The sequence below is a fragment of the Pteronotus mesoamericanus genome, unplaced genomic scaffold, assembly GCF_021234165.1.
Source record: "Pteronotus mesoamericanus isolate MK-2021 breed Mesoamerican mustached bat unplaced genomic scaffold, CSHL_Meso_final contig_502, whole genome shotgun sequence".
NCBI lineage: Eukaryota > Metazoa > Chordata > Mammalia > Chiroptera > Mormoopidae > Pteronotus > Pteronotus mesoamericanus.
Window position 1 is genome coordinate 2105 of NW_026555187.1, and position 70899 is coordinate 73003.

Genomic DNA, 70899 nt, shown 5'->3' on the forward strand with positions numbered 1-70899 from the left:
CAGGTACTTACGCTACACACATGCTACTGCGCTTTACACCTAATTGCCAGGTTTTCTTGTCCTCTTCAGCTGCGGGGGCCAGAATATCTACCATCGTCCCTGGCAAAAGTTGATTATCAAATATACGTCTCCTAGTAGAGTTTATTTGAAACTTATGTGACAGGTCTCCAAGACAGAAAGAGAAAATGAAGTGTACGTGACATTCTGGCCTAAGGATGAGGGAAGGCACCTGGGGCTTCAGGAGGGAGGAAGGACATTGCAGGACAATGAGAAGAGCAGATGTTCAGCAATGAGAAATTGGGCCTGCCCTTTGCAAATGTCATAAGAAGTTATCTCTGATAATAACTGATTCTGGGCAAGACCCCCAATTTAAATTCTTTACAAGAGAGCTGTAAGTTCCTCTTGGACCCTCCAGGGTCTCTATTGCATTCAGTTACAAAATAATCCACATACATCTTTTGGGGTGACTCATTCTAGACCCTTACCATAGTGACCCAGTGTCATTCTTTTCCATGTGGCTGTCCAGTCTTCTCAGCACCATTTATTGAAGAGACTGTCCTTTCCCCCATTGTATACTCATGCCTCCTTTCCCTGATTTCATGACCTGATCGGCGTGGGTTTGCTTATGGGCTCTCTATTCCCTTCCATTGTTGTGTATCTGTTTCTACGCCTGTACCATACGGCTTTAATTACTATAGCTTTGTAATATACTTTCAAATCAGGGGATGTGTTACCCTCAGCTCTGGTTTACCTTCCAAGATATTTTGGCCACTGAGGGTGTTTTGTGACTTCATGTAAATTTTAGGATTCCTTATTCTATTTCTGTGAAAAATGACATTGGAATTTGATAGAGATTGAATTAGATCTGTTGATCACTTTGGGTATGTTTACAAAAAATTCAACCTATTAATTCTGAAGATCGAATTGGCGTTATTAAGTGGGTCATGGATCAGGTAGCAACCTATCTAATGACACAGAGAAAGGTCAGAGGGCATGTACAGAGCTGAGAGTTTTTGTAAGCAAATGGGTGGGGCAAGAAAGCTACTAACAACAAAAAGTAAAGAATTATTTTGGGACCATGACATCTCTCCTTTGGAGAAGAGAAGGAGAAGGATTACTATCTTACAAATTCCCTCTTCTTTCTATGAGCAAGTGTGAAGGGCCCACGTGACAGTAGATTTCACTACTTGTCTGAATCATTAAATCCAGAGTAGTTGATTAACAAAAAGTTTCCGGGAAATGCTGACACTTCCATTAGATGCAGTATCAAATCGAGACTGGTCATCATGGCTTTTACTGGAATGATGTCATTTAGGACCTGTGGTTTTCCCTTTAACAGTAATATGGACATTTAACAAAATTAATTTTTCCAAGCCATAAACAAAGAATATCTTACTTTCTAACTGTGCCTGTATTAATATCTTCCAGCAATGTTTTATAGTTTATTTCCAGATATTTTAATCTTTTTGATACAATTGGAAATGAAACTGTTTTCTTAATTTTGGACTGTTCATTATTTCGTGTATTGACATAATAGATTTCTGTGTATTGATTTTGTATTCTACATCTTTACTAAGCTTGTTTATTAATTTGAACAGATTTTAAAAAATAGTTTGTTGCAGGGTAACAAAATAAACAGGGCATATTAAAACAGCAACATTTGCTGACTTAAAGGAGTCATACAAAAGTTAAGAGTACGTACTCACAGGTTCATTTAGATAGAATTCAGGAAGAGGCAGAAACACTTTAATTGCTCTGTTATATAATTAAAAAAATGTAAACACCTCAATCTTGTTTTCCTATCATTGATGGTGTTACGGAATAATAAACCTAATACCAGTGGACATTGGCAGATATGAATATGACGTTTTGAATGGAAGTCCCACGACTGCAGAACTAAAGAAGAAACAACAGCGAGACTGTAGGGAGGGGCAGAGACACGGAACAGGCCGGTCCCACACCCACACGGAGCCGATGTAAATCACGAGGGTAGTGGCTGAGGAGTGAGGGTGTCCAGCCCCACACCATGCCCCCAGCCCAGCGGACCAGTGTTGGGGGGAAGTCCCCGTAATGTCTGGCTATAACAAACGGCAGGGATCGAGGCTGAGGAAGGTGAAAACACCTGGAGCCCCAGGCTGCTCCTCTTGAAGCACCCGAGCGGGGACTTACTCAGACTCACTCTCCCTGAGCTCCAGCGCAAGCTCAGCAGCTTGAAGGCATCAGAGAGAGACACAGGGAGGAGCTGCATTGTTTGGCCTCCGGGTGAGAGCTGCAGGGGCAGCTTTCTCCCAGACAAGAGCGCGCCGAGGCCTCTGCGCCACTGTTGGGCCCTCGCCCCGCAGAGCCAGCAAGTTGGTGACGTACCTGAGACTCCTTCAACCCGACTCGCACTCTGGTCCGACCCGAGGGATTCCCTCAAACGCTACCCCACTGAACGCTCGGGCCCTCCCAAGCCGTTTCCAGGGGGCTTCCATACAAAAGGCTTATCCTGTCTCATGCTTCAGATTTCCCTAAATTCTCTCAAAGAAGCTGTATCTGATCTTACCCAGCCCAGTACCACTGGCTACGTGGCTCCAGGCCCAGCACTGCAAGAGCCGGACTCGGTACACACTTGGCCTCACCTAAGCACCTGTCAGCCCAGCTCAGATAGACGCGACTGCAGGGAGCTTTTGTCAGATGTCCCTGGGCAGCAACAGAGCGTGGCTGGCCTTGGCCCGCACCTCATGGGAGGTCCCCGAGCCAGCACACCCAGTGGACAGCTTCAGACCACAGCAGAGCACCACCACCCAGCCACCCCCACAAGGGACACACTCAAGGGGAAAACGCAGCAGGCACCCGAGCCCTGCTGAAGCAAGGCCTGCTCTGTGCAGCGAGCTCCTGCACAGCTGATCCTCCACGCTGACTGCAGGAAGGTAGTCAGCGGGCACAGCCAGCCCCTGCTACTCATCGGCCTTGTTGAATCCCTCCCATAGACGAGCTAACAGCAACTGAGGCTCCACTCCAAGTGTAGTATGTACACAGCCCATGTCGTACGCACACGTTAAGTACCCATATTGGGTGAGAGGGAACGCTGTGCCAATGGACCCCTTCAGACGCCTGCTACATGAGGCCACTCTACTGAGCCTGAGAGACACAGCAGCTCTGTCTCATACATAGTAACAAACACACGGAGGCTGCCAACAGGAGGAGAGAAAGAAAACCGCCCAGAAGAGAAACAGAAAAAAATCTCTATAAAAACAAACAAATGGAGACAAGCAATCTATTAGATGCACAGTTCAAAACAGTGGTTATATGGATGTTCAGTAAACTTAGTGAGGGCTCAACAGCATCAAAAAAGATCCAGTCAGAAATAAAGGATACAATAATTGAAATAAAGAGTGATTTACAGGATATAAACAGTAGAGTAGCTGAAGCTGAGAATAAAAACGACGATGTGAAATACAACAAAAAATGTTTACCCAATCAAAACAGCAAGAAAAAAAGAATCTAAAAACTGAGAATAGAATAAGGAACCGCAAGGGAAACAGGCAGACCATCATTCACATCATGGGGGTGCCATAAGGAGAAGAGAGGGAGCAAGAAATTGAAAATTGATTTGAAAAACTCATGATGAAAATTTCCCTACATTGGTGTAGGAAACAGATCTAAAACTCCACGACATGTTTCCATGGATTTGAGACAGGAGGGGCGGGGACAGACAGAGAGAGGGAGAGACACAGAGAGGAGAGAAAAAAGAGAGAAACATTTGTGAAGGAGAGAAAGGTCGACCTGTCTCCACGCGCATGACCGCAACCGAGAATCAAACTCTAGTCTGACCCTCACACGGCCACCGCCTTCCTCCTCAGAGTGTGGTGCACAGAGCAGCACCTGCAGCATCAGCACCGCCTGGGAACGTGTTTGATTCACAGAAACTGCGTCCACCAGGACCTGCAGCTGCACTGTACTCTTGGGTGACTTAATGGGCATTGAAGTTGGAGAAGTGCTGATCTAGACAAAGCTTTCCCACATTCTCGTGTCGACAGTATGGGTGCAATAATGGTTTGTCTCGTATTGTAGGTGCTTAGCCGCCTCCCTCCACATGTTGCCAAATATCTCCAGGGACACGAGCATCTCAGGTAGAGAACCACTGGCCCACAGTTTGAAAACTGAAAGCACCGGACAGATTCCAACCAAGGTCCACCCCTCTCTAGGTTTCTAACTCTGAGCCAATCTCTAAGCCCTTCAAGCCCCAATTCTGCAAAGGGGAGTGGAGTCCATAACAGTAACACTCATAGAATGGACTTTTCAAAAAATTAAACCAGACAAAATCTATAAGGTACTAAGTTCAGTTAATATGGCATAAAAGTATCAAAACATATCTCTCATGATTAACAGATGTTTTCTAATGGTGCGCTAAATGACAGCTCTTCATTTGTTAGACATGTGCAAAATCCCTAACTAGTTTGACAAATGCGTTAGGAAGCCAAAGAGTGTTCTGCCCAGGATGCCATACCAAAGGAACAAGGCCCTCACCTCACGGAAGAGGGGACAGCAATGCTCTGGAGACATCAGGGCTGGGTCCCCACCGCACATCCGTGCTTGAAGGACTGAAGGGACCTGGTCCTGGGATGTTCCGTGGTCTCCGACTGTGGGAAAATCTTAACTCAGTATTGGAATAAGGAAGTAGGTGGTGAGACCTCTGGGAAGCAGCTGAGATCAAGACCAGGAGTCATAAGATCTAAATCCACCTGGCTTCTAACAAGGCCTTTTGGGATCAGAGAATCGTTAGGAAAAATGTCCTTTCTGTTCATTCCAGAGGCCCAAGGGGAAGCATGTCCCTAGATGCCAGAAGGACACAAGGGAAATGTGCCTGCGGAGCAGATAGAGAGAGAGCCGTACATATCTCCTGGTGCAGCCCCTCCGCTTGTGCAGTGTTGCTGGACAGGACGTGCTTGCTGTGATTCCCCAGCCTGGCTCAGGAACTGAGTCTTCACTCCTTCCTGCTGTGTGTGTGGGACAGAGCTTCCGTCTCCACCATCAGCCATCCTGGGACCAACTCTGACTTGCACACAGAGAACAGAAAGCCCACCCAGGGGGGCGGGAGAGCCTGGTAGGTGCATCAGGAAAGGGTCAGAGAGGCTGGAACCTGAGAACTTTCACTGAGGCAGGCCACCCCAGTCAGCCTAGCCTGGGACCAGATACCCCTGTTTCTATTCTCGGTTACGGGAATAATGTAAACTTAATTTACATGGTATGTTAACGAGAATGTGTTTCCCTGAATCTGCCCTCCAGGCCCACACTGACAGGGAAGACATGGGGCAGGGAGTCCGGTGGGGTGACGCTGGACAATGAGTGAGATGCGTGAAATGGTTGCAGGAAAATGAAGACACGTCTGGGAGTTGTTGCTCTTTGGGGAGAAGCAAACAGACATTAGGTGCGGAGAGCAGTGCAGTGAGTGAGGGCGTTTGCACTGAATTTCTAAGCTGGGGTGTGTTTGAGCGTGGGTTGCATTCGCTGAAAGATCCAGCCCAGTGAGCCAGACGGCACCTCGCAGCGGCAGATAGTGAGTCAGACATTGCCGTGTCTTCTCGCAGGCTGACTACTCACCTGAAAAAATTATTCGCTGAGTCCAAAAAGGCATACTAAAGAGTTTTACTTCATTACTGAGGAGGCGGCACCTACTTGGGGTATTGTGCCCTCTTACCTTATATATTCAAACAGTTAGTAGGTATTCAGGCCCACACTCGGCCTTCTCCCGTGGCGGTCCTATTTCCATGCTTTGCATGGGAGATTCTGTCATGCTTGTGGGGGACATAAATTGAGGACTGACCACCATGTAGCCCACAAGTGTAGTGTGCTGAGAAACAAGTTTGGACAATTCACTGCAGAAAAATTAAGGTCGCACATGGTACCTTAAAGGTTAATGACACCGAGACATCCTGGGTCACAACGTTTACATTAATGCTGTGAAGACTTCAGTGCCCCAGCTAACAGGGCAGAATATCTCCAAATCATTTTAAAATGTCTTGTCTACTCCCTGTAGATTTTCAAAGTAAAAGGCTTACCCAAGAAAACTAACGAAGGTGGAGACTTGAACTCAGCCCCCGCAGCAGGCGTCCCTGAGTGACGGACCCTCGTAGACCGCCGGGCCTGAGAAGAGGCGCTCCCACACTGGCTGCTCCCGGTGAGCACAGGGGTGCGCGTACAGTTCTAGGCATGAGAGCCTGGCACGGGCCTCGCTGGCTGATCTCAAGGTGCCTGCAGGGCCGGGTTCCTCCGAGAGGCTCAGGGGAGAAACTGTGTTCTCCCACTTCCAGGTTGTGTCCTGACCACCTGTGTCCCCGGCTCAGCGCCCTTCCTCCTTCGTCAGAGGCAGCAGGGCCGCGTTTTCTCCTGGGCTTCCTCACTGCATCTAGGGGCGCACTGTGCTGACCTTGATTTGCTCACACATGATCCTGCTCATCTTTTACCTGAAATCCCCTGATTAGCTGTCCTGCTCCTTCTGCTATTAAATATCACATCTCTTCCTTGCTATTAAAAATAACATAATCAAAGGTAGTGAGAAATGGGATGTGGACATCTTACACAGGTCCTTATTCTATCTGCTAAAGGTTGTTTATCAGAGTGTATTATTTTGTGTCATCCAAAGGCCCTTATGTAAAGGAAACACAGACTCAATCATAGCCTCTGGGATCAGTGAATACACTGTTCCTTTAAAGCTCCATGCAGAAAAGGTATTTGGACCATAGGCAGAAAACTTCCTGCAACTGAGTCCAACATAGAACCACAGCTTTTTTTCTCCAGGAGCCGCCCACACACCAGGACTTGCATCAGCACCATCTGGGTGCCTGTCAGACACCGCTTCTCTGAGCCCGAAGGTCTTGCTGAATCGGATTCTGCACTTGAACTAGGATCCTGGGGACTTCACAGGCACATTGAAACTGGAGACGTGCTGGTCTAAACTAGGTTCTGTCACCTTTCACCACTGACCTGTGGGGAGGGGAAATAATGGGGGGAATTTTTCTGAGTCTGCATGAATACTAGGTGTTAAGTGGTATCTCTTCAGGCCTTACTAGGGGATAAATCATTTCTGGTCGAGACCCACCGCCTACAAGCAACCTGAACAGATTATCATCAAGGCCCATCACATACTCTGGTATTAACTTTGAGCAAATCCCTAACCCCCTTCAGCGCCTCCCTAAGGCCTTAGCACTGGCCGTTCCCTCTGCCGGGCACACGCTTGCCCGCCTCACCTTCATCTCCATCCCTTTCTCGCTTACGTTCTGTGCTCAAATGTCACCTTGTTGGCAGATCGTGCCTAAAAACCCATGAAATATGCAACAGCCTAGTCACTTTCCCCTTTAGACCTGCTTTCATTTCTTTTCATAGGCTCTGTCACCACCTGTAATGTTATTATCTGTATTCACTTCCATATTCTTCCCCCAATATTGACGTGTAGGGACTTGTGTTCTTCATCACCCTCCACTCACGGCCCAGGCAGCGCCAAAACCCGGGCAGCACTCAATTTGTATTCCTGAAATGCATGAAATATTTCTAACTAACACTGTAGTACATCGGACACCTTAGGAAAGATCAGATCAGGACAATGTTTCTATTCTGAGATGACACAGAAAACTGCTAGAGGCCAAAGGTGAGTCCTAAAGTACTGAAATTAATGTCTTCTCTGCAAAATATTAACTGTCCCATTACAGCTATATGAGCAATACTGAGTTATATGAAAATTACACCTGTTCTTTTTCTCTTTCTTGAAAGTCACCTCCACCACATGGCACCAGAGAACCTTACAAGAGTATCAGAATTCCTTCTCCTGGGACTCTCAGAGGCACCAGAACTGCAGCCCCTCCTGTTTGGGCTGTTCCTCTCCATGTACCTGGTCACTCTGCTAGGAAACCTGCTCATCATCCTGGCCGTCAGCTCAGACTCCCGCCTCCACACGCCCATGTACTTCTTCCTCTGCAACCTGTCCTTGGTAGACATCTGCTTCACCTCCACCACCGTCCCAAAGATGCTGGTGAACATCCAGACACACAGCAAAGCCATCGCCTATGCAGGCTGCATCACGCAGATGTATTTTTTCATACTATTTGCCATGTTAGACAACTTCCTCCTGACCGTGATGGCCTATGACCGGTTTGTGGCCATCTGTCACCCCCTGCACTACACGGTCATCATGAACCCCCGGCTCTGTGGCCTGCTGCTTCTGGTGTCCTGGATCATGAGTGCCATGGATTCCTTGCTACAATGCTTGATGGTGTTGCGACTGTCCTTCTGTCCAGCTTTGGAAATCCCCCACTTTTTCTGTGAACTGAATCAGGTGATTCAACTTGCCTGTTCCGACACCTTTCTTAATGACATGGTGATATATATTTCAGCTGGGCTGCTGTTTGGTTGTCCCCTGGCTGAGATCCTTTACTCTTACTCTAAGATAGTGTCCTCCGTACGTACCATCCCATCAGCTAAGGGGAAGTATAAAGCTTTTTCCACCTGTGCGTCTCACCTCTCGGTTGTCTCCTTATTTTACGGTACGAGCCTAGGCGTGTATCTCAGCTCTGCAGGGAACCACGGCTCACACTCAAGTGCGGTGGCCTCGGTGATGTACACCGTGGTCACACCCATGCTGAACCCCTTCATCTACAGCCTCAGGAACAGAGACATCAAGGGGGCTCTGAAAAGAGCTTTGGGGCTGGTAAGTACACCAGGGACAATTGTTATGTGGCTCAAAATGTGACCTTGTGTGCATCACTCAACATCTCAAAATCAAAAGCTGCGTGTTGATTACGTGGGATAGACGGGCTCCTGGTCTTTATTTCCTGGCATGTCTATTTCCTTTTATATGTGTTCTCTATAAATTTGAGTAACTCACTTTATTACGCTTCTGCTAAAACAGATGGACAGTTTTCCCTCTGACCATTTTTACATATTATGAAAGTCTTGTCAACCTCCGATCAGAAATGTTTGGAAATTTCCATGTTTCGGGGGAAAGCTTAGTTTTCTCTAAAATAATTCCTTCTCAAATGATATATATCAGCCAAGAAATTTTCCCCTAGTTTATTTGAAACTATAAGCAGAGTTGGATGACTCCAAAGGCCAAAACTACACTGGGCATCCCAGGGCTTTTATTTAATTTCATTGTATAGGAAAATACGAAACAAGTTTGCACATTGGGTCTGTCACTCACGTTTACGTCACTACCTTAAGTCCTCTTTCTAATAATGTAGATTTTAAGCATTGTTCCGACTAAGTCTCAGCCTGCTGAAGACGCAGGTATTCCTAGAGGAGCCTGGGGCACTCACCTGGGCCCCAAGTTCTCGTGACACCAACATGAGCCAACGTTGTGGCTGGGCCAGGCATCGCAGTTCTCATTATCATTGCCGACACTGCTCGGTAAAACGCGAAGAGAACCTGGTAAAAGCATCCTTGCTACTCAGATATCCTGGAGGGTACACAGAGTGTCCAAGGTCCACACATGAGGTCATGGAGAGAGATGCGGGAGAGAGACAGAGAGAAAAAGACAGAGCACTACTGTGGGCTATGTATTTATTCAAGGCCAAGGGCAGGATGCATAGAGTTTCAAAGCCTACTCTTCACTGGAGAATTTAAGCCTTAAGAGCAGGTGCTAGGGTGTGAGAGGGGAAGAGTAGGTCGCTGCCGAGGTCAGTTCCCTAAGTTCTGCAGGGCTTTCTGGAAGCGGCCTTCACAGGTGGGCGGGCCAGGCTGCTTAGCTAGCAGCTGTGTCAGAGAGCTGGCCACAGGTTCTTCAACAAGGTTGTCTTTGCAGTGGAAGCCTTGGAAACCCAATGTTTAGTGTCAGGCTCTTAGACTGCAAACGTGCCACTCTGCGTCCTAGCTGCTCTCCTGCTTTTACTGTCTTATTCAGCTCCCTGTCCCAGTGCCCACCGTAGGCACTGACAGAAACTCACTATCCCATACATACCTACCGGTGAAGTCTGCATGGACAGCAAGTTTTAACTGATTAACTTAATATGGCCTGAGTGTCACAGATGACCTGAAATATAAAGAGGCAAAACTGTTAATCACTAATTTTATTACTATACATAGTACTGCTTTTCCTTGCTGTACTCATGGAAGTATGGAAGATTGATGCGCATGTGTAAAGGGCTTTCTGTGTTGGGGTGAGTGGTTGCTTAGTGTATTTTGTCTATTTAAAGAATAATCTTTCTTTTTCTGCTTGAAAATTTCAGTGCTGCCTACAATTATGACTCCTCTATGACTCTAAGCAGAACATTTCTTCTTTTCTAAATTTTCTCAGAACCACTAAAAAGGCAATAAATGTAAATTTTCCAGGTGATCCATCATATGTATCTCTCGTGCCCAGGAATCTCTTATCATGATAGAAATGACTCAGAAAAGAGGTTTAATTCCAACATGGTCACGTGATTCGGGATCACAAGGTTTTCTGCACAAATGTGCATGAACTTCCAACCTCTTAGCGATCCCTAGAAGGGAAACAACACAGTCGCCTGTGAGTACAGGTGTTTGCCACAAACTGGAAGAACAAAAAAATCATGAAGGTTGTCCAAAATATGAGAACTTATGTCAAATATAAGAAACACAGTTATTAAAATTGTCTTTAGTGCTGTTTGCTTTGATTACTGTATTGTTTATTGCTGCATAACAAGCAGCCTAAATAGAATGGTTTATTATAACATCTTTATTAATGAATGGGATAATATGATGGAAGCTGTTCTGCTCTCTGGCAGGTCTCCAGAGTCTGCATCTGCTGTGAGGCTCTGCAGTGTGTCTACGGCTCATCCTTGATGTTGTGTGAGGTTGCAGTGCACCCCTGTCTTGAACCGATTTCTGTCAGCTTAGCTGTGCATGTAGGTTAACATCTATTTACAAAGAATGAGTTTATCAAATGTAATAGCCTTAATTTAACCCCACTATTTCGATCCATGTATGACATCTGGCATTCGATCCAGTTAAATGACATATCTCCAACCCCTGATAAAACGTGACTCAGCTACTGTGTTCTCCATGCTCCCTTGAGACACGAGACATTTGAATAGAATGTAGTGGAGTACAATGACATACCGTAAAGTGCACATATTTAATATACAGTTTTGCCGTTTTCAAGGCGCCATGCAAAAATTAAGGATACACACTACATGAGTCCACATACATATAATTCTAGAAGGTGCTCAAAACACCAACTTGAAAGAACACATGCACGCTTATGCTCATTGCAGCGTTGTGTGCAAGAGCCAAGATTGGGAAGCAGCCCAAGTGCCCCTCAGTAGATGAGTGAATAAAGAAGCTAATGATGTGGGGACTGACTGTGGGAGCAGGGGTAGGGCTGCACAGAAGAGGGCAAAGGAGGAAATTTGGGGACAACTGTAATAGAATAAACAATAATAAAACACACATCGTTTAAAAATTAAAACTGCACTAAAAAACAAAAAAGCAGTTGTACATTTCTACAATGGAGTACTACTCGGCCACAGAAAAGAAGAAAATCGTACTTCTTGCAACAGCATGGGTGGTCCCGGAGAGCATTAGGCTAAGTGAAAGGAGTCAGTCAGAGAGAGACAAGTGCCATATGAGTTTACTCCCATGTGGATTCTAATGAACAAAAGAAGTTAACCAACAAAATAGAAGCAGACGCGTGGTTACAGAGAACAGACCGACCCCAGGTACAGGGGAGGGGCTTGGGGCCTGGGTGAAAATGGCGACGGCATTAAGCAAAAACGAAAACCACAGGTACACATAACACTGTTGTGCTTACCAGAGGGACACGGTGGGGGAGGTAGATGAGGATAAAGGGCGGATAAAGGGTGACTGAAGGAGACTTGATTTTGGGTGGTGAACACACAATACAGTGTACAGATGACAATAAACAATTGTATACCTGATACCTAAATAATTTTATTCATCAATGTTACCCCAGTAAATTAAATAAAACTTTAAACATGGATAAAGCTATTTTAATATAATATTTCTTAAAAATAGCCTTTTTCCTCGTTGCAGCAGAGGGAGCAAGATGGTTCGGCTGCAGCTCTGCTGGAGCCACCTGAGGAAATCTGGCCAAGGCCCTCGTTCCTGCCGCGTCCGGTCAAACCCGCGCGGCCTGAGCAGGCGCCACAGCGTTTCCGTCTGGACGCGGAGGACACGGGCTTCGTTAAGTTGGACTAAATGAACGACTATGAATGGGTCGTTCAAGACACCTACCTTATTGCAGAATGGCTAGCTCTTTGTACATAAAATAAAGTTTAAAGATTCAATTAAAAAATAATAAAAGATAAATGTCTTTGACATAAGAAATAAAGTGAACAAATGCTTTAACTGCTTTGTTATATAATATTTTAAAAATGTAGTCACCCTGAACCTCCGTTTCCTTCCCTCTGACTGTGATGTGGGCCAACAAACCCAATTCATGTGGATGTGCAAGAAATAAGGAAATGCTTGGAAATTCTTTGTTAAGTCCAAGAACTGCATTTACAGTTAAGGGGTGTATCTATGTTATACATGTTTACGCTTGTGCATGATTTTCTTTCAAGTAAGCACGCTAACACACATAAATGCATACAGAGTCCTTACAAACCCGTATTTTATGCTGGAAGGAAATTTGTCACAAATTTTGGCAGGACAGGAGTTCAAAGAACGGCTGCTGAGTTCCACTGAACTTACAGGGATGGAGGGATTCTGACACGAGGGCACAGCAGGGAGCCCGCTGTTCCAGCCAATGCCCTGAAATCTCCAAATTGACCATTTTTTGCCTTTGCATTTTAATCTTTCAATTACACTTTACTTTCATATTTTTTGTACTGACTTCAAGTGTGCAGCATGGTGCTCAGAGAATCATATACTGTGCAAAGTGCTCCCCGCGATGTTTCCAGAACCCACCGGGCACCGCACTTGGTCATCACAACACCATCGTCTATGTCCCCGACGCTGTACTCGACACCCCCCTGACTGTTTTGTCGCTCCACCTGGTGCCCGTTCATCCCTTCATCACTCTCAGTCCTCCCACACTCGTCCCCTCTGGCAACCACCTGCTCACACTCTGCACCCAGCAGTCTGTCTTAAGATTTCTTCCTGTACTTTGTTCTTTAGATTCCACCTATAACTGAAATCATGTGGTTTGTCTTTCTCTGACTGACCTATTTTACTGAGCGTAATGCCTTCTAGGTCCAGCCATGCTGCCACAAATGCTAAGGCATCACTCTTTTGATGGCTGAGTGATAGTCCATTTATGTACATACCACATCTTCTTTATCCAGTTGTCCACTGCTTGGCCCTTGGGTTGCCTTCATATCTCTGCTATTGTAAATAATGCTGCAATTAACAAAGGGGTGCCTATATCCTTTCCCATTAATGTTTTGTGTCTCTTTGGATAAATATCCAGAGTAGAATCACTGGGTCACAAAACTTCTAGAAGAACATATATGCAGGAAAATCTCTGACGCTTCTCTCAGCGATTTTCTGATATATGTCCTCCAGCAAGGGAAACACTAATAAATAAACAAATGGAAGTGCATGAAACTAAAAAGTTTTCACAGCAAAAGGAACCATCAACAAAAGGAAAAGACAGCCTACTGAATAGAAGATATTTGTCAATGATACATCTGATAGGGGGTTAATATCCAATATTTAGAAAGAACTCATGCTGTGCAACACGAAAAACAAAACAAAAACCCCAAACTATTCAATTTAAGAATGTTCATAGGACCTCAATAGATACTTCTCCAGCGAGGACATACAGATGGCCAGCAGACAGAGGAGGAGATGCTCAGCGTCACTAATCGTCCAAATTGATTTTACTTTTTTTTTTTTACTTAAAGTGAAATTTCAACACAAAATGCCCCTACCGAGGGGAAGCTAAATGAATGAGTTGAAAAGCTAAAATTCCATTCGCCTGCATATTTTTTTTAATAACATTTGTATTCCATTCCTGGTGCCGCTGTCACAAATTACAACAGGAGGGTGTGTATGGAAGAAATGTGTGCTCTTCCTGCATTGGAGGTCAGAAGCCCTAAACTGGTCTCAATGGACTAAAATCAAGCTGTGTGCAGGGCCTCTTCCCCCTGCAGGCACAGGGGAGAATCCGTTCCCTCTCCTGTCCCCGTTTCCCGTGGCCGCGAGCGTCCCTGAGCGCACGGCCCTTTCTCCACCTTCAGAGCAACCGGCGAAGCATCTTCAGATCTCCCTCAGACTCTGGCTATTCTTCCTTCCTCTTCTACTTCATAACACCATGGTGACTTTGTTAGTAGCTCCTGCGTAATTATGCCAATCTCTTTGTCTTTTTCTAAATTTAAAAGAAAGGGGAAGGGTCATCAGGGAACATGTAGAAAGGACCCATGGACAAAGCCAAAGGGGGTAGGATTGAGGGTGGAAGGTGTGGGGAGGTGGGGGGAGGGGAGCAGTGTAGGAAAATGGAGACAAATGTACTTGAACAATAAAAAAAATCAAGTACATTTGATGTTCAATACTATACTAGTTCAGGTGTACAGCATAGTGGTTAGACACTTATATAACTTACAATGTGACACTCCTGGTAAGTCTTACACCCGCTTGGCACCGTATGTAGTTACTATAACATTATTGACTGTATTCCCTGTGCTGTACTTTCCATCTCTGTGACTATTCTGTAACTACCAAATTGTACTTCTTAATCTCGTCACCTTTTTCATTTATCCCCCCAACACCTCTCAAACCTGGCAACCGTCAATTTCTTTTCTGTATCTCTTTGCCTGTTTCCGTTCTGTTTGTCCATGTTTTTGTGTTTTAGATTCCACATATAAGTGAAATCATATGGTAATTTTCTTTCTCTGTCCGACCTATTTTACTTAGCATAATACCCACTAAATCCATCCATGTCGTCACAAATGGCAAGGGATTTCGTACTTTTTAGGGCCGAGTAATAGTCTTTGTATATACTTGCTGCATCTTCTTTATCCATTTGTCTTTTCATTCAAACATTTAACCCATTTATAGTTAAAGTAATTATTGATAGGTACGTAGTCATGGCCATTTAGTTCATTGTTTTCTTGTCGAAACAGTGTTCTCTCTTCCTTTCTTAGGCTCTTGGTCTCTTTTCATTTTGCAAATCTACTTCTCTTCAAGTCAGCAGATTAACAGAATTATTGCATCTACTTTCTTAATCCACCCCTTAGTATTAAAATAACATATTTGATGTTTCCGGGGATCAGGATGTGTATATATCTTGGAGGTTTATATTCTACATACTCTATGGAACACATAGTACATACTATATATTCTACATATTTCTACAGAAATATATTAGTCAGGGCCCTGGCTTGGCAGCTCATTTCGTTAGAACATCATCCCACTATGCCAGAGTTATAGACTTGATCTCTGGTTAGGGCACATGCAAGAAGCAGCCAATGAATGTATCAAAAAGTGGAACAACACATTGGTATTTCTCTTTCTGTCTCCCCACTCAGTGTTCGCTCTCTCTCTCTCTCTCTCTCTCTCTCTCCCCCCTCTGTCCCTAAATTTATAAATAAAAATATTTTTTTAAAGTAATACTATGATTGGGACTTTGGCTCAAACCTGTGTTGCCTCTTGTCTTTCTCCCTGAACACCTTGAGCTTCTGAACCCATTCCAGCATCTCCACAAACTACCAGTCCCTAAGCCCTTGCAGTCACCCGGCCGCCAGCCCAGCCAGCCGCTCAGCCAGAGTCTATGCAGGCACCAGGGGCTCGGCCTCCCAGATTTCCATGTCCCAATCCACCCGCATGAAGGGCGGCTGGGGATCTGGAGGACCTGGCGGTGGGGATGACTCAGGGTCTGGCCAGCATACAGGGCATCCAGAGCCAGAAGGAGTCTACGCAATGTCTGAATGATGGCCTGGCTGCCCACCGGGAGAGAGTGAGAAGCCTAGGGGCTGATGATGGGAGACCGGAGAGAGAAATCCAGGAACACCTGGAGAAGAAGGGACCTCAGGACAGAGACTGGGGACATCGTTTCAAGACCATCAGGGACCCGAGGCTCAGATCTCGGCAAGTTCTGTGAACAGTGCCCGCATCGCTCTGTAAGTTGACAATGCCCCTCTTGCTACAGAAGTCTTCGGAGTCAAGTACAGGATGGAGCTGGCCACGTGCCACGCGTGGAGAGGGGTGTCAAGCAGCTCAAAAAGTTTAACGTGCCTCTGTTTTTTATTTACTGGAATTTCCATTCACTTGAATTCAATTCTCTAAACAACAGGACTTCAGTTTAATCATGCTTTCCACTCTAACACATACAATTTTTCTCTTTTGTCCGTTACCTCACTCTCACAAAGTCTTTTCAACTTTGAATCAAAAATATTCGGAAATTCCCATGTATTTCTTGGGGCTATATGGATTGCTTAAGAATAATTTCTTCTCAAATTGCTCATAGGATCTCAAGAATTTTCTTTAATGATACTGGAAGATTATTCATGAGTTGTGTTACCCACATGAAATAAACTACACTTGTTAACTAAGTCCGTTTGTGTGATGTTTTCACAGGGAAAAACGAAGTACAGTTTCCACTTTGGTCTGTCCTTATAGTCTATTTCCCTCCCTTGACTACTCTTCCTGATAATGCGGGCCTTCGCATTCTGCTGATCTTTACCTGGACCCCTGCTGTTATTCTCTCATTCAGTTTGGTGCCCACAGTGCCTGCCATAGTCCTTGGCAAAGTCTGATTATCAAATCCTTATCTCCGGGCAGAGTCCACGTGGAAAGACAAATGTGTCAAACAGACGGACCTAAGATGAGCTTTAGTCAAAACTGAATTTCAAGATGGAAAAGTGTTACTTATTTGAATACTCTGCAAAATATTTTTTTTCATGCTGTAATCTGTGCCTGATGTATAGAAGATGGGTTCTATGTGCGAGAGCCGGTTTTCATTGAGGTAAAGGCTGGTTAGTGCATTTTTAACTTTATTACTCAATTATTTTTCCATTTGTTCTTCAAAATTACAATGTTGTGTACAAATATGATTCCTCTATGCATCTGAACAAAGTATCTCCACTTTTCTACATTTTGTCCTAATTACAAAATAAACAGTGAATGAACTACATCAGGATCATTCATTTATATCTCCTCATGCACAGGAATCTCTTCCATCTCCATGATCAGTGGATGAGCACAGAAGAACTTGAATGTCTACCCAGTCCTGCAACTCAGGGTCACCAGTTTTATGCTAACCATGCAAATCCTTCCAACCTAGCCTCCTTACCTGGAAGGGAACCTACACAGACTCACTTGTTAGTCCAGTTCTCCAAAATAAACTCCAATAGACTTCTAGTCAAGATGGAAGAGGTGGTAAACGCTCTACTTGTCTCCTCCCATCACCACATCACAAGTACAACCAAACTACAGAAACACCATCACTGAGAGCCACCACAAAACAGGCTGCGTGGAAATCCTACAACTAGAGAAATAAAAAAGAAGCCCCAGTGAGACAGATAGGAGACGCAGAGACGCAGACCCGGCGGGTCCCACAACCACATGCAGTAGATGTAATTCAAAAGGGATATTGCGGCTGAGGAGGGAGGGGAGCCAACCCCATATTGTGACCCCCAACATAGGGTTCCTGTGCCGGCGGGGGAAGTCCCCATAAATTCTGGATATTTAAAAAAAAAAAAAAAAAAGCAGGGATCAAGGCTGAGGAAGATGAAAACTTCAGAAGTCCCAGGCAGTTCCTCTTAAAGGGCTCGTGCATGGACTTACTCAGACTCACTCTCGCTGAGCTCCAGCACCAGGCCAACAGCTTGAAAGGCATCAGAGTCATACGGAGAGATACTGAGTTGTTCGGCATCTGGGCAAGAACGCCAGGGGCAGCTTTCTCCCAGGCAAGAGCACTGGCAAAGACAGTTGTTCCTTTGATGAGCCCTTCCCCCTGAGAACTGGCAGGTTGGTGCCATACATGAGACTCTTTCAACCTTGCTGACACTGTTTGCCCCACCTGGTGATTCCCTAAGACGCAGGCCTCGCCAGCTTTCAGACTCTTTCAAACTGTCTCCAGTGGCTTTTGCATAGAAATGGGTTGTCTTGTCTAATGCTTCCCGTTTTCCTGAATTCTTTCAAACAAGCTGTATCTGATCTCTGTGAGCTCAGTACCACTCGCTAAGTACTAGAAGCCTTGGTTCACTGCTTGCCTCGCCTAAGTACCTCTAAGCCCAGCACAAGTAGCAGCCATCTGCAGGTATCTTCTGCCAGATGACCTGGATAGAAGACAGGGGTGGCTGGCCTTGGCCTGTACCTCCTGGGAGGCCCCAGAGCCAGACAGCACACCCAGTGGACAGCTTCAGACCACACTGGAGCACACCACCCAACCAGCACCACATGGGACACACTCAAGGAGCTACCTCAGCACGTACCAGAGGCCTGCTAAAGTAACTCCTGCTCTGCAGAACGGTTCCCTGCACAGCTGATCTTCCATGTGGTTGGAGGTTGGTAGTCAGTGCTCACAGCCAGTCCCTGCATCTGATCAACATTGGTAAATCTCTCCCATGGATCTGCTAACAGCAATCATGGCCCAACTACAAGTGGAGAGTGTACATAGCCCACAGGGTGGGCACACGTCAAGTACCCAGCTTGGGATAGGGGAGGCTGTGCCACTGGGCCCTAAGGACACCCACTACACTAGGCGACTACTAAGCCTGGGAGACGTAGCAACTCTATTTAACACATAGAAGCAAAAACAGGGAGGCTGCCAAAGTGGAGAGACAAAGAAACATGGCCCAGATGAAAGAATAGAACAGAACTCCAGAAAAAGAACTCGACAAAGTCGACACAGGCAATCTACTTACTAGATGCAGAGTCAAAAACACTGGATATGAGGATGCCCAATGAACTTAGGACCTCAATAGCATAAAAAAGATACAGTCATAAATGAAGAACACACTCACTGAAATAAAGGATGATTGACACGAAATCAACAGTAGTGTCTGTGACGCTGAGAATCCAATCAGCTAGTTCAAAGATAAGAAAGAAAAAAGTACCCAATCAGAACAGCAAGAAGAAAAAAGAATCTAAAAAAATGAGGATAGTGTAAGGAGCCTCTGGACAACTTCAAGCACACCAACCATCACATCTTATGCTAAAACTAGTTGATTAGCCAAACTATTCCACGTGCTACTTTTTAATTCTCCCTTGCAATAAAAAAAGTAACATCTTACAAGTTTCTGGGGATTATGATGTGGATGTCTTTGGAGGCTCTTATTCTGCCTACCATAAATTGTGTTCAATAACATATTCCATGGTGTCACACAAGGGCCCTTATGAAAATGAATCACATGAGGTATTTTTCAGAAGCGTATCATATGATGTCATTCATGAATCCTTATAGAAAATAATTGGACAATGAATTTATAACAGCTTCAGAACGTGTGACTACGCACTATATATACAAAATGACATGCAAAATGATTTTTGTTTCCGAAGATCTAGAACTGCCTACCCCCAACTCTAACACAGACGCAGCCTTACTACTCAAAGTGTGGCCCGCAGACCGGCCCGGGAACTTGTTTGATTCAAAAAACCTCAGGGCCCCCCAGGACATACATTTGAACCATAAGCCTTGGTGATCTATGCACAATGAAATTGGAGATGTGATAGCCTACACTTGACTTTCTCACCTTCTCATGTTGACAGTAACGAAGGGTGGGACAATTATTTGTGTTGGGCGTTGGAGGTATTTAATAGTCTCCCTCCACATGTTGCCAAATTTCTCCAGGGTCAAAATCATCTCAAGTAGAGAACCGCTGGCCCAGGGTTTGAAAACTGGAAGCAACCTGACAGATTCCAATCAAAGCCCATTCCTCACTTAGTTCATAACTTTGAGCAAATTATTAAACCTCTTCAAGCCCTATTTCTGCGAATGGGAACGAAGTTCATAATAGTAATACCTCATAGAAGGGACTTTTCGAAAAATTAAACCAGGCAAAAGCTATAAGGTACTAAGTTCAGTTAATATGGCATAAAAGTATCAAAACATATCTCTCATGATTAACAGATATTTTGTAATGATGCACTAAACGACAGCTCTTAATTTGCTAAACACGTACAAAATCCCTAATTATTTTGACAAACGTGTCAGGAAGGAAAAGAACATGGTGCCAAGGACTGCATGTCAGAGGAACACAGCTGTCTCCTTATTGAAGAGGGAATAACAATGCTCTGGGGACATCAGGGCTGTGTCCCCACCCCAAATCAGTGCTTTAAGGATCAAAGGGACCTGGTCCTGGGGGATTCCATAGTCTCAGACTGTGGAGAAAATGTGAACTCAGTGTTGGAATAAGAAAGTAGGAGGTGAGGCCTCTGGGAAGCAGGTGAGGTCCAAGACAAGGAATCATATAATCTAAATCTAATTGACTTCTAACTTGCTCCCTTGGGACCAAAGAATCTTTAGAAAAAGTTTCCTTTCTGTTCATCCCAGAAACCCAAAGGGAAATCACATGCTCAGACGTTGGAATAACACGAGGGAAACGTGCCTAATGAGCAGGTATAGAGAGAGCTGTAAATAGCTCCCCAGGCAGTCCCTCAGCTTGTACAAGGTTGGTGGAAAGGACGCGGTTGCTGTGAGTCCCAAGTCTGGCTCAGGAACTGAGGCTTCACTCCTTCCTGCTGTGCAGTGTGGGGCAGACTTCCGTCTCCACCATCAGGGAGCAATTCTGACTTCTACGCGGAGACCTTCCTTTCAGAAAACCCATCCAGGAGAGTCGGAGAGCCTCGTAGGTATGTCAGGAAAGGGTCAGGGAGGACGGAACCTGAGAACTTTTACCTGAGTCACTGCGACCCTAATCACCCTTGCCCTGAGACAAGAGATCACCGTGTCTGTATCTTGATCAAGTAATTGATTTATAATGACTTTGTTTAATACGTTAATAAAGCTGTTTGAAGCTGCAATAGAGGGGCCATGTTTGGCAATTACGTGATGTGAATGGGAGTCCAGTAAGAAGACACTGTAGAATGAGTGAGATATATAAAATTGTTGCAGTAAAATGAAAACATTCCTGACGAGTGGTCTTACTTGGGGAGGAGGAAATAAAGTATCACGTGTGGTGTGCAGTGCAGTGAAGTGAGAGTGTTTGCATTAAATTCCTAAGACAAGGTGTATTTGAGCATGTGTTGTATTCATTGAAAAGATCCAGCCCAGTGAGGCAGACAGCACCTTGCAGCAGCAGGTAGTGAGACAGACATTGCAGTATGTTCTCTCATGCCGAGTGTTCACATGAAAAAAATTCTTTAATAAGTTTAAAGGAGAATACTAAAGAGTTTCACTTGAATGATTTCATTACTGGTGAGGCCGCATATATTTTAGGGTTTGTTATTCAGTTACTTTCTGTGTTGGAATAGTTAGTAAGAATTTCTATCCGGCACTCAGCCTTTTCGCCAGGCAGACATTATTCTATATTGTAAATGATAAATTCTCTCATGCACTTAGGGAATATAATTGAGGACTGGCCAACTTCTCGGCAATGAGCACACAGTGCTGAGAAACAAAAGTTTTTACAATTAAGTGGGGAAGTATTTAAGGTCACACTTTGTAACTTCAGTTGTCATGACACAAAGGCATCAGAGTTCTCAACATTTACATTTATGCAGTGAGGACCAGCCCATGGAGTGGCATATCTCCAAATCTACTTAAAGTATCTTTTCTACTTTATGTGGGTTCTCAACGTAAAATGCCCTCACCCAAGGAAGCGAATGAATAAATCGAGAAGCCGAAACTCAATTTCCTCACCAGAGTTTATTGTTAGATTCTATTGATGCCGTAAAATATTCCCACACTAGTTGCTGGAAATAAACAAATATATGCTATAACAGGTCCAGATGTCAAAAGCCTGATACTAATCTCACTGGCTGATCTCAAGATGCCTCCAGGGCCGGGTTCCTCCGAGAGGCTCAGAGGAGAAGCTGTGTTCTCCCACTTCCGGGTTGTGCCCCTACCACCTGCGTCCCTGGCTCAGGGCCCTTCCTCCTCCGTCAGAGCCAGCCTGGCCACGTTTTCTCCTCGGCTCCCTCTCTGCATCTAGGGGGGCGCCGTGCTGACCTTTCTCCCCTCGCAGATGATCCTGCTCACCTTCTACCTGAAATCCGCTGATTAGCAGTCCTGCTCCATCTGCTATTAAATATCACATCTCTCCCTTGCTATTAAAAATAACATATTCAAAGGTAGTGGGAAATGGGATGTGGACACCTTACAGAGGTCCTTTTCTCCCTACGAAAAGTTGTTTTTCAGAGGTGTATTATTTTGTGTCATACAAGGCCCCTTATGTAAATAAAACACAGCATCAATCATACAGTCTGGAACAAGTAACTACATTTTTCCTTAAAAACGCATAGAAACATGAGATTAGGATCATACGCACAAAACCATCCTGCAACTGAGTCCAACGCAGACCCACAGCCTTTCTTCTCCGGGCGCGGCCCACAGACCAGGACCTGCAGCATCAGCACCACCTGGGCGCCTGTCGGACACGCAGCTTCTCTGAGCCTGAAGGACATGCTGAATCCGATTCTGCACTTGAACTAGGATCCTGGGGACATCACAGGTACATTGAAACTGGAGACGTGCTGGTCTAAACTAGGTTCTGTCACCTTTCACCAATGACCTGTGGGGAGGGGTAATAATGGAGGGAATTTTTCTGTGTCTGCATGAATACTAGGTGTTTAGAGGTATCTCTTCAGGCCTTGCTAGGGACAAAGTCATTTTTGGTCGAGACTCACTGCCTAGAAGCAACCTGAAGAGATTATCATCAAGGCCCATCACATACTCTGGTATTAACTTTGAGCAAATCACTAACCCCCTTCAGCGCCTCCCTAAGGCCTTGGCACTGGCCGTTCCCTCTGCCGGCCACACGCTTGCCCGCCTCACCTTCATCTCCCTCCTTTTCTCCCAGGTGTTCTGTGCTCAAATGTAACCTTGTTGGCAGATCGTGCCTAAAAACCCATGAAATATACAACAACCTAGTCACTTTCCCCTTTAGACCTGATTTCATTTCTTTTCATAGGCTCTGTCTCCACCTGTAATGTTATTATCTGTATTCACTTCCATGTTCTTCCCCCAATATTGACGTGTAGGGACTTGTGTTCTTCATCACCCTCCACTCACGGCCCAGGCAGCGCCAAAACCACAGGCAGCACTCAATTTGTATTCCTGAAATACATGAAATATTTCTAACTAAAACTGTAGTACATCGGACACCTTAGGAAAGATCAGATCAGAACAAAGCTTCTACTCTGAGATGACGCAGAAAACGCCTAGGGGGCACAGGTCAGTCCTAAAGTACTGAAATTAATGTCTTGTCTACAAAATATTAACTGTCCCATTAGAGCTAATGAGTAATACCAGTGTATATGAAAATTACTTCTGTTCTTTTTCTCCTTCGTCAAAGTTACCTCCACCTCATGGCAGCAGGGAACCTTACGAGAGTGTCAGAATTCTTTCTCCTGGGACTATCAGAGGCACCGGAACGGCAGCCCCTCCTGTTTGGGCTGTTCCTCTCCATGTACCTGGTCACTGTGCTGGGAAACCTGCTCATCATCCTGGCCGTCAGCTCAGACTCCCGCCTCCACACGCCCATGTACTTCTTCCTCGGCAACCTGTCCTTGGCTGACATCTGTTTCATCACCGCCACCGTCCCAAAGATGCTGGTGAACATCCAGACACACAGCAAAGCCATCGTCTATGCAGGCTGCATCAGCCAGATGTATTTTTTTATACTATTTGCTGTGTTAGACAACTTACTCCTGACCGTGATGGCCTATGACCGGTTTGTGGCCATCTGTCACCCCCTGCACTACACGGTCATCATGAACCCCCGGCTCTGCGGCCTGCTAGTTCTGGTGTCCTGGATCATCAGTGCCCTGGATTCCTTGCTACAATGCGTGATGGTGTTGCGACTGTCCTTCTGTCCAAACTTGGAAATCCCCCACTTTTTCTGTGAACTCAATCAGGTGATCCAACTTGCCTGTTCTGACACCTTTCTTAACAACATGATGATATATTTGTCAGCCGGACTCCTGGGTAGTGGTCCCCTGGCTGGGATCCTTTACTCTTACACTAAGATAGTGTCCTCGTTACGTGCCATCCCATCAGCTCAGGGGAAGTATAAAGCCTTTTCCACCTGTGCATCTCACCTCTCAGTTGCCTCCTTATTTTACGGTACGAGCCTAGGCGTGTATCTCAGCTCTGCAGGGAACCACGGCTCACACTCAAGGGCGGTTGCCTCGGTGATGTACACCGTGGTCACACCCATGCTGAACCCCTTCATCTACAGCCTCAGGAACAGAGACATCAAGGGGGCTCTGAACAGATTCTTTGCAACTGCAGGTAAACAAGGGGCAATTGCCCTGGGGCTGACCAAGTCCCCGTTGTCATAGGACTCGAAGCCCTGTAGTCAGAAACTGCAGTTCTTTAGTCAGATTATGGAAATACATATCGTTCCTTTGATTTCTTTCTTGGAATTTGTATTCACTTTTGTGGGGAACCGCCCTGCCTGGTATCGGGGACTGTAGCCCCGCATGAGCAGGGTCTGACCTGTAAGTCTCAGCCGGAAAACCAGGAATGCTGGCCGGCAGGCATGAACCCATACGGGCACAGGCGGTCCCCCGGGGAAATCAGGCCTGAAGAAGACGGCGTTGTTTCCTTTGAAGCCTCTCCTGCTAAGAATACTCTTTTCTAGTTAATCGAGTTAACGTACACCAGATGTTTAGGTGCAAAGCACAAGGTCGTTCGGACCATCTAGTGTCGTACTGTCCAACAGACCCCGATTGAAGGAGACCCCTATGATCTTGCAAGTGTTTTTCTCTGAACAATGTCTTTTCTCCTTTCATCAACGCTACGTGGCATTGAGTGATGAGCTCCATGGGCATGCTGTGTGCTCCCTAACTTGCTGAGCTCAGTAAAAGCCTAGGGAAGAAGGACATCAGGGCCCTGCTCCTCGGGGGGATCGCCCAGCCTTTCCTCCCCACACAGATCTTGCTGGTGTGGTCTTGATGGTGCTGGCAGATTGATTTCATCCACAGCTCCCGGGAACTTCGCGGGACAAGGTCACCCACACACTTTCTCTCTACAATTTAAGTATCTCACTCCTTTGAAATTTCTTCTTCTGATATCAAATAGTTTTCCTTGATAATCAAAGTCTTTCTTCTTATTTTCCCAAAATTATGTCTTCTCTTGGATATGAAACTTTTAGAAATTTTCATTTCTCTCATGGAGCTCCTTGAATTGTTTCAAAACCATCGAGGACCAGAGGACTCAGATCTTTCCGATTCTCTGGACAGTGCCCGCATCGCTCTGCGCGTGGACAATGCCCGTCTTGCTGCTGAAGCCTCAGAGCCAAGCCCAGGATGGATCACACTGCGGAGAGGGACGTCAAAGGCCTCAGAAAGTTTAATACGCCCCTTTTATTTATTTACTAGAGTTTCCATTAATTGGAATTCAATTTCTCTCAAAATACAAGTACTTCAGTTTATCATGTTTCTGCTCTAGTATATAGACATATTCTCTTCTGTTCATTTTCTCACTCTTATAAAGTTTATCCCCAATTTGAATAAAGTATATTTGGAAGGGCCCATTCATTTCTTGGGGCCACGTGTATTCCCAAGAATAATTTCTTCTCATAGGGTCTCAAGAATTTTCCTTCGTCTTACTGAAAGAATATTCATGAGTTGTTTTACCCACATAAAATAAACTACATGCGTTAACTAAGTCGGTAGGTGTGATGTTTTCAAAGGGAAATGTGAAATACAGTTTCTGCTTTGGTCTCCCATTATGGAATGTTTCAATCCCTTCATTACTCTTACTGATGATAGTGGAGGACAGTGAACACTGGCATCAAAAGCCACGATGAGCGCTTGGCAAGGCCGCGCTTGACCGCTTGCCTCTGCGAGGCACAGCAAACTGGCAGCTGACGGCAGCCGGAGCCTGTGCTGGTTGGGAAGGAAATAGTTAACCGCACGCTTCAGCGGAATGGGACTGCCGCCTTGGCAGAAGAAAGTGGTACCATTTAGGCAGCCTGGGAAACGAATAATGTTCCCCTGCAGCTGCAGAAACGTCCTTGAGCTTCATCTATCCAACCCCATAAAAGAAACGCACAGGCCTCGTTCAGGGTCATTGTCTCTCCATCAGAGGACAATGTCCCACCTGGCCCCCGCTTATTCTTAAACTGTTTTGTGTTGTGTCTTTGGGCTGCGTTGCCTCTTTCTCAAGACCCCACCGCCCCCACTCAGGGGCCTCCGCTCCGCGCCGGCCGCAGCAGGTAATGTGTCTTTCACTTTGTTCGGTTTAGTCTTGGACCCCTGCTTTTCTTCTCTCATTCCATTCGGTCTCTGTACTGCCTACCATTGCCCCTGGCAACCATCGATTATCAAATACGAAGCCCTGGGCAGAGTCCATATGCAAACACAAATGTGTTAAACAGATTGACCTAATATGAGCTTTAGTCAAAGTCGACCTTAGAGAAGGAGATCCAGCCAAGATGGAGGCACAGGCTGACATGCTTTGCTTCCTCACCCAACCAATAGAAGGATAACAACCAATTTAGAAACAAAAGACAACAAGACCTTCCAAAAAAATCAAACGGCATGGAAGTCCAACAACCAAGGAGTTAAAGAAACATTCATCCAGCCTGGTAAGAGAGTAGGAGATGGCGGTGGAGAGGACCCATGGCAAGGCAGCGGCCGGTGGACCGGGGCAGGCGATCCACCATTTCCGCAGGGAAAAGCTCGGAGGAACAGCGAGGAGAGCGAGACAGACCATGGAACCCAGGGTTTCGCCAAGGGGAAGCTAAAGACTGAAATTCCCAGGCTGTAAACACATGTGGAGGTTGTGGCAGCCGGAGAAACTCACAGCCTCACAGGAGAGTCTGTTGGAGGAGCACACAGAGTCCTAGAATGTACAGAAACCCACGCACCTGCCAATCAGCACCTGAAAGAACACAACCGCTTGTGGAAAGTGAGGGGAAGTGGGGCGAGAGCCGAGCGAGCGCCACGATACAGTGCAGAGGGTTGCCCCACCTGGCACATACCTAAGGCTCCGCCCCTTACAATGTAACAGGTGCACCGAGACAAAGGAACGTGGCCCACATGAAAGAACAGATCAACACACCAGAAAAAAGAGCTAAGCGATGAGGAGATAGGCAACCTACCTGATGCAGAGTCCAAAACACTGAGAATCAGGATGCTCACAGAATTGACTGAGCTCAGCCGCAAAATGAAGAAAGAAATGAAGGCAGAACAAAGTGAAATGACGGAAAACATAAGGGGAAGCAACAGGAAAGGGAAGGAAACTGGAACGCAAATTAACCCTTTGGAACAAAAGGAAGAAACAGACATCCAACTGGAACAGAATGAAGAAACAAGAATTCAGAAACATGAGGAGAGACTTAGACACCTCTGGGGCAACTTGAAATGCTCCAACATCTGAATCGTACGGGTGCCAGAAGGAGAGGAAGAGCAAGAAATGGAACACTTAGGCGAAAAAATTATGAAGGAGAACATCCCCGGTCTTGAAAAGGAAATAGACTTCCAGAAAGCACAGGAATCCCAGAGAGTCCCAAAGAAATGGGACCCAAGGAGCAACACACCAAGACACATCAGAATTAAGTTACCCAACATTAAGATCAGAGGATCTTAAAAGTAGCAAGAGGAAAGGAGAGAGTTACCTACGAAGGAGTTCCCGTAAGGCTATCCGCTGATTTCTCAAAAGACACCTGGCAGGCAAGAAGGGGCCGGAAAGAAATACTCAAAGTCAAGAAAGGCAAGGACCTACATCCAAGATTACTCTATCCAACAAAGCTATCCTTTAGAATGGAAGGGCAGATAAAGCGCTTCCCAGATAAGGTCAAATTAAAGGAGTGCATCATCTCCAAGGCCTTTCTATTTGAAATGTTAAAGGCGTTTCTCTAAGACAAAGAAGGAGATCAAAAACTAGGAGCAGTGAAATGACAATAAACTCACAACAATTAACAACTGAACCTAAAAAACATGAAATGAACTAAGCAAACAACTAGAAGAGGAACAGAATCACAGACATGGAGATCACATGGAGGGTTATCAGTGGGGAGGAGGAGGAGAATGGGGAAAGGTACAGGGAATAAGACACATAATACACAGGCGCAAAATAGACGGGGGGTTAAGGAGAGTGTAGGACACGGAGAAGCCAAAGAACTCAGAGCTACAACCATGGACAAGAACTCAGTCGGTGGGTGGAGGGGCCTCCTTGAGGGTGGGAGGGTGCAAGGAGGAGGGGGTTAAAAGGAGAAAAAAATGGGGACAACTGTAGTCGCATACTTAACAAAATATACTTTAAAATAACTTTATAATGTTTAAAATTAACTTTAGAGGCCCTGGCTGGTGTGGATTGGCGGACTGAGGCCTGGCCTGAGAACCAAAGGGTCGCCAGGTCTGTTCCCAGTCAGGGCACATGCCTGGGTTGCAGGCCAGGTCCCCAGTAGGAGAAGAAAAAGGCAACCACACATGGATGTTTTTCTCCCTCTCTTTCTCCCTCACATCCCCTTCTCTAAACATAAATAAATAAACTTTTCTAAAAATTCATTAAAACTGACCTTAGAGGTAGGAGCACATTACTTACTCAAATACTCTAGGAAATATCATTTTCATGCTATAATACACTCCTGATGTACAGAAGAGAGATATTATGTGCGAGAACCTATTTTCATGGAGGTGAACCACGCTTAGTGTATTTTACATTTTATCACCAAATTATATTCCTGTTTCTTCTTCAGATTTACAATATTATGCACAAGTATGATTCCTCTATGGATGTCAACAAACAATCTCCACCTTTCTACATATTGGCCTACTTACTACATGGACAGTGAATGAACTAGGTCAATATCATTCATCCATATCTCCTCATGCACAGGAACATCTTCCATCTCCCTGACCCGAGGATGAGGCACAAAAGAGCGTGAATTCCTACCCAGTCCCGTGATTCAGGGTCACCAGTATTATGCTAAACATGCAAATCCTTCCAACCTATCCTCCTTATCTGTAAGGAAACTTAAATAGTGTTTCTCACTCATCCAGTTATCCAAAATAAACTTGAATAGGTTTCTGGTCAAGATGGCGGATATAAATCAGGAAGGCAGTGGCTGAGGAGTGAGGGGTCTTAGCCCCACCCCATCCCCCCAGCCCAGGGTTCCATGTCAGGGAAAGAAGCCCCCATACCTTCTGGCACTAAAAAAAGTGGAGACTGCAGCTGAGGAAGATGAAAACTCCTGGAGCCCCAGGCAGTTCCTCTTTAGAACCCATGCGGGGACTTGCTCAGACTCACTCTCTAGGACCCAGCGCCAGGTCAGCAGGTTGAAAGGCGCGAGAGACACACGGAGGAGCTGAATTGTTTGGCGTCAGGGTGAGAGCGGCAGGGGCAGCTTTCTCCCAGACACATGTGCTGGCAGCGGCCACGGTTCCCCTGATGGGCCCTCGCCCCGCAGAGCTGGCGGGCAGGTGCCATATCTGAGATTCCTTCAAACGGCCCACACTCTCTGCCTCAAAACCCGCCCCACCCAACATTCAGTCGCCCAAACTATTTCCAGTGGTTTTCCATACAAAAACTTACCTGTCTCCTGCTGCAGAATTTCCTAAATTTTCTCAAACAGGCTGTAGCTGATATTAGCAAGCCCAGTACCACTGGCTAAGTGGCTCCAGGCCAGGAAGAAGAGTAGCCGCCCTGGGTCTCAGCTTGCCTCACCAAAGCACCTCTAAGCCCAGCACAAGCAGCAGCCGACCGCAGGGAGCTTATGCCGGATGACCCTGGGCAGCACACAGAGGGTGGCTGACCTTGGCCTGTCCCTTGTCGGAGGCCTCCGAGCCAGCACACCCGGTGGACAGCTTCAGACCACATCAGAGCACCACCACCCAACCACCTCTGCAAGGGACACACTCACGGGGAAAACTCAGCAGGCACCCGAGCCCTGCTGAAGCCAGGCCTGCTCTGCGGAGTGGACTCCAGCACAGCTGATCCTCCACGCTGATTGGAGGCTGGTGGTCTTCGGGCACAACCACCCCCTGCAACGGACCGGCCTTGTTAAATCCCTCCCTTACACGTGCTAACAGCAGCCAAGGCTCAACGACAAGTGGAGGCCATACACAGCCTACACGGTGCGCACATGGTAAGTACCCGTCTTGGGTGATAGGGGAGGCTCTGCCACCGGACCTCTCAGGACACCTACCACCCTCGACCACTCTGCTAAGGCAGGAGATGTAGCAGCTCCATCCAATACATAGGAACAAACACAAGGAGGCTGCCAATGTGAGGACGCAAACAAGCAAACATGCCACAGAAGGCAGGACAGAAAAAAACTCGAGAAAAAGAGCTAAACAAAAGGGAGACAAGCAATCTGCTAGAGGCACCGTTCAAAACACTCTCTCTAAGGACGCTCAGTGAACTTAGGGAGGACTTCAGCAGCATAAAACCAGATCCAGTCATAGATAACTAATACTGCAATTAAAATAAAGATGATGTACAGAAAATGAACACTAGCGTGGCTGAGCTGAGAATCACGTCAGTGATTTGAAATATAAGGAAAAACTATAGACCCAATCAGAACAGCAAGAACAAAAAGGAATCTTAACATATGAGAACAGATAAAGGATCCTCTGGGAGAAAATCCAGCACAGCTGCATTCGCACCATGGAGGTGCCAAGAGGAGAACGGAGACCATGAAATGGAAAACTCAGTTGAAAAAATAATGTAGAAAATTCGCCTCTGTTGGTATATGAAATAGATGTAATGGATGTCCAGACATATTTCCATTGATTTGAGACAGTGAGAGAGAGAAAGAGAGGTGGTGGGAAGCGGGGAGAAAGGAGTGAGGGAGACTGCAGAGTGTGCTCTTAGGACCAGCACCTGCTGCATCAGCACCGCCCGGGAACAGGTTTGGCTCAAAGAATCTCGGGGCCCAGCAGGACCTGCATTTGAACTATAATCCTGGTTGACTTACATGCACATTGAAGTTGGAGAAGTGCTGGCCTGGACTAAGCTTTCTCACCTTCTCACATCAACAACATGGGTGGGATAATTATTTGTCTTATACTGTAGGTGCTTAGCAGCCTCCCTCTGCACATTGGGAAATATCTCCAAGGGCAAAACCATCTCAGGTAGAGAACCACTGGCCCCCAGTTTGGAAACAAGAAGCAACCTGACAGAGTCTACCCAAGCCCATCCCTCACTAGGTTCATAACTTAGAGCAAATTGCTAACTGCTTCAGGCCCCATTTCTGCAAAGGGAAGAGAGTTCATAATAGAAATGCTCACGGAACGGACTTCACAGAAATGAAAACAGGCACAGTCTGTAGGGAATACGCTCAGATTATACGGCATAAAACTATCGAAGGGTATCTCTCAGAGTTAACAATATATTAGAATGAGGCACTACATGACAGCTCTTAATTTGTGAAATAAATACAAAATCCTTAATTATTATGACAGTCAGGACACCAAAGAGGGTGATGGCCAGGGTTCCTTTCCAAAGGAACGCAGCTGCCCCCTCATTGACGAGGGGACAGTAATTCTCTGGAGACATCAGGGCTGTGTCCCCACCACCAATCGGTGCTTTCAGGATCCAAGTGACCTGATCCTGAGGGGTTCCATCGTCTCAGACTGGGGGGGGAATGTTAACTCGGTGTTGGAGTAGGAACGTAGGAGGTGAGTGTACTTGAACAATAATTTTAAAAATATTTTTTTGAAAGAAAGAAAGAATGAAAGTAGGAGGTGAGATGTGGGAAGCAGGTGAGATCCAAGACAGAGTCACAAAAGCTAAACTCGCCTGGCTTCTCACATGGTCTTTTGGGATCTGAGAATCATTAGGAAACATTTTCTCTGTTTATTCCAGAGGCCCAGAGGGGAATCCTGTCCTTAGATGCTGGAATAACACAAGGGAAATGTGCCTGAGGAGAACATACCCGGAGCGCAGTAAACACCTCCCCGTGCAGTCCCTCAGCCTGTACAATGTAGCTGCACAACGCGGTTGCTGCTGTTGATTCCCAAGTCTGGCTCAGCAACGGGTGCTTCACTCCTTCCGGCTGTCCTGCGTGGGACAGAGCTTCCGACTCCAAATCAACCCTCCAGGGAGAAATTCTAACTTCCCAACAGAGAGAGACCTCCGTTTCAGAAAGCCCGTCCAGGAGACTCGGAGAGCCTGGTAGGTGCATGCGGAAAGGGTCAGAGAGGCTGGGACCCGAGGACGTTTACCTGAGTCACTGCGAGCCTAGTGAGCCCAGCCTGACACCGGATATCTCTGCTGGTATTCTCGGTTAAAGACTTATTTTATACATAATTTACAGAATACGTTAGTGAGGATGTGTCTGTTTGATTCTGCCCTCCAGGCCCACAGCTGACAAGGAAGTGAGGGGACAGGGCGTCCGGTGGGGTGACGCTGCACAATGAGCAAGATGCGTGAAAAGGTTGCGGGAAAATGTAAACAACTGTGAGCAGTTCGGGGAGAAGGAAACAGACATTGAGGGCGGAGGGCAGTGCAGTGAGTGAGGGCGTTTGCACTGAATTTCTAAGCCACGGTGATTTCAGCCTGTGTTGCAGTCGCTGAAAGATCCAGCCCAGGGAGCCAGACAGCACCTCGCAGCAGCAGGTGGTGAGACAGACATTGCAGTGTCTCCTTTCAGGCTGAGCATTCACATGAGAAAATATTTAATAAGTCTAAAAAAGCACTAAATCGTTTTACTTCATTACTGGTGAGGCTGCACATCTTTTGGACTTTACACCCTTTTACTTCCTATATTAGAAGACTCACTACTACTTCCTGTCCCACACTCAGCCTTCTCCCGCAGAGGTCCCCATGGCTCTCTGCTTTGAATGAGAGAGCCTGTCATGCCCTCGGGGAATGCAAATTGAGGACTGACCGACCTCTAGCCAAAGAGTATAGTGTGCTGAGCAACAAGTATGGAGATTTCAGTGATGAAAACATTAAAGTCATTCACTGTACCTTAAATCTTAAAGACACCAAGGCGTCCTCAGTCGCAACATTTGCATTTATGCCGTGAGGACTTTACTGTCCGGGCTAGTGCGGTGGAAATCTCCAAATCATTTTAAAATTTCATTTCTACTTCTTATGGATTTTAAAGTAAAACGCCTACCCAAGGAGGCTAACGAAGGCGGAGACTTGAACTCAGCCCCCGCAGCGGGCGTCCCTGAGTGACGGACCCTCTTAGACCGCCGGGGCTGCGGGGAGGCGCTCCCACGCTGGCTGCTCCCCGTGAGCACAGGGGTGCGCGTGCAGTTCTAGGCGTCAGGGCCTGGCACGGGCCTCGCTGGCTGATCTCTAGGTGCCTGCAGGGCCGGGTTCCTCCGAGAGCCTCAGGGGAGAAGCTGTGTTCTCCCACCTGCAGGTTGTGCCCCGACCGCCTGCGTCCCTGGCTCAGGGCCCTTCCTCCTTCGTCAGAGCCAGCAGGGCCGCGTTTTCTCCTGGGCTCCCTCTCTGCATCTAGGGGCGCGCCGTGCTGACCTTACTCCTCTTGCTCATATCTACCCAGAACTCAGCTGATTGGCAGCCCTGCTCCATCTGCTACCCTCCTCCTCCCCTTGCCTTAAAAAAAATAACATATTCAAACATACTGGGAATTAGGATGGAATATCTTTTAGAGGATTTTCCTGCCTGCTACAAGTTGTTTTTCATAGTGTATTGTTCTGTGTCACTCAAGGGCCTCTACGTAAAGGAAACACAGACTCAATCATAGCCTGTGGAACGAGTGACTACACTGTTCCTTCAAAACTCCATGTAGAGACAATATTTGGACATAGGAACTAAAATGACCTGCAGCTAAGTCCAACACAGACTCACAGGACTCACAGCTTTTATTCTCCGGGACTGGCCCATCAGCAGCACCTGGGCGCCTGTCCGACACGCAGCTTCTCTGAGCCTGAAGGACCTGCTGAATCCGATTCTGCACTTGAACTCGGATCCTGAGGACTTCACATGCACATTGAAATGGGAGACGTGCTGGTCTCATTAGATTCCGTAACCTTTCACCACTGACTTGTGGGGAGGGCTATGGACTCGGGTACGTGTTCTTATTTGTTTGTGTGTGAATTGGAGGTATTCGGTGGTATCCCTACAGGCCTTACCTGATACCCTAGGGGCAAAGTCATTTCTGGTTGAGACCCACTGACTAGAAGCAACCTGAAAAAATTGTTAGCAAGGCCCATCGCTTACTCTGGTATTACCTTTGAGCAAATAGCTAACCCCCTTCAGCGCCTCCCTAAGGCCTTGGCCCTGGCCGTTCCCTCTGCCGGGCACACACTTGCCCGCCTCACCTTGACCTCCCTCCCTTTCTCCCTTGAGGTCTGTGCTCTCATGTCACCTTGTTGGCAGGTTCTGCCTGAAAGCCCATGAAAAATACAATGGCCTAGTCACTTCTCCTTTAGACCTGCTTCATGTTTCATTCATAGGGTCTGTCACCATCTGTAATGTTACATCTATTTCAATTTTTTGGCCTTTATAATCTTTTCCCAACCTTGACGTGCAGGACGTGTGTTCTTCATCACCCCCCACTCGTAGCCCTGACCGTGCTGAAAACACGGTCAGCACTCAATTTATATTCCTGAAATACATGAAATACTTCTAATTAAAACTGTACTATAACAGACACCTTAGAAAAAAGTAAATTTGGTCAAAAATTGCAACAGAGACGACACGAAAATCCTGAGGGGACAGTTGTGTCTCAAATTACTGAAGTTAATTTCTTGACTGCAAAATGTAAACGGTAGCGTTAGACTTATATGAGTAATACCAGTGTATATGAAAATTACTTCTGTTCTTTTTCTCCTTCTTGAAAGTCACCTCCACCTCATGGCAGCAGGGAACCTTACGAGAGTGTTGGAGTTTCTTCTCCTGGGACTTTCAGAGGCACCGGAACTGCAGCCCCTCCTGTTTGGGCTGTTCCTCTCCATGTACCTGGTCACTGTGCTGGGAAACCTGCTCATCATCCTGGCCGTCAGCTCAGACTCCCGCCTCCACACGCCCATGTACTTCTTCCTCTGCAACCTGTCCTTGGCTGACATCTGCTTCACCTCCACCACCATCCCGAAGATGCTGGTGAACATCCAAGCACACAGCAAAGCCATCGCCTACGCAGGCTGCATCGCCCAGATGGGTTTTTTCATGCTCTTTGCTGTGTTGGATGACCTCCTCCTGACCGTGATGGCCTATGACCGGTTTGTGGCCATCTGCCACCCGCTGCACTACACGGTCATCATGAACCCCCGGCTCTGTGGGCTGCTCGTTCTGCTGTCCTGGATCATCAGTGCCCTGCATTCCTTGCTGCAAAGCTTGATGGTGTTGCGACTGTCCTTCTGCTCAGACTTGGAAATCCCCCACTTTTTCTGTGAACTCAATCAGATGACTCAACTTGCCCGTTCTGAGAACTTTCTTAACGGCTTAGTGATATTTCTGGCAACTGGGCTGCTGGGTGGTGGTCCCCTGGCTGGGATCCTTTACTCTTACTCTAAGATAGTGTCCTCCATACGTGCAATCCCATCAGCTCAGGGGAAGTATAAGGCGTTTTCCACCTGTGCGTCTCACCTCTCCGTGGTCTCCTTATTTTACGGTACGAGCCTAGGCGTGTACCTCAGCTCTGCCGCCACGCACAGCTCACAGTCAAGTGCAGTCGCCTCCGTGATGTACGCCGTGGTCACACCCATGCTCAACCCCTTCATCTACAGCCTCAGGAACAGAGACATAAAAGGGGCTCTCAAAAGATTCGCTGTGGTGGCAGGTAAACAAGGGACGATCATCCTGAGGCCAAAAAAGTATCCTTGCTTTCTTGGCCCCAAGAATCAAAACTAGAAATTGTGATTCTTTAATTAGTTTTTGGGTTTTTGAACTTGCTCCTCTTATTTCTGTCCTGGAATTTACTTTGTTTGTTTCAACTTCTCTATGCAATTTAAGTCACCATTTTATTAAGCTTTCTACTTTGCCTACTAAATAGACAGTTTTTCTTTTTTCCCTTTTTCCTAAAATCAAAAAAAGTTCTCCAACCTTGATCAGATATATTTGGACGTTTTTATGTATTTCTGTGGCAACACTGATGTCTTTAGAATAATTTCATCCTGAGCAGTACACTGGGTCTGGCAGAAGTGAGGCCTGTTTGAGAGTGGCTGGTAGGGCATGTGAATGTCTCACACGAGACAGACAGCAATGTCAACATTTCCCCTAAAATCTCATATAGTGTGTTTGAGTGTGATATTGTTTTCTTACAGGATTACATGCTTATGATTTTGTAATAAAAGATTTTGTAACAAAAAAAAGGACATTATTTGTGTGGGACCCTCTATATAATTTTAAGTAATTTGTTCTTCTTTTGTACATAGAACAGTAATAAGTGGTATGACTATTGTGGGAATATTTCACTTGGCTACTAAGTCCTTTAGATAATTTCATTCCACAACAATCAAACCTCGCTTTTTCCTATGTGTCCTCATCCTTTGCACATCAGTACCTCGGGGGCTGTTCCTAATGACGTAGATTGATCGCTGTGCCCTGTGAGTCTCCGCCTGTTGACAGTGACGCTTCAGGGTAGGAAGGCCTGGGCACCAGCCCTGGGTCCTGCTACTCTTCCTCAGACCGGTCACTGTTGTGGCGGGATGACCTCCTGTGGTCCTTGTTATAATTGCAACAACCTTCACGCAGACTATGAAAACGAAAGGCTTATTATGCTCAGGACCAGCAACACGAAAGCCACAAAGGAGGGGTGTGTGTGTGTGTGTGTGTGTGTCTGTGAGTGCGTCCCTCTGTGTGTGAAGAGAGAGAGAGAGAGAATGGACTTGGCCTGAAGGGCCCCGCCTGTCCTGGGTTCCAAGAGCAGGACAGTAGATTCTGTTTTCACTGGCCAATTCAAAACATAAGAGTGGGACTTAGGGCAGGAAAATGAAGGGCAGGGTCCCCATGTGGTCAGTTGGAGGTTACTCAGAGCTCTCTAAAAGAGAAGGTTAGAACACGTTAATTCTTGTATAAAAAGTGGGAAAATAATGTGTGTTCCTGTGTGTAATTCCACATGAACTTTGTTCCCGGATCGATCCCTTTGATCTTATCCAGATGGCTTCTAATTAAAAATACAAGTGCTTATCTTTCAAGGTCCAAAACAGAGCTAATAGCTTTATTTAAAAACAGAAAGCCCACTCCATGGTCGGGGGCAACGCCGGCGCTTACGCCGCAGCCGGGTCCCGCGTCTGGCACCCTGATGACCTGAGGTGCACGGCTTTGAAAAGAAGGCTCAGTCAGGTACTTACGCTACACACATGCTACTGCGCTTTACACCTAATTGCCAGGTTTTCTTGTCCTCTTCAGCTGCGGGGGGCAGAATACCTACCATCGTCCCTGGCAAAACTTGATTATCAAATATACGTCTCCTAGTAGAGTTTATTTGGAAACTTATGTGACAGGTTTCCAAGACAGAAAGAGAAAATGAAGTGTACGTGACATTCTGGCCTAAGGATGAGGGAAGGCACCTGAGGCTTCAGGAGGGAGGAAGGACATTGCAGGACAATGAGAAGAGCAGATGTTCAGCAATGAGAAATTGGGCCTGCCCTTTGCAAATGTCATAAGAAGTTATCTCTGATAATAACTGATTCTGGGCAAGACCCCCAATTTAAATTCTTTACAGGAGAGCTGGAAGTTCCTCTTGGACCCTCCAGGGTCTCTATTGCATTCAGTTACAAAATAATCCACATACATCTTTTGGGGTGACTCATTCTAGACCCTTACAATAGTGACCCAGTGTCACTCTTTTCCATGTGGCTGTCCAGTTTTCTCAGCACCATTTATTGAAGAGACTGTCCTTTCCCCCATTGTATACTCATGCCTCCTTTCCCTGGTTTCATGACCTGATCGGCGTGGGTTTGCTTATGGGCTCTCTATTCCCTTCCATTGTTGTGTATCTGTTTCCACGCCTGTACCATACGGCTTTAACTACTATAGCTTTGTAATATACTTTGAAATCAGGGGATGTGTTACCCTCAGCTATGGTTCACCTTCCAATATATATTGGACAGTCAGGATGTTATGTGGCTTCATGCAAATTTTAGGATTGCTTATTCTATTTCTGTGAAAAAATGACATTGGAACTTGATAGAGATTGAATTAGATCTGTTGATCACTTTGGGTATGTTTACAAAAAATTCAACCTAGTAATTCTGAAGATCGAATTGGCATTATTAAGTGGGTCGTGGATCAGGTAGCAACCTATCTAATGACACAGAGAAAGGTCAGAGGGCATGTACAGAGCTGAGAGTTTTTGTACGCAAATGGGTGGGGCAAGAAAGCTACTGACAACAAAAAGTAAAGAATTATTTTGAGACCATGACATCTCTCCTTTGGAGAAGAGAAGGAGAAGGATTACTATCTTACAAATTCCCTCTTCCTTCTATGAGCAAGTGTGAAGGGCCCACGTGACAGTAGATTTCACTACTTGTCTGAATCATTAAATCCAAAAAGTTTCCGGGAAATGCTGAAACTTCCATTAGATCCAGTATCAAATCGAGACTGGTCATCATGGCTTTTACTGGAATGATGTCATTTAGGGCCTGTGGTTTTCCCTTTAACAGTAATATGGACATTTAACAAAATTAATTTTTCCAAGCCATAAACAAAGAATATCTTACTTTCTAACTGTGCCTGTATCAGTATCTTCCAGCAATGTTTTATAGTTTATTTCCAGATATTTTAATCTTTTTGATACAATTGGAAATGAAACTGTTTTCTTAATTTCGGACTGTTCATTATTTCATGTATTGACATAATAGATTTCTCTATATTGATTTTGTATGCTACATCTTTACTAAACTTGTTTATTAATTCGAACAGATTTTAAAAAATAGTTTGTTGCAGGATAACAAAATAAACAGGGCATATTAAAAATGCAACATTTGCTGACTTAAAGGAGTCATACAAAAGTTAAGAGTACGCACTGCACAGGTTCATTTAGATAGAATTCAAGAAGAGGCAGAAACACTTTAATTGCTCTGTTATATAATTAAAAAAATGTAAACACCTCAATCTTCTTTTCCTATCATTGATGGTGTTACGGAATAATAAACCTAATACCAGTGGACATTGGCACATATGAATATGACGTTTTGAATGGAAGTCCCACGACTGCAGAAGTAAAGAAGAAACAACAGCGAGACTGTAGGGAGGGGCAGAGACACGGAACAGGCTGGTCCCACACCCACACGGAGCCGATGTAAATCACGAGGGTAGTGGCTGAGGAGTGAGGGTGCCCAGCCCCACACCATGCCCCCAGCCCAGCGGACCAGTGTTGGGGGGAAGTCCCCGTAATGTCTGGCTGTAACAAACGGCAGGGATCGAGGCTGAGGAAGGTGAAAACACCTGGAGCCCCAGGCTGCTCCTCTTAAAGCACCCGAGCGGGGACTTACTCAGACTCACTCTCCCTGAGCTCCAGCGCAAGCTCAGCAGCTTGAAGGCATCAGAGAGACACAGGGAGGAGCTGGATTGTTTGGCCTCCGGGTGAGAGCTGCAGGGGCAGCTTTCTCCCAGACAGAAGCGCGCGCAGAGGCCTCTGCGCCGCTGTTGGGCCCTCGCCCCGCAGAGCCGGCAAGTTGGTGACGTACCTGAGACTCCTTCAACCCGACTCGCACTCTGGTCCGACCCTAGGGATTCCCTCAAACGCTACCCCACTGAACGCTCGGGCCCTCCCAAGCCATTTCCAGGGGGCTTCCATACAAAAGGCTTGTCCTGTCTCATGCTTCAGATTTCCCTAAATTCTCTCAAAGAAGCTGTATCTGATCTAAGCGAGCCCAGTACCACTGGCTACGTGGCTCCAGGCCCAGCACTGCAAGAGCCGGCCTCGGTTCACACTTGGCCTCACCTAAGCACCTGTCAGCCCAGCACAGGTAGACGCAACTGCAGGGAGCTTTTGTCAGATGACCCTGGGCAGCACACAGAGGGTGGCTGGCCTTGGCCCGCACCAATGGGAGGCCCCCGAGCCAGCACACCCAGTGGACAGCTTCAGACCACAGCAGAGCACCACCACCCAACCACCCCCACAAGGGACACACTCAAGGGGAAAACGCAGCAGGCACCCGAGCCCTGCTGAAGCAAGGCCTGCTCTGTGCAGCGAGCTCCTGCACAGCTGATCCTCCACGCTGGCTGCAGGTAGGTAGTCAGCGGGCACAGCCAGCCCCTGCTACCCATCGGCCTTGTTGAATCCCTCCCATAGACAAGCTAACAGCAACTGAGGCTCAACTCCAAGTGTAGTGTGTACACAGCCCATGTCGTACGCACACGTTAAGTACCCGTATTGGGTGAGAGGGGAGGCTGTGCCAATGGACCCCTCCGGACGCCTGCTACATGAGGCCACTCTACTGAGCCTGAGAGACAGAGCAGCTCTGTCTCATACATAGTAACAAACACAAGCAGGCTGCCAACAGGAGGAGACAAAGAAAACCGCCCAGAAGAGAAACAGAAAAAAATCTCTATAAAAACAACCAAATGAAGACAAGCAATCTATTAGATGCACAGTTCAAAACAGTGGTTATATGGATGTTCAGTAAACTTAGTGAGGGCCTCAACAGCATCAAAAAAGATCCAGTCAGAAATAAAGGATACAATAATTGAAATAAAGAGTGATTTACAGGATATAAACAGTAGAGTAGCTGAAGCTGAGAATAAAAACGACGATGTGAAATACAACAAAAAATGTATACCCAATCAAAACAGCAACAAAAAAAGAATCTAAAAAATGAGAATAGAATAAGGAACCGCAAGGGCAACAGGCAGACCATCATTCACATCATGGGGGTGCCATAAGGAGAAGAGAGGGAGCAAGAAATTGAAAATTGATTTGAAAAAATCATGATGAAAATTTCCCTACATTGGTGTAGGAAACAGATCTAGAACTCCACGACATGTTTCCAGGGATTTGAGACAGGAGGGCGGGGACAGAGAGAGAGAGAGAGAGAGAGAGAGGAGAGAAAAAAGAGAGAAACATTTGTGAAGGAGAGAAAGGTCGACCTGTCTCCACGCGCATGACCGCAACCGAGAATCAAACTCTAGTCTGACCGTCACACGGCCACCGCCTTCCTCCTCAGAGTGTGGTGCACAGAGCAGCACCTGCAGCATCAGCACCGCCTGGGAACGTGTTTGATTCACAGAAACTGCGTCCACCAGGACCTGCAGCTGCACTGTACTCTTGGGTGACGTAATGGGCATTGAAGTTGGAGAAGTGCTGATCTAGACAAAGCTTTCCCACATTCTCGTGTCGACAGTATGGGTGCAATAATGGTTTGTCTCATATTGTAGGTGCTTAGCAGCCTCCCTCCACATGTTGCCAAATATCTCCAGGGACACGAGCATCTCAGGTAGAGAACCACTGGCCCACAGTTTGAAAACATTGAAAGCACCGGACAGATTCCAACCAAGGTCCACCCCTCTCTAGGTTCCTAACTCTGAGCCAATCTCTAAGCCCTTCAAGCCCCAATTCTGCAAAGGGGAGTGGAGTCCATAACAGTAACACTCATAGAATGGACTTTTCAAAAAATTAAACCAGACAAAATCTATAAGGTACTAAGTTCAGTTAATATGGCATAAAAGTATCAAAACATATCTCTCATGATTAACAGATGTTTTATAATGGTGCACTAAATGACAGCTCTTCATTTGTTAGACATGTGCAAAATCCCTAACTAGTTTGACAAATGCGTTAGGAAGCCAAAGAGTGTTCTGCCCAGGATGCCATACCAAAGGAACAAGGCCCTCCCCTCACGGAAGAGGGGACAGCAATGCTCTGGAGACATCAGGGCTGGGTCCCCACCGCAAATCCGTGCTTGAAGGACTGAAGGGACCTGGTCCTGGGAGGTTCCGTGGTCTCCGTCTGTGGGAAAATGTTAACTCAGTGTTGGAATAAGGAAGTAGGTGGTGAGACCTCTGGGAAGCAGCTGAGAGCCAAGACCAGGAGTCATAAGATCTAAATCCACCTGGCTTCTAACAAGGCCTTTTGGGATCAGAGAATCATTAGGAAAAATGTCCTTTCTGTTCATTCCAGAGGCCCAAGGGGAATCATGTCCTTAGATGCCGGAAGGACACAAGGGAAATGTGCCTGCGGAGCAGATAGAGAGAGAGCCGTACATATCTCCTGGTGCAGCCCCTCCGCTTGTGCAGTGTTGCTGGACAGGACGTGCTTGCTGTGATTCCCCAGCCTGGCTCAGGAACTGAGTCTTCACTCCTTCCTGCTGTGTGTGTGGGACAGAGCTTCCGTCTCCACCATCAGCCATCCTGGGACCAACTCTGACTTGCACACAGAGAACAGAAAGCCCACCCAGGGGAGCGGGAGAGCCTGGTAGGTGCATCAGGAAAGGGTCAGAGAGGCTGGAACCTGAGAACTTTCACTGAGTCAGGCCACCCCAGTCAGCCTAGCCTGGGACCAGATACCCCTGTTTCTATTCTCGGTTACGGGAATACTGTAAACTTAATTTACATGGTATGTTAACGAGAATGCGTTTCCCTGAATCTGCCCTCCAGGCCCACAGCTGACAGGGAAGAGATGGGGCAGGGAGTCCGGTGGGGTGACGCTGGACAATGAGTGAGATGCGTGAAATGGTTGCAGGAAAATGAAAACACGTCTGGGAGTTTTGCTCTTTGGGGAGAAGCAAACAGACATTAGGTGCGGAGAGCAGTGCAGTGAGTGAGGGCGTTTGCACTGAATTTCTAAGCCGGGGTGTGTTTGAGCGTGGGTTGCATTCGCTGAAAGATCCAGCCCAGTGAGCCAGACGGCACCTCGCAGCGGCAGATAGTGAGCCAGACATTGCCGTGTCTTCTCACAGGCTGACTACTCACCTGAAAAAATTATTCGCTGAGTCCAAAAAGGCATACTAAAGAGTTTTACTTCATTCCTGGGGTGGGGGGGACGGCACCAACTTGGGGTGTTGTGCCCTCTTACCTTATATATTCAAACAGTTAGTAGGTATTCAGGCCCACACTCGGCCTTCTCCCGTGGCGGTCCTATTTCCATGCTTTGCATGGGAGATTCTGTCATGCTTGTGGGGGACATAAATTGAGGACTGACCACCATGTAGCCCACAAGTGTAGTGTGCTGAGAAACAAGTTTGGACAATTCACTGCAGAAAAATTAAGGTCGCACATTGTACCTTACAAGTTAATGACACCGAGACATCCTGGGTCACAACGTTTACATTAATGCTGTGAAGACTTCAGTGTCCCAGCTAACAGGGCAGAATATCTCCAAATCATTTTAAAATGTCTTTTCTACTCCCTGTAGATTTTCAAAGTAAAAGGCCTACCCAAGAAAACTAACGAAGGCGGAGACTTGAACTCAGCCCCCGCAGCAGGCGTCCCTGAGTGACGGAGCCTCTTAGACCCCGGGGGCTGCGGGGAGGTGCTCCCACGCTGGCTGCTCCCCGTGAGCACAGGGGTGCGCGTGCAGTTCTAGCCGTCAGAGCCTGGTACGGGTCTCACTGGCTGATCTCAAGGTGCAGGGCCGGGTTCCTCCAAGAGGCTCAGGGGAGAAGCTGTGTTCTCCCACCTCCAGGTTGTGTCCTGACCACCTGCGTCCCTGCCTCAGGGCCCTTCCTCCTTCGTCAGAGCCAGCAGGGCCGCGTTTTCTCCTGGGTTCCCTCTCTGCATCTAGGGGCGCACTGTGCTGACCTTGGTTCCCTTGCAGATGATCCTGCTCATCTTCTACCTGAAATCCGCTGATTTGCAGCCCTGCTCCATCTGCTATCCTACCCTCCCCTTGATATAAAAAAAAATGTTTTATTCCGACACACTGGGGACTTGGATGCGGACATCTTATACAGGTCCCTTTCCACCTGCTAAAAATGGTTTTTCTGCTGGGTATTATTTTGTGTCACTCAAGGGCCCTTACATAAAGGAAACGCAGACTCAATCATAGCCTCTGGGATCAGTGAGTACACTGTTCCTTCAAAACTCCATGCAGAGACGATATTTGGACCATAGTCACTAAAATGACCTGCAACTGAGTCCAACTCAGACCCACAGCCTTTTTTCTCCGGGCGCGGCCCACAGACCAGGACCTGCAGCATCAGCACCACCTGGGCGCCTGTCGGACACGCAGCTTCTCTGAGCCTGAAGGACCTGCTGAATCCGATTCTGCACTTGAACTAGGATCCTGGGGACTTCACAGGCACATTGAAACTGGAGACGTGCTGGTCTAAACTAGGTTCTGTCACCTTTCACCACTGACCTGTGGGGAGGGGTAATAATGGAGGGAATTTTTCTGTGTCTGCATGAATACTAGGTGTTTAGAGATTTCTCTTTAGGCCTTGCTAGGGACAAAGTCATTTTTGGTCGAGACTCACTGCCTAGAAGCAACCTGAAGAGATTATCATCAAGGCCCATCACATACTCTGGTATTAACTTTGAGCAAATCCCTAACCCCCTTCAGCGCCTCCCTAAGGCCTTGGCACTGGCCGTTCCCTCTGCCGGGCACACACTTGCCCGCCTCACCTTCATCTCCCTCCCTTTCTCCCTGGCGTTCTGTGCTCAAATGTCACCTTGTTCGCAGATCTTGCATAAAAGCCCATGAAATATACAACAGCCTAGTCACCTTCCCCTTTAGACCTGCTTTCATTTCTTTTCATAGGCTCTGTCTCCACCTGTAATGTTATTATCTGTATTCACTGCCATATTCTTCCCCCAATATTGACGTGTAGGGACTTGTGCTCTTCATCACCCTCCACTCACGGCCCAGGCAGCGCCAAAACCACGGGCAGCACTCAATTTGTATTCCTGAAATACATGAAATATTTCTAACTAAAACTGTAGTACATCGGACACCTTAGGAAAGATCAGATCAGAACAAAGCTTCTACTCTGAGATGACACAGAACACGCCTAGGGGGCACAGGTCAGTCCTAAAGTACTGAAATTAATGTCTCGTCTGCAAAATATTAACTGTCCCATTAGAGCTATATGAGTAATACCGGGTTATATGAAAATTACTCCTGTTCTTTTTCTCCTTCTTGAAAGTCACCTCCACCTCATGGCACCAGGGAACCTTACGAGAGTGTCAGAATTCCTTCTCCTGGGACTATCAGAGGCACCAAAATTGCAGCCTCTCCTGTTTGGGCTGTTCCTCTCCATGTACCTGGTCACTGTTCTAGGAAACCTGCTCATCATCCTGGCCGTCAGCTCAGACTCCCGCCTCCACACGCCCATGTACTTCTTCCTCGGCAACCTGTCCTTGGCTGACATCTGCTTCACCTCCACCACCGTCCCCAAGATGCTGGTGAACATCCAGACACACAGCAAAGCCATCGCCTATGCAGGCTGCATCGCCCAGATGTATTTTTTCATACTCTTTGCAGCGTTGGACAACTTCCTCCTGACTGTGATGGCCTATGACCGGTTTGTGGCCATCTGTCACCCCCTGCACTACACGGTCATCATGAACCCCCGGCTCTGTGGACTGCTGCTTCTGGTGTCCTGGATCATGAGTGCCATGTATTCCTTGCTACAGTGTTTTATGCTGTTGCGACTGTCTTTCTGTTCCAACTTGGAAGTCCCCCATTTTTTCTGTGATCTCAATCAGGTGATCCAACTTGCCTGTTCTGATACCTTTCTTAATGACATGGTGATATATATTTCAGCTGCGCTGCTGGGTGGTGGTCCCCTGGCTGGGATCCTTTACTCTTACTCTAAGATAGTGTCCTCCGTACGTGCAATCCCATCAGCTCAGGGGAAATATAAAGCTTTTTCCACCTGTGCGTCTCACCTCTCGGTTGTCTCCTTATTTTACGGTACGAGCCTAGGCGTGTATCTCAGCTCTGCAGGGAACCACGGCTCACACTCAAGTGCGGTTGCCTCGGTGATGTACGCCGTGGTCACACCCATGCTGAACCCCTTCATCTACAGCCTCAGGAACAGAGACATCAAGGGGGCTCTGAACAGATTCTTTGCAACTGCAGGTAAACAAGGGGCAATTGTCCTGGGGCTGACCAAGTCCCCGTTGTCATAGGACTCGAAGCCTTGTAGTCAGAAACTGCAGTTCTTTAGTCAGATTATGGAAATACATATCGTTCCTTTGATTTCTTTCTTGGAATTTGTATTCACTTTTGTGGGGAACCGCCCTGCCTGGTATCGGGGACTGTAGCCCCGCATGAGCAGGGTCTGACCTGTAAGTCTCAGCCGGAAAACCAGGAATGCTGGCCGGCAGGCATGAACCCATACGGGCACAGGCGGTCCCCCGGGGAAATCAGGCCTGAAGAAGACGGCGTTGTTTCCTTTGAAGCCTCTCCTGCTAAGAATACTCTTTTCTAGTTAATCGAGTTAACGTACAGCAGATGTTTAGGTGCAAAGCACGAGGTCGTTCGGACCATCTAGTGTCGTACTGTCCAACAGACCCCGATTGAAGGAGACCCCTATGTTCTTGCAAGTGTTTTTCTCTGAACAATATCTTTTCTCCTTTCATCAACGCTACGTGGCATTGAGTGATGAGCTCCATGGGCATGCTGTGTGCTCCCTAACTTGCTGAGCTCAGTAAAAGCCTAGGGAAGAAGGAGATCAGGGCCCTGCCTTTCGGGGGGATCGCCCAGCCTTTCCTCCCCACACAGATCTTGCTGGTGTGGTCCTGATGGTGCTGGCAGATTGATTTCATCCACAGCTCCCGGGAACTTCGCGGGACAAGGTCACCCGCACAGTTTCTCTCTACAATTTAAGTATCTCACTCCATTGAAATTTCTTCTTCTGATATCAAATAGTTTTCCTTGATAATCAAATTCTTTCTTCTTATTTTCCCAAAATTATGTCTTCTCTTGGATATGAAATTTTTAGAAATTTTCATTTCTCTCATGAATTCCTTGAATTGCATAAGAATGATTTCTTCTAGAATGAAAAATATCACCCCATGTAATAATTTTTTAGTTTTACTAATATAATAGCCATAAGTTGTATCACTCCAATGGAAAAAGCTAAGCTTGGCAACCGGGCCATTTCTATAATTTTAAAGAAGAGGAAAGTCTGAGACCAGTTTTTCACTTTTGTGACTGTCATTCCTTTTTGATCAGCACTTTAACTTCTATTCCTGCTAATGTGGACTTTAACATTCTAGTGTGGTTTATAACACATTGGCTTTATTTTCCTTGTTAGAATGCTGTTGTCTTATTCAGCTCTCTGTCCTCATTGTCTATCATAGTCACCTGCAAAACCTGATTGTCAAAGATGTGTCCTCTAGTGGCATCTACATGGAAACAGAAATTTGAATAAACAGATTCAGCAAACACCTTGATTCTGACAAAGCAAATTTTACATTATACTTTACATTACTATGCATTAAATTTCTTTTCAGGCTATATCTCTATTTATTGAGGTATGAAATACCAGTGTTAATGTGGGAGTAGTCATAGCAATAAAGAACTGGTTAGCAGGTTTCATGTTTTCTCAAGAAATTATCTTACTGTTTCGGCTTCAAAAATTTCAGTGATGATGCTGAGGCTGGTGTGGCTCAGTGCGTTGAGGGCCAACCTGTGAACTGAAAGGTCATCAGTTCAATTCCTGGTCAGGATGCATGCCTGGGTTGTGGGCCAGGTCCCCAGTTGGGGGCATGTGAGAGACAACCTATCGATATTTCTCTAGCACACTGATGTTTCCCTCCCTTTCTTTCTCCATCCCTTCCCCCCTCTCTAAAAAATAAATAAATAAAACCTTTAAAAAATAAAAATAACTTTCAGCTATGCCACAAATATGACTTTTCGATTGCCCTAAATAAAATATCTCTTTTCCTAAATTTCATCATAAACTCCAAAAGGGTATGAATGAACAATATTATTCATTATATACAAAGGAATTTCTTCAGTTTTCATGGTCAGAAATGACTCATAAGAAAACTTAAATGCCTCCTATTCATAGATGCAGGGTCACCAGTTTTAATTCACAAGCATGAGTGTCCTTGCAAGGTCTGCTAGGTACCTAGAAAGGAACCTCATTGTAGTCATTTTTAATTCAGGTATCTGAAATTAACCTAAATAACAGACTTATTTGGAATGATGTTAAAATATCAGAATAAGTGCCAAAAATAAGAAGCAGCACACACCTTGACCCGTGTGGCTCAGTTAGTTGGGTATTGTCCTGCAAAACGAAGTGTTGCTGGTTCCATTTCTGGTCAGGGCATATGCCCGGGTTACAGGTTTGGTCTCCAGTCAGGGCACGAATGAGAGGCAACTGATTGATGTTTCTCTCTCACGTTGATGTTTCTCTTTCTCCCTCCCTTCCAGTCTCTCCAAAACATTATTAAAATCTTTTTTAAAAAGTAAGAAATAGCAGATTATCATAATTGCCCTCTGTTCTGTTCACCTGGATAACTGTATCAGCTAGCTATTGCTGTATAACAAGCCATTCTAAAATAAAATGGTTTAATATATGTCTTCATTAACAAATGAAATGGTGTGGTGGGAGTTGTTCTGAGCCCTGTGGCCCCTCAAGAGTTTGTCCTCAGCTGCCAGTCTCTATGTTGTGTTTCTGGGGCTCATCCATGCTTCTGTACAAGTTCTAGAGATCTGATGTACAGCGCAGTTAACAATATGGTATTGTACACTTCAAAATTGTTGACAGGGTGGATCTCATGTTAAACATCTTACCACCCAAAAAGGAACACAAGACAAATTTAGGAGGTGTTGGATATGTCCACTACCTTGATAGCAGTGATGGTATCACAGGTGTTTACATACATTAAATATGTATAGGTTTGTAGAGCAATTTTCAAAAAACCAATTACTCCCATTCTCTGCGACATTCAAAGTGGTTGGAGAAAACCAAACACCCACACTGACAAGGATCACCACAAATGTGTGGCCACAAGCCCTCCGTGTGATAGTTCCCCTTTTCTGCAGTTTCACTTGTTGTGGGTTTAGCTACCTGTGGTCAACCATGGTCCAAAGATACTAAATAGAAAATTCCAGAAATAAACAGTTCATAAATTTTAGATCATGCGCCATTCTGACTAGTGTGATGAAGTCTCCTGCCATCCTGCTCCATCCTGCCCGGGACGTGAATCATCTCTTTGTCCAGCATCTCCAGGCTATAGATGCTCCCTGCCTGTCAGTCACTCAGTGGCCATCTTGGTGATCAGATTGACTGTTGTAATATTGCAACGCTTTACTTAATAATGGCCTAAAGCCACTCACATAACTTTTCATACAGTATACTGTTATAATTGTTTTATTTTATGTTTAGTTATTATTGTTTACCTCCTCCTGTGCTAATTTATAAATGAAATTTAGCCATACATATGTCTGTGTGTGAAAAAACATAGGACATATAGAATTTGGTGCTGACCATGGTTTCAGGCATCCACTGGTGGGAGGAGCAGGGGGTGTCTTGAACATAGCCCCTGTAAACAAAGCGGGACTACTGTCCTAGTAAAAGTTGCAGACTTCCCAGTGGCCTAGAAGACTCTACATAAGATGCTCTTGCCTCTCCACTCTCTTCTCCCAAACATTCTTACACAGGACAATAATGGACTACAAATCCCTGTACAAAGGCTAAAGTGGAGGCCCAGACTTGGCTCTATTGTCCATAACAGACATAAAAAGTAAGGGAGACTGGGTTAATTACAATTTTTTGTGACATTGATAAAATAAACATATTTTAGTTATTCAAAAGATAGATAGAATAAAGACACTTAGCCACATTGTTCTTATACAGAAGTCATTGAATGTTGTCCTGAGCAATGTCTTCAATAACTTTCTTCCTATAAATCCAAAACTGGATTTCACGGAGCGGTTTCCCGGGAGCATGCTTTCGTAGAGACTGATGCCCTCACATGAAGCGTGATCCAGGAATGACAGCCCTGCGGGGAGGAGCTTCACCCAGGGATGAAGCATTGATCAGATAGGTAGCTCATCGCTTGATATAATAACAGGGATATAGTAAACCGTACAGGAGGTCTGCCCTTCTGGTTGCAAAGGTGTCACCCTGTTGCTGACCTCTTCAGGCGGAAAACAGTCCCTCAGAGAGGACACTCAACGTATGCTACTGTTCTTATTTTTTGGAAATGTTTTTATAATGTTTCACTTAAACTATAAAAATAAGTCCCTTGTGAATTGACAAAAGTGGCTGATACTCTATGGACTGAAATACTGAGGACTGCCCAGTGGACTTGTTTTGGTCCTGAAAAGCTGTAGATATCCACAAATTCCTTCCTGGACAGTCAGCTGATCCACCTCTCGCCATCCATCTGTCATTGCACACTTGGAAATTTTTCTGGGTGTCACCTTCAATAGTAAGAATGGCAGCTGTAGAAAAGTCATTGAAATGATTCTGTGGGTCAAGGTGCTTGGAACTCATGTGGTCTTGAAAAATGTGCCTGCCCCGTGCCTTTGATGGACAAAGAAATTCCATCTCAGATCCCGAGGGAATTCTCACAGGAGAAGACAATGAAATCAGACCCATAGAGAAAAGAAAACCATGACTAAGTGGTGTGGGGGAGGGGATACATGTAGCTGGCATCCAAAATGCCCCCAAGGGTACAAAATTAGCAGGAAAAAAAAGTTCCTTCCTATTTTGTCTCTTTCACTCATGAGAACCAAATTGCTCTGAGAATAGAGAAATCATGGAACAATTAGCTTAACGAGGATTTGTGAGGATTCAAGCTGTAAGGCCCCAGAAACGGTAAATACATCCCTTACTCTTCTCACCTACAGATCAACTGTCCCAGGAAGGAGGGAGTTCAACTGATGCTCACGCCCTGCCCTTCCTTGCAGCTGAGTTGAATACCCATCACCCAGAGAAGAAAAGACCAAGGGAGCTAGAGGTTCAGCAACACCATCAGGGTACCTGCGGTGGGAAGTAGGTATGGAGGCAGGCAGAGCTTTCAAAGGATGAACTTTGGTGGTACAAACGGGGGTAGCACAATGGTGAGAATCTCTTCATTAAAACATTCTGCACAATTCAATTCCTGTATCTCTCTCAACTTCTCTTCCTCTCAGCTTCCTTCCTTTCTCTTCTAGAACCCAATTATGAGGATTTCTCGCCTTCCTAATGGAAATTGACCTTTCAGTTCCCAACACCTATCAAGAGATTCATACCCAGCCATCTTTGCTATTTTTTCAGGAGCCACAAGTGCCTCTGTTCTCTTCTAGCAAAGAAGCACCCATATTTTTTTAATCTATAGAATCTTATTCAGTCATTCATTCATTCATTCATTCAAACAAGAAACAGTCCTTTGAATTCCAACTAGTTAGCACTCACAAGTTCATTCATGCCTCTTGTGATATTAAGTTACTTAATGATTCTGTGCCTTAGTTTCTACATTTGTTAAATGAGGTTAATGATAGTATTTTCTTCATACGGATAATATGAGGATTAAATTAAAGGAGAAAAAACATGGGAAGTTTATTAATTATCTGCATGGGAAGTTTATTGATTGTCTCTATTACCTAGTGAGTACCTACACATGTTAATTATCATCATTGCATTATTATAAGCACGTATTCATTGTTAAGTCAAAAAAGAGTGATAACGATCAAATAAGCCAATGTGTATAAAAGATAGTGCAAGTGCTCAACATATGGAGGTTCTCAAGAAACTTTAGCTAATTCAGTAAATATATTGCTCTCATTTTTGTATATTTGCAAGTTTCCAATTTCTGTTCCAAGGTATTCATATTTGTGTTAATATGTGAAATAATTGTAATCTATTTTCTAAAAGATTTAACAAGATGTGAACACGGCTGGGGTTTTTCTCTTGCACCCATTTTTTCTGGTAATTTTTATTTTTGAATAATTCTAAATTTACAGAAAAATTACAAAAATAGTACAGAGAGTTCCCGTAGTGATGAAATGTTTTGGAACTAGATGGAAGCACTGGTTGCAAAACACTCTGAAAATCCTGTATGCCACTAAATGCCACTTTTATGTGGCTGCTGGTTTTACATATTTGTTTTGTGTTAACTGCCTGTCTAAAATTATACACAGTCCAAAGAGTTTTTCAGCTGCCAGTTTATTGTGTATAGCCAATACATCATCTTCAGACAATGAAGAATTGCCTTTTCAATACTTAGGTCTCTTATATCTTTTTCTCCTTGCATTGCATTGGTTGCAACTTCCCAAAAGTTAATAAATAACATTAATGATGGTAGAATCTCTTTTCTTCTTTAATACTTAAGGGGATTTCTTCTATTATTGTTCTTGCCAGAGGATCCCACCAGGGCATTTTTGGTGGTAAGTTTTCATGTTTATTTCATTCCTTCCTTAATTATTGATCTGTTATCTTCCATCCTGAATCAACTTTGGACACTCATATTTTCCCCAAAATAAATTTACTTCTTAGAGATTTTCAAATTTTTAACTCAGAGTTATAAATAATATTATACAACAAATTTAAGCATTTCCTTATCTCTGTGTTTATTTTTCTCATTCCTGATTTTAGGCATCTCCGTTCTCTCTCTCTCTCTTTTTTATTAGACTATACTTTTGTCTATTTGTTTGCTTTTGCCAAAGACTTGGCTATAAAATTTATTTTTCAGTTCTAAATTTGTTAAAAGATTTATTTATTTATTTTTTAGAGAGAAGGGGAGGGTGAAAGAGAGGGAAACATCAGTGTGTGGTTGCCTCTCGCGCGCCCCCTCCTGGGGACCTGGCCAACAACCCAAGCATATGCCCTGCCTGGGAATCAACGCTGTGACCTTTTGGTTAGCAGGCTGGCATTCAATCCACTGAGCCACACCAGCCAGGGCTAAGTTTTTTCTTCTTTTTAATTCATTAACTCTGCCTTTACCTTAATTTCCTGCCTTACCTAGGTTTATTTCAAGGAAGTTTAATTAACATCCTCAAATGTTAAAGTGTGTGTTTCTTGAGGACAGACTGCACGTGAGTTCATTTGCATTTTTGAATGATATAAGAAAAGAAAATAAATCTAATCATGAAGATTCATGTTATCACTCAAAGATGATACCTGTCCACATTTTCATGTATCTTGTTGCAAATCATTTTTTCTTGATGTTGTTCAACTATATATTTAAAGATTAAAAATCTGAAAGCTATTTTAATTTCTCCAGCCCAGGAAAGCAGACCAAATATTCTTTCATAGCAGTGTCTTAAGTGTTATTTATTTCTCTTTCTACATGATGGATTTTGCATTGTTCATCTTTTTTAAAGGGCTGTTTAGCTTCTTCAGAGAAAAAGGTATCTACTTTAACTTCACCTTCATAGATTAAGTGTAAGAATAAAAATTTTCTCAAATATTTAATATATTAAATATTAAATAAAAGGCTTCTCGGTCTTTTGGCTAAAACTGAGTGCAGTATCAAATATTTAATTACCCTATTTACATTTCATTTTATGAATCATCAATATCTTATGCCTCTTTCTTACTGAATACATTAATCTTTTTATTATTTATAATTAAGATTTTGTAAAGGTTTTAAGTTTTATTAATCAAATAGGATTTTTTTTTGCATTCTAATTTTCTGCAAGGCACATTTTCTCATTCAAAATTTTTCAATTTATCGTCCAATTATTTTTTTTTTTTTTTTGTCTACCAAAATCTCTATTCAGAGAGAGAACTTCTACTTTCAAAGATTATATATATTCAGGTATAAATTTATATAATCTGTATATGTATCTATATTTTCTTCTAATAGTTTGTATAGTCTCCTGCTCCCTACTTAACATCTGAAATTTGTTTGGGAATGTGAAGATAGCATTTAACATTATTTTTTCTAAATGGTTAACCTCTAAACAATTATTCATACCTTTATAAGTCCCTGTAAGGTATCTAGGGATAAAAATTGTAAGTTGACCCCTGGCTAGTGTAGCTCAGTTGGTTGGAGCATCGTCCTGTAACCAAAAGGCTGTGGGCTGATCCTGGTCAGGGCACATCCCTGGGTCGCAGGCTCGATCCCAGTGTCGGCGAGCTTCTGCGTGCTCACAATCTCTGGCCCAGGCATGTACAGGCAACAACCATTCCATGCTTCTCTATGACCTAGGTGTTTCTCTCTCTCCCTTCCTCTCTCCCTCTAAAAGCAATGAAAAAAATGTGTTTGAGTGAGGATTAAAAAATTTCAAGTTGATGCTGGACACACAGGATTGCAGTCCCTCACTCCTTTGCAGTTTGATGTGGCTATGTCACTAGTTCTGGCTAATTAAAGGACATTATGAATATGTGTGAATTCTGTGTCAAACGCTTAAATTGTAATTGCAGTTGGCCTGCCTCCCCTTTTCACCTGCTGTCTTGCTTGTGGAATAGACGTTACATGATTGAGGCTTCCAGATGATTGTTGACATGACAGCCCAAAATTCAGAGAAGTCTGAGTCACTTCATTAAGTACAATTGGCTTGGAGAATTGCCTGTGCTTACATCTGATTTTGCATGAATGAAAAGTACACGTTTATCGCGTTAGCCCTGGAAGTTTCGGGACTGTTAGTGGCTGAAGTATAACTGAGTCTACTCAGACTCATACAGGTGTTTTCCTACATTGATGAAAGAAATGTGAGTGTGAAGCTTCTTTGGAAGGCGATCTAACAGCACCTACTAAAACAGAGGATACAGAAACCCTTTGACTGATCAAATCCACTGTTGGAAATGTATTCCAAAGAAATAAAAGTAGCAATTCATAAAGCCAAAAAAATTGCAAGTTGAGTTGATTTTGAAAATTCTATATCCTGGATTATGGTGAACATGATATTAAATCACAAAACCCTAGGATTATTCCCATGAAGGAAAGGATAAGAATTCCAACTCTTACCATAAATTTGAAGTGTTCTCAGATATCATACCAATGTAATAAGAACTGAGGATAAATAGGTGTTGTGAATTAATATTATTTGAAGAAAGTAGATAAATACTAGAGAAAAATCTTTAAAGCACAGCATAGGAAATACAGTCAATAACACTGTAATAACTATGTATGCAGTGCCAGGTGGGTACTGGAAATACCAGGGGGAGCACTTTGTAAAGTGTATGATTGTGTAACCACCATGCTGTACACCTAAAACTAACACAAAATAATATTGAATGTAAACTGTCATTGAAATTTTTTTAATTTTTTAAATCTTAAAATTAATCAGAAAATCCAGAAAATGAACATGACGCCTTATAAATGCAGAAAAATCAAAAACTTTCCTAATATAATAATAACATCAGAGATATAATGTAGAGGAGCATTATTCTTAATGACAATAAACCTAAAATGCATGAAAATACTACGTAGAGATCCTGCCATTTGCAACACCATAGAAGAACCTGGAGGACACTATGCTAAGTGAAATAAGCCAGACACAAAGGATACACTGCACAATTCCACTGATAAGAGGAATCTAAAACAGTCAAACTCATAGAAGCAAAGAATAGAGTGGCCATTGCCAGGGGCCAGAGAGAGGAGATATGGGAAATTGTCACTCAGTGGGTATAAAACTTTTGTTATGCAAGATAGATAAGTTCTAGAGATCTGTTGTACACCAGATTGTGTTATTGCGCACTTTAAAATGTTAAGGATAGATCGCGTGTTCTCACCATGTGCATACACACACAAAAATACAAGAAAATTTTTTAACATAATAGTTATGTTTATTGCTTTGATTATGGTGATGGTATCATGGGTGTATGCATATGTTTAACCATATCAACATATATACATCAAATAGGTGTAAATTTTTGTAAATCTATTATACATCAATAAAGCTAAAAAGAAAAGATAAGCTCATGTTAAAAGACAAACTCAATGTTTAAAACATTAAGACATTATATTTAGACAATTTATTTAGAAACATTAGTAATATAAATGAAATGTAAACCATGATTAATAATAACTGGTTATTATTTTTGTTAACAGAAGTAGAACCCAGGTCCAGAAAAATCTAATACACAGGAACTACAGCACAATAAAGGAACCCTTCAGTTATTGGAAGCTCTGCCTGGAGTTAGGAAAATCCCCTCTCCCCCAAGTCCTGAGCAAAAAGCGCAAGAGCAGCCATGAGGGATGCTGGAAAAGGGATGACTGCTTAGGGATGCAGGCAACCACTCCTCAAGAAGAGTCCTCAACTCTGTGCGTCAGAGTTCCCAAGAGGGCGTGTTAAAGCACAGATGCTGGCTCCACACCGGGTATCTGCTTCAGTATATCAGGTGGGCTCAGAAACGTGCATTGCTAAGAGGTTCCCAAGTGATGCTGGTCAGAGACTACAATTTGAGAGTCACTGACCTAGAGACAGACCATTTTCCCACCTAACAACAGTAACCACAATTCGTCAGCAAAGACAGCCAACCATTAACCAAAACAAAGGACTGTATGATTTCCCTGGACTTGGAGTAAGGATATTTCTATCATCCAAGGATTTCTTATGTGAAGTAAAATTTGTGTTGCTTTTTTCCCTCCTTCTGGGCCAATCCAGCAGCCCCATGGAAAGAAGAAACCAAACAAAAGTCATAAACTTTCTCCTCCTCGGATTCACAGAGAAGCCAGACTTGCAGCCTCTATTTTTTTCACCGTTTCTGTTCATGTACTTGATCACATTCACCGGGAACCTGCTCATCATCCTGGCCATTGTCTCAGACTCCCACCTGCACATGCCTATGTACTTCTTCCTCTGCAACCTGTCCTTGGCTGACATCTGTTTCACCTCCACCACCGTCCCGAAGATACTGGTGAACATCCAGACACAGAGCAAAGCCATCACCTACACAGGATGCCTCAGCCAGATTTTTTTTTTCATTGTGTTTGGATGCTTGGACAATTTACTCCTGACTGTGATGGCCTATGACCGGTTTGTGGCCATCTGTCACCCGCTGCACTACACGGTCATCATGAACCCTCGTCTCTGTGGGCTGCTGGTCCTGGGGTCCTGGAGCATTAGTGTCGCGGGCTCCCTGCTTGAAACCCTGACAGTCCTGAGGCTGTCCTTCTGCACCAACATGGAAATCCCACACTTTTTTTGTGATTATCCTGAAGTCCTGAAAATTGCCTGTTCGGACACCTTTGTCAATAGCATGATACTGATTCTTATCACTGCAGTCCTAGGTGTTTTCCCTCTTTCTGGGATCCTCTTTTCTTATACTCAAATTTTCTCCACCATCCTGAAGATCTCCTCAGCTGGGGGCAAGTACAAAGCCTTCTCCACCTGCGGGTCTCACCTGTCGGTGGTCTCCTTATTCTATGGCACTGGCCTTGGGGTCTACCTCAGTTCTGCAGCTACTTCATCCTCTAGGAAAACTCTGGTGGCCTCAGTGATGTACACCATGGTCACCCCCATGCTGAACCCCTTCATCTACAGTCTCAGGAACAGGGACATGAAGAGGGCCCTGGAAGGACTCCTCCTCAGGGTGGTAACTGTCAGGGATAAAGCAGTTACAGAGCTGTCATGAGTAGCTGGACACTTAACACCGATGACCACATACCCTGGCTTCCTCTGTCCAATATTTTTCATTCTCCTGATTTTATGTTTTAAAGCAACACTTTCCTTAGGTATTCCCATTCTTTCACCATTTTTCTTTGGGTCGTATCTTGGATTCTTTTTTTTTTTTACTTTATAACAGGTCATTTTAACTTCAAATGAATAAAACCTGGCATTTTCTCAGTTATCTTCAATAATAGTTTGGATTTTTTTAAAATAAGTCTCATGGATTATAAATGTATCTCCTAGATGGAGACTCTGTGGACTGCCTTGGTCATAGCGGTTCAGGATTATGGAGGTGGTGGCAGAGCCTGGCTTGTCCCCAGGGTCCTGCCGCTGAGACAGGATCACTCCGAGGGAAGCTTCATGACCCTCCAGCTGTGATGTTCAGGTGCCCTTGGTTCCTAGGTCACTCATTAAGAAAACCTCATCTCATTCCATGTATCATGTGCCCATGCATTTCTTTTAGCCTACCATTTGGATTTTATCAGTGGGGAGGGGGAAGAGAAAGGATGGGGGAAAGGTACAGGGATTAAGAAGTATAACTGGTAGGTATCAAATAGACAGGGGGAGGTTAAGAATAGTATAGGAAATGGGGAAGCCAAAGAACTTATATGCATGACCCATGGACATGAACTAAGGCAGGGGGATTGCTGGACGGAAGGGGGAACTGAAGGGGGCCAAGGAGAGAAAATTGGGACAAATGCAATAGCAAAATCAATAAAATATACTTTAAAAAATACTTGTCAAATTTTCAGATTTTTTTTCTTGAAAGACTGAGGAAGACAATGATAAAACTTTTACCTCTGACGTTACTTTTCAAATGAACTTGTCAGTGTTATTAGAGTAAATTAGAATTGATATCTACTCAGCAATAAAAACAAAATAGAGCTCTCAAAAAGAAATGTGTCATGCTTTTAAAATATTATATCCTCAGCAGTGATGGGATGTGTACCTGTTTTGGAAGGTTGCCCTGCAAACTCATTTAGAGATGATTTCTGAGATTATGTGAAATTCAGTAAAGTTGCAGAATACAGAATCGATATATAAAAATTCACTGATCATATGAAGACGTAGGGAGAAGACAGTCATCTACCAGCTAAGGAAGGAAGCCTCCAGAGAAACCAGCCCTGCTAACACCTTGAACTCAGACTCCCAGCCTCCAAAACTATGAGAAAATTAATTTCTGTTGTTTAAACCACCCAGTCATGCAGCTCTAGCAAAGCAATCTACCCTGCTCCCACCCGGAGCCCAGTAGGGACGCAGACCACTGCCTGTGGGCTAAGAAAGGCCAGAGGCTGAAATTCTGGTTTGAGACAGGGATCCCAGGCAGAGTTCCTCATGGCCAACTGTGGAGTAGGGTGTTTTACAATGTAAACCTTAAGAAGGACAATATCTGCTGAGATGGACTCCTTGTGGTTAACTGGGCACAGATTCATAACCAGAGTCTAGCAGCCATTGCTGACAGAGGCCTCTCGTGCACTCTGCATTTCAGGGGAAAGCCGCACACTGAGCCGCCAGTACTGGGCTTCTGCTGTCTGAGTCATCCTTTATGAGGGAGTTCCTGGTATCATCTTCCAATCGATAGGCTGAGGCCTGCCCCAGCTTGAAGCTGCACAGTTATAGCCTCATTTGCATCTAAGATTTTATTTATTTATTTTTAGAGACAGGTGAAAGGAGGCAGAAAGAGAGGGAGAGAAACATGGATGTGAGAAACATTAATCGGTTGCCTCTCGCATGTGCCCCAACCAGGACACGCCACAACCCAGGCATCTACCTTGACCAGGAATCGAACTGGCAACCTTTGTGTCTGCAGAACAATGCCCAGCCGCCTGAACCACACCTGTCAGGGCTCATTTGCAACTATACTGACCAATAAAAGCAGCTTCATAATAACCCATCAGAACATGTGATGCTGAGCAATCAGGATAGTGCTATTTGGACCAATTAGACTGTGTACACTTGGGGCCCTTATTTGCATAAAAAAGGACCAATCAGAAACCAGGGCAGGAAATTTCTATATAAAAGGCAGAATTCCTTTGACTCAGCAGAGCACACTTTCAGTTTCCAGAAGAGGCTGTTTCCCCGGTTTGCGAGCTGTTCACCTGACTGAAGTCTCTCCTTACTCCACACCCCAGATTGGACGCTTCTGTTAACAATAAGCAGAGGCGACTCTTGCCTTTGCATGGATTATTTCTAGTCTCTGGCCAATATGTCTCCATGGTAACCACAAACAGACTAAAGAATTCTTCAGCCCTCTTCCAAGTTCTTTCCGTTGTTTACACTCAATGGTTCTCTTAGGATCCTCAAGCATGGGGCTGGAGGGCATCCCAAAACACACCTGTTCTTCAATTTCCCTCAACTTTGGGAGGCGTAGGTGCTCACATGATGCTTAATTTGACTTAGAAAAAAATTAATGTTTCCTGGACAAAGGGGTCGCGAAGTTACCTGATAGCCAGAAGCATGTTACTCTGTTTACTTGTGTTTTCCCCAAGCCTTTTTATTAAGGTCCCATTTAATGTCCCACCTGGTCCACGAGACTGCAGGAAAATGATGCAAACAGGCCAACATCCACCCTTGCGTGCTAAGGAGATGCAGAAGTCCCTGTGGTTAGCATGGGGCTGGGGTGCCAATTGGTGTCAGCATCAAGAGTTGGGGTTACAAGTTCCAGCTAGTCATCACCTTTAGAAGCTGCTTCCTCTATCCCCAGCTGTGGACTGTATGAAGTAAAGGGTTAAGTCAGAGAGCCAGGGGTGCTCCAAGCCTGCACATCCCAAAGAAAGGACTGGATTTTGATTGGTTCCTGAAAGGTGTCCTTTGAGCCCTTGAGACATCTTGCCTGACAAAAATATCTGTATACTGGGGTCCATAGGCCATGCCAGGCAGCCTATGCTGACCATGTAATTTATAGTGAATGCTTGTTTTTGTTCACTATAAATTGTGAACAAAATGGGGGCCGTGGGCCATGCTGTATTAGTGTGACCTCTGGGGGTCCTGAAGAGTGAGAAATTAAGGTCAACAGGCACTCCGTGGCTGCACAACCAGCCCACAGTGAAAACGCTGGACACCAAGGCTCAGGTGCGATGCCCTAGCTGGTAATGTTTCATGTGTTGTCACGCATCGTCTGTGGCAGTATTAAGTGCCAGCTACACAATTCCACTAAGATGGAACAATTGGAAGCTCACATCTGATGTCCCCTGGACTCTGCTCTGTGTGCTTCTCGCCTTTGATTTTTATCTCTGTCCTTTCATTGCAATAAACCATAAACATGAACACCACAGTCTGTCTGAGTTCTGTGAGTCCTTCTAGCCAATCGCGGAACCTGAAGGTGGCCTTGGGGACCACCCAGCATGGAGGCCATGAATATCGTTTGATTATGAGAAATAGTGGTTTTCCTTTTACTTCCTTCAATGATGCTGCTCCTTCAGAAAATGAGGAACATGAGATGACCCCTCAGCTTGTTGAACCTGAAGCTTCCTGTCTGCACAACCCCAGGAAAAACATTTCTACCCCGCCTTGCCCACCACCCTCCCTCAAGGTCTCAGCATAGGGTAAGAGAGAAACAAAGACCACGGACATCCTTTCTTTACTGCTCCTTTATCTCCGTTTTCCCCAAACATGCCGGACAGACCATGCATTCAGTGCACGGTCCTTCAGGCAGTGGGTCTTCCCCAGGGCACCCCTCACATGGCGCTCTCATTGCCACCCCGCCCCCTGGATACCCCCTTCTCTTGTGCCATGAGTGACTTGTAGGGCTTCCCCAGGCTAGGGAGGGTGAGCTCAGCTTCCTGCAGCTCCAGCTCCCGCTGCGACAAATGTTCAATGACAGCTGCTCCGATGGAGTCCCCCAGCACGTTGGTCATTGTGCGAAGTCGGTCGCTGGGGAGGGGAGAGGAGAGAAAATTAACCATTAACTCCATTAACTGAGGCTTGAGGGGCACCAGAGGGGAGAGGATGCAGCTGAGGAGGTTTCCGGTGTCTGAGAAGTGGGGGTTCTCATTCCAGTCCAATCCCTGACCAATGGGTCCTGTCCTCTCTCTCCTCAGTTTCCCCTCCTAACAGATGTAGAATGGCTCAGCTCTGATATGCTCTCATTTGATGTCAGCAACACAAATTTTTTAAGGATGTGAACATCCAATATAGAGAATTAGGAGTTGTGAGCTGAACAGCATATAGGAGTTGTGAGCTGAACAGCATACAGAATGAGGAAGTCCAGATTCATTTTATCCAAACCTCCTGTTTTTAATTTTTAGAATATGTTTATTGATTTTAGAGAGAGGGGAAGAGAGAAACATTGATTGGCTGCTTTCCATACACCCCCCAACTGGGAGCCAAACCCACAACCTAGGTATGTGCCCTGACCAGGAATCAAACCCCCAACCTTTTGGAGTACAGAACAATGCTCCCACCAACTGAGCCACACCAGCCAGGGATAAACCTCCTGTTTTAAAGTTGAAGGCTTTTAAAAAATATATTTGCAAGCCAGCTCTGTCCCCCAGATCACCTTTTTGTGACTTCTCCATAAAAAAGGTAAAAAGGGGACCCTTCTGGTCGATGGGCAAAGCTTCCATCCTTTGTCTCCTCTCTGCCCTACTTCCCAAGATTAATTCTATGGAATTTGGGATCCATAGGCCATGATTTGGAGCATTCTCCAAGGGCCCCTTGCACTGTAAAATTCTAGAACTCTGGGTGCTGGCTGGAATGGGAGCCCACAGGTTGGGGGGCCCTGAAGGGAAAGCAGGGCCCAGAGGAGAGAGAGCGGCAAGGGCTGAAGGGCACTCACAGGAACCAGTCCACAGCTATGATCAATGTGATGTCTTCAGTGGGCAGGCCGACCGACGTGAGCACAATGACCATGGTCACCAGACCCGCCTGGGGAATGCCAGCAGCCCCAACACTGGCAGCTGTCGCTGTGATACTGCAGATGGAGAGAGGACACAGGGAGGCAGGAGCAGGGAAGGGAGAGATGAGACAGAGAGCAGGGAAAGGTACCAAGAAGGGAAGGATTGAGTTTCCCAGGGCATCGTAAATTAAAACCCCCCAAATAAAGCAAATCCATAGTGACTTCCATTAAATGCCAGTGCAGATAGGTCTTCTCATCCTTTGCCGGACTCTGGCTGGAAGTCCATCTACAATGGACTTTTGAACATTTAGACAACTCATATTGTAACCACAAGAGTAGGCATTTAACTAAGCTGCCTTGTGGGCTGGAAGAGGGCAGAAGAGTCACGATGGGCAGCACTGAGAACCAGGATACTGACTGCACATGTACTGGAAGTAGTTTGGTACAGCCAGGTCCAGCTGCCAGGAATAGAACTCTGGAAGAGGGACCAAGTTTAGAACCAGAGGAAGAAATTGTCAATGATGCTAAGCAAATAAAAAAATTATATATGGTTTTGAAAAACTGAAAGATAGAACCTATGGAAAATGAGATAGTGGTCCAACCTCAAGTACAGGTCTGGATCAAGACTAAGCTAGATTTTAGCTCCCACATCAACTCTGATGGCCTGGCATGGTGTGCCGAGAATAATTCTAAAGCCACTGAGCTTACCAGGAAAGGCGTTAGTGCCCTGAAGTTGACACCCCTCGTCCTGGTGGCCTCTGAATACCTTTCCCAAATCTTATAATTATGAATATGGGGCCACTCAGGACACTTAGCCCAGATGATGTCTCTATCAAAACAGTGATTGAGCAAACACTTGGGGTCCAGCAGACTCCATTCATTAGCTGTATGGCCTTTTACATAAACTCAGAGCATCTATTTCCTCATCTGTAGAATGGGAGACATATACCTACCTTGGAGGTTAGTGTGAGCAGTAAAAGAACACAGTGCTTCATGAATGAGGCTTCAAGAAAAGGGCCGTTATTACCATTATTTTAAGTAAGAGAGACTATGTACCTCCCCTAAACACCAGCCCTGGCATGTGTATGCTTTTGGGAGGCACAGGGCACACTCTCAGTGCAATGAGCTAATTCCAGCTGGATCCAAGAAGCCAACTCCAACTTTTTAGGGTTAAGTTCAGATCAGGTCTAAAGTAGGAATTCCCAAGCGGTCAAGAAACTGGCCCTTGGGCTTCTATCAGCACAGGAGTCCCACTGAGTGTCTTCCTTCTCCAAAATCAAACCCCCGAATAAGAGCAGAGCCTTGGAGAATTGTGTCAGGCACACCCCAGCCAGGCTTTGCTGGGCGTCCGTGCACAGTCTTTACTGCCAGAAGCCCATGCCATGTTGAAAATCCTCAATGGCGCCCTCCCAGGGCCCTGAGTCAGCTGTGTCATCTGATTTCCAAAAGACCAAGTGCAGAACCTGAGTGTGTCTCTCGCAGCCATATTCCAAACTTCTGAAACCAAGTCAGTACTTCTACAATAAATATTTGCTGACTGATTGAACAAGAAGCTATTCGCTAATGTTGACTACTTATGAGACCTGTTACAGGACCACAAATAGAGAACACCCACCCCATAAGCTCCAGGTACTCCCTGTGCACAGGAAGGCAGCTTGGGGTTGCTGAGTGTGGGGCAGAAAAAGGCAGGGTCTGTTGACTCAGCTCCTTCCCTTGGGCAAGAGAATCTCCAACCACTGTGCACATGCACTTCTGCTTCCTAACCAGGCTTCCTTGAAGGCGTGCTTCTTCCTCCCATCTACCCATCCCTCCTCCCACCTGAGCTCTATACTTCCCAGACTCCTGGCTCCACCTGTTCCCATTAGACGACCTTGGGCCTAAATTTCCATTTCTAAATTTCCATTTCTTTCTCTCCAAAAAAAAAAATTTCACCCACCTCAGTGGGTGTTGTGAGATTCAAGTAAATAGGTACAATACTTACCAGAACCTTTAATAAATTAACTCTTTCACCTCATAATTATTGAGCATCTACCATGTGCCCAACACCCACTAGAAATTCCCATAGATGAAAATCCCTGCCCAAACAGAGCTTCCAGTCTAGGGGAGAGATAGGCAATAAGCAAGGTAAATAAATAAAACATATACTAAGGCAGATGATGCTATGGAGAAATGGCTCAGCCTAGCAAAGTCCAGACACGCAACTGTAAATAGGGTACTCAGGGACTGCTTCCCTGAAAAGGTGGCACTGGAGCAGAAACCTGAAGGAAATGATAACATTTGCTGTGATTTTTGTAATGACTAAGTTAGAACCTCTCAGTGATAGGGCCTAGAATCCATGTTTCTAACAAGAACCTCAGATGACAAGGATGCACCAGCCATCCTTTGGAAAATACTGGACACAGGATCTCCCACAATAGTGAGAGATCTGACTGGAACACCCTGCCAGCTCCTGTCAGCCTCAGGGTGCAAACTCTTACATTGAGCCTCATGTGCCTTGGGTGACTGGCCTCTGCCCACATCTCTCCTCTACCATCCAAGGCTTTCCTTGACCTTGAGCTGACACTGCCTCCCCGCCAGCCAAGCTAATGATTTCTTAGGTCTCACCTGCTGGCGGGTCTCACCAAGACCATCTCACCTGATAGTTGTGATCTGGCCCAGGTTGAGCTCGTAGTTGTTGACTTGAGCAATGAAGATGGCAGCCAGGGCTTCATAGAGGGCGGTGCCGTCCATGTTGACTGTGGCCCCCACAGGCAGCACGAACCTGGTGATGCGGCGGTCCACACCCAGGCCCTCCTCCAGGCAGCGGAAGGTAATGGGCAGTGTCGCAGAGCTGGGGGAGAGAGCCCCAGGGGCTGAGAGCAGGGGATGGCGGTGCGGGACTTGTGCAGCAGTGGGCCAAAGGAGGGTCCCCCTTGAGAACACTGGAAGGCCAGGTGGGAGCCTGAGCCAGGGGTGAAGGGCAGGTGTCTGACATTTCAGAGGCTGATAACAACATGGTGGAGAGGGACTCCTCACAGCACAGGAAGCACACAGTAATGGTGTCCTCTAGGCAGAAGGTCCCGTGTCCCCTTGAGGCCAATAACTTAAGGCTAATCACTAATTCGCACCACTAGTTCACTCTATCTATCCATGCCCAGAAGGGAGAGCACTAGGAGTCTTCTGACTTCCCTTCTCTCAGGGCTGAGGGCCGAGGGTCAGAGGATCATGGTTCCTCCCTCCCCTGTCTGGTCAGGGAGTGACCGCAGCTACTCCCTTCTCTCCCCTCACCTCTCCCCAAAGGAGGAAGACTGACTCAACTGACCGGTGAGTTTCACCAAAAAGTGGGCATCTCATTTGGGATCAGCCTGTCCACAAAACAAAACACGGGCTCTGCCTGATCAGCTTTATGTCATGCAGGGAGAAACCTGAACCCACAGAGAGGGCCTCTGGGTGGGCAGCCCTGCGGTGACCAGGGGGGTTTCATTCTGGGGCACAATGGCATCAGTTCTACTTGGCCACAGATCAAAAGACACATTCTCCAATCAGTGCTGTTATGGGCAATTTAAAATATGATCTTTTTCTTACATGCAGTTGGTGTTTGTGATACTTCTCACATTGTTTTGAATTGCAATAGGGGGAAAGGGGAGCTCTTTATTTTAACCACCTGAAAACCCTCCCAAAAAGGAGAAGGAAGCCAAGAGAGCTTCCAGACACCATGTCAAAGAGGCAGCAGCCTCTGAGCTAGAAAACGATTGACAGTGAGAGGCATGTTGGAACCCTCATCTTCACCTCAAAAACGGCAGCCGGTTCTCCTCCATATAAAGTAGAGACACAGGAAAGGAGAAAAGGGGGTCAGGAGAGTCAGCCAGGACAAAGGTCAGTGTCCAGGTGAGCCACCTTCAGGAACCCCTGACATTATTGAACAACTCAGAAGAGGGTCTGTAGTGGGGGGAGGGCAGGTATCCCAGAAGAGCCCGTGAAAGACAAAGAATGAACCCAGGAAAGGTGCCAGCGGTGGAGACAAGGTCATACCTGGAGGACGTGCCCATGGCAGTGATAAGAGCCTGCAGCATGCCCCCGATGAAGGGGAAGGGGTTCCGGTGGGTGATGAGGAAGTAGATCAGCGGCAGGACACCACCGGCGTGGAGAAACAAGCCCACGATTACAGTCAGGGTGTACATGCCCAGCTGACCCCCCAGAACAGCCATGTCTTCCATCTCGAGGATCTTGCCAGCAATCAGGAACAGGATGCCCACAGGCGCGTACCTGGGCCAAATCAGACACCCGTCAGGGCCTCCTCGTGACTTCCCCTATAAGCCCGGAGCTGCCCCCCGCCCCAGGCTTTGCCCATTTAAGACCCTAGAGCCAGGCAGTGCCCACCATGTAGCACCCTATTTCGCCCCAAACCTTCCCCACACGCTAACAAACGGGGCTAGGACCCACAAACACATCCCACCTCTCTCCCTGCCCACCCACGGCCCCACCCCGGACAGCAGAAAGTTCCTGCGACCCCAGGGCATGAAACCTCGTAAGGGCTCTCCTTCATCCACAGCCCCATTCAAGTCCCCCCAAAATTACTGCCTTCAGGACACTTTCCCGAGACATTGCCCAGACCATCCCTAGCTCTGGTCATCTAACTCCCCTTATTCGCTGCCCCCAACCCTCTGTTGTACATTTGCCACTTTTATGCCCCTATTCTCTTTCCTGTGAGTGCATATTCTCATTCACCAGCCCTGAGCTGTTTCACCTGGTTTTCCCACAGACATCTCCAGCAACCTATCTTATCAAAGCATCTATTTATTCATTCACTCGACAAGTATCTACTGAGCACCTACTGTGTCGCCATTACATGGTCCCTCTCCTCATGGTGCTTCCATTCACATAGAAACGTGTAACTAAAAGCTTCAGGAGGTGGTAGCTGCAGAAGAGTCAGTGAGTGGGGCTGCGTAAGCGTGAGTGGTCAGGGAGGGCTTCTCTGAAGAGGTGACATTTAAGCTGAGGCCTGAATGCCGAGAAGGAGCCATGGGTATCTGAGGGGGAGGCATTGCGGGCACAGCACAAAGACCCTGAGATGAGCATGAACTGGAGGAGCAGAAAGAAGACCAGCGTGGCTGGAGAAGTGAGTGAAAAGAGGACAGAAGGAAGGAGAATAAGCAAGTTCTTCAAGGGCTCACCTGTTTTCTCCACAAACCAGCCCTCTGCTTAGTCTTGTGAGTTTCTGCCAGCGATGCCATCATTCACCCATCAGAGTTTCGATTGTTATTCCTCTCTCTTTAGAATCTGAAGTTTGTGTTTGGTCATTGTCATGGTGGATGTACTGGAGGACATTGGGGCCTCTGGGGAAGTTGATGCAATCGTTTGGGTCAGAAATGGTGAAACTCAAACTAAGTCTGTGGGAATGAGGATGTGGCGACTTCTCCCACCACAGGGTTCCCCACGCTGGGCTCAGGGTTAGCCCTGGTCAGTGGTTGTTGATTTATCACAAAGTCTACAGCTGCCTCTAGGATTACTCTCTACACCCCTTTCCCAGCTCTCTCACCTCCATCCTTCCAGCTTGTCCTCTGCAAAATTCCTCCTCAGCTCTGACTCTATTACACATGACTTCTCTCCTCCTGGCTTCAGCCCCTTAGCACATGTGGCTATTTGCTCTAACCATGCCAATGGCACCACTGTAAACCCGTGGATCCCAATTCAGTTGAGCCTTCAATATCCCTTGTCAATGTTCTTGATAGTCCTTGATAAGCTCCCCCTCCCGTTCCCCTCAGCTGCTTTCTCAAGCTCATACCTTGGCCTCTAGCACCCTACACAACTTTCAAATTATTTGGGATAATGTACAATGTCTTCCTCAGTTTGGAACCAGAGAGTCTTGTTAACATATTCCACCACCACTCCCAAGTTACCGTGTGTTCCCCATTCTCCAAGCAACTCAAGTTCCTGCAAACTTTGCATGGTCTCTCCCCTCTGCTTGAAGTGCCTCGCCCCTCCTCCTGTCTTGTTGGATTCCTTCTCACCTCTCAAGGCACAGCTAATAGGTGACCTTCTCCATTACTCCTTCCTCACCGTCCTCAGCATAGTTCACTGCATATCCCTCCATCAGCTCCCTTCTCCGTGTTCACACTTTCTAATGCCCATTTACTATAGAACCTTCCCCCTCATATTATATTGATCTAGTATGTGTCTGTCTCCCCCGAGGCTTTGTGAGGTCCTTGAGGGCAAGGAGTAATACATCTCTGTATTCTAGAGTTCAAGACAAAGTCAGTCTGGGAAAATTTCTGCTAAATAAGTGAAGAAGTTGGTGAAGGTGTGAAGGAATATTAAAAATGAATGAATGCCTACATCAATTAAAGAATAATTAGTGAGTGGATAAATGTATAAGAAAATGAGCAAATGAGACAAGAGGGTGTGGGTGAACAAATGAGCATATTAAGCAAATGGATGAATGAACACAAGAAATATCTTGAGTGAAAAAATGCAGAGATGAATAAGTGAGTCAAAGTGTGAGTCCAAGTGAACTCATGACCGAGTGAGCAAATAAATTAATCAATCAATGGCTTAACTCATGAGCGCATTTATGAGCGAATGAATGTATGAATGAATGAATTAACCAACGCATAGATGAGTGAATCAATGAATGAGAAAAATGAACCAATGCCTGAAAGAATGAGTGTAAATGAGTTAGTGGATTATTTGGTCAACTCATAGAATACTGAGCGAATGAATAGATAAATTCACTCTAAGGAAGTATATGAGTGAATAAATCATTGCAGAAAAGAGTGAATGGATGAGCCATCAAATGAGTATATGAGTGAGTGAATCAACCAAGGCACATATAAAGGACTTTGGCCAAGTGGTCCCAATGACCCTGTCAGCAGCTGCCCCGCTGCCTGACTTCCCAGCCCCGGCTCCTCCCTTCCCTGTGCCATCGCCACTCGCTCTATCACAGGCCAGCGCTCACCAGATAATGATGCCCACCAGCCTCATAATAGCCTCATTGAGGCTGTCGAAGAAGTCCCTCAGGACTCGGCCCTTGTGTTTCATGCCACCGATGACCAGCCCAAAGGCCACAGAGAAGACCACAAGACCCAGGGCATTGATGCCATTGGCTGAGCCAGACACAGGCACAGTCTCCTCGAAGGTCAGCACCTCCTGCAGGGTGCCCAAGGCCCGCGTGACATTTTCCAGGAGGCTGGTTCCATTCTCCACTGATGATGGAGGAGGCATGGAGGCGCTCTGCTCAGATCCGTTCTCTGTCCTCACCACGGTCCTGGTTACCAGCCTCGTGCTGTACTGCGTCTTGAACTGAAATACAGAGAGATTAGGGCCAAACTCAATTTGGTGGATGCATCCGTCACCTAGAGAAATGTCTTTCAAACACCAATTCGGAGTTTCCACACCCTGGAGAGTCTTATTCAGTAGATCTGAATGAGTGAATGAGTGATTTGACCAATGCACAGAAGACTGAGTGAATGAGTAGATGAATGAGTGAGTGAACAACCAAAGCATGGAAGAATGAGTATAGAGTCTGCATATTTCACAAGCTCCCCAGGCAATGCTCAGACAGATTTGGGGAGCTGTCTTCTCAACCATCTATAGTCAGAACCCTTGGTTCCTCCTCTAGTACCATCCCCAGAAAGTCCTTGGCCTATGTTCCTCTCTCTAACCCTCCCTTGAGCATCATGCCAATAGCCATTGCTCTGCTAGGCCCTTCTTTCCACCCCTCACTCCGGGACCGCTCACTCAGCAGCAAGCTCCCCCCACCCTCCAAGCCTCCTTGATCAAACTGTGTGTACTTCCCCCTGACCTGTTTGAAGCAGGCCTCCACAAGGTTGGGTGGAAACATATTTCTGCAAAAAAAAAAAAAAAAAAAAAACAATCAGATGAAGGGATGGGGTTAGATGATAGGATATCTAGGATGACAATAGTAATAATAATAGCAAAGGCAACAGTAATAATGGCAGCCAACATTTGAACACTTATTCTAGTCCAGGCTGAGTAAGCCAAGTGCCTTACCTATATGATCTGACTTAAACACTACCCTAAAAGTGAGTGCTACTGATGTCCCCATTTTGCACGTACACAAAAAGGGCAAAATATTTATGTAAGTTGCCCAACCACGCGGATGCTGGGGGATATAGATGGACCTCAAATCCAGGTCAGTCTGAGCCCTTTAGTAGGACCCTATGCCACTGCAGGGACTTCAATTCATACACATGCTCCTCAAAAAAATAAAATAAACCAGACTGTTCCTGCCCTCCACCAATGCCCCCAAGTCAGCAGCAAGGGTAGAACTATGGCTAGCCTTGATCTAGCTGGCAAAACCTTGCTGTTCCAACAGATCTTGGGAAAACCAAACACCGTCTGTCCTGAGCCCACCCCAAGATACAGCTTCCCTAGGCTAAGGATCAAACTATCCTGCCCTCGGGGTCAGCTGTTCTCAGAGGAACTGTCCAAGGCTCCAAGCCAGAAAGTGGGCACCAATAAAGCTGGGCTCAACTTGGGGGTTGCATTCCCAGGCTAGCTTGGCCTGTCCCCTTTGGCTCTCCTTGAGTATAGACTGTGCACACATAGGGCCAGAATTCCCATCAAAATTAGAAAGGACGTCACCTGACCAGGTCCATGAAGGCATCAGCTGTGGGGATGGTCTCAATCCGGCCCTCACGGTGCAGCCCCTCCTTGGAGCCCTTCCCAGGATGGATGATGGTGACCATGAGGATGCCGATGAAGACAGCAATGACCGTAGTCACCATGTAGTACACAGCTGCC

At 45.7% G+C, this 70899-nt stretch overlaps 6 protein-coding genes across 6 annotated transcripts in view; 5 read left to right on the forward strand and 1 right to left on the reverse strand.

Annotated features, from left to right (window-relative positions):
• Positions 1-7735: 7735 nt before the first annotated feature.
• LOC129074794 (olfactory receptor 7A10-like) lies at positions 7736-8728 on the forward strand. The gene has a single exon (XM_054578659.1). It carries the CDS (start codon positions 7766-7768, stop codon positions 8726-8728), a length of 963 nt encoding a protein of 320 aa, XP_054434634.1. The 5' UTR covers positions 7736-7765.
• A 14626-nt stretch (positions 8729-23354) lies between these two features.
• On the forward strand, positions 23355-24342 carry LOC129074907 (olfactory receptor 7A10-like). Its single transcript, XM_054578802.1, has one exon. It carries the CDS (start codon positions 23368-23370, stop codon positions 24340-24342), a length of 975 nt encoding a protein of 324 aa, XP_054434777.1. The 5' UTR covers positions 23355-23367.
• A 10447-nt stretch (positions 24343-34789) lies between these two features.
• Positions 34790-41102, forward strand: LOC129074908 (olfactory receptor 7A10-like). Its single transcript, XM_054578803.1, has 3 exons — positions 34790-35714; positions 39787-39849; positions 41047-41102. Exons 1-3 carry the CDS (start codon positions 34790-34792, stop codon positions 41100-41102), a joined length of 1044 nt encoding a protein of 347 aa, XP_054434778.1.
• Positions 41103-44961: 3859 nt separating this feature from the next.
• LOC129074909 (olfactory receptor 7A10-like) lies at positions 44962-45949 on the forward strand. Its single transcript, XM_054578804.1, has one exon. It carries the CDS (start codon positions 44975-44977, stop codon positions 45947-45949), a length of 975 nt encoding a protein of 324 aa, XP_054434779.1. The 5' UTR covers positions 44962-44974.
• A 10373-nt stretch (positions 45950-56322) lies between these two features.
• LOC129074795 (olfactory receptor 7C2-like) lies at positions 56323-57285 on the forward strand. Its single transcript, XM_054578660.1, has one exon. It carries the CDS (start codon positions 56323-56325, stop codon positions 57283-57285), a length of 963 nt encoding a protein of 320 aa, XP_054434635.1.
• Positions 57286-60914: 3629 nt separating this feature from the next.
• Positions 60915-70899, reverse strand: part of SLC1A6 (solute carrier family 1 member 6) — an 18012-nt gene continuing 8027 nt past the window's right edge. The window contains exons 4-10 of the mRNA XM_054578661.1: positions 70741-70899; positions 69938-69980; positions 69092-69435; positions 66169-66402; positions 64793-64987; positions 62098-62232; positions 60915-61193 (exon numbers count right to left, since the gene is read on the reverse strand). The exon at positions 70741-70899 is cut by the window's right edge and continues 46 nt beyond it. Coding sequence (XP_054434636.1) covers positions 60998-61193; positions 62098-62232; positions 64793-64987; positions 66169-66402; positions 69092-69435; positions 69938-69980; positions 70741-70899 — 1306 coding nt within the window. The 3' untranslated portion in view covers positions 60915-60997. The remainder of the gene's footprint in view (positions 61194-62097; positions 62233-64792; positions 64988-66168; positions 66403-69091; positions 69436-69937; positions 69981-70740) is intronic.

Excerpts from the sequence above, each read along its gene's own strand:
- LOC129074795 (XM_054578660.1), top strand. The coding sequence starts at position 56,323 with ATGGAAAGAAGAAACCAAACAAAAGTCATAAACTTTCTCCTCCTCGGA.
- LOC129074907 (XM_054578802.1), top strand. The coding sequence starts at position 23,368 with ATGGCAGCAGGGAACCTTACGAGAGTGTCAGAATTCTTTCTCCTGGGA.
- LOC129074794 (XM_054578659.1), top strand. The coding sequence starts at position 7,766 with ATGGCACCAGAGAACCTTACAAGAGTATCAGAATTCCTTCTCCTGGGA.
- LOC129074909 (XM_054578804.1), top strand. The coding sequence starts at position 44,975 with ATGGCACCAGGGAACCTTACGAGAGTGTCAGAATTCCTTCTCCTGGGA.
- LOC129074908 (XM_054578803.1), top strand. The coding sequence starts at position 34,790 with ATGGCAGCAGGGAACCTTACGAGAGTGTTGGAGTTTCTTCTCCTGGGA. Across the intron at positions 35,715-39,786 it reads AAGATTCGCTGTGGTGGCAG|CACTGCAAGAGCCGGCCTCG; the intron begins GTAAACAAGGGA and ends CTCCAGGCCCAG. Across the intron at positions 39,850-41,046 it reads CACCTGTCAGCCCAGCACAG|AGTGTGGTGCACAGAGCAGC; the intron begins GTAGACGCAACT and ends CTTCCTCCTCAG.